General features: G+C 33.9%; 3 protein-coding genes across 4 annotated transcripts in view; 2 read left to right on the top strand and 1 right to left on the bottom strand.

Moving 5' to 3' along the window:
• Positions 1-8,033: 8,033 nt before the first annotated feature.
• LOC132749932 (uncharacterized) lies at positions 8,034-10,672 on the bottom strand. Of its 2 annotated transcripts, none has more exons than XM_060739875.1 (3): positions 10,506-10,672; positions 9,726-9,806; positions 8,034-8,651 (listed from the first exon to the last, which is right to left on the bottom strand). In XM_060739875.1, the coding sequence occupies exons 2-3, from the start codon at positions 9,804-9,806 to the stop codon at positions 8,376-8,378; spliced, it is 357 nt and encodes a 118-aa protein (XP_060595858.1). In that variant the 5' UTR covers positions 10,506-10,672; the 3' UTR covers positions 8,034-8,375. Both variants share the same exon structure in this region, with proteins under 2 accessions (XP_060595858.1, XP_060595859.1).
• Positions 10,673-17,036: 6,364 nt separating this feature from the next.
• LOC132749940 (WASH complex subunit 2-like) lies at positions 17,037-60,560 on the top strand. The gene is made up of 34 exons (XM_060739882.1): positions 17,037-17,150; positions 19,421-19,504; positions 20,048-20,140; positions 20,567-20,638; positions 21,566-21,631; positions 22,091-22,261; positions 22,631-22,718; positions 23,092-23,195; positions 24,388-24,462; positions 25,022-25,150; positions 25,982-26,111; positions 26,517-26,579; positions 27,081-27,155; positions 27,695-27,838; positions 30,596-30,694; positions 32,625-32,729; positions 36,060-36,178; positions 36,625-36,723; positions 37,340-37,497; positions 37,886-37,976; positions 40,056-40,150; positions 45,150-45,369; positions 46,772-46,885; positions 49,421-49,525; positions 50,256-50,333; positions 51,080-51,242; positions 53,009-53,316; positions 53,595-53,712; positions 54,601-54,647; positions 55,520-55,603; positions 57,126-57,251; positions 57,766-58,051; positions 59,106-59,909; positions 60,423-60,560. The coding sequence occupies exons 1-34, from the start codon at positions 17,085-17,087 to the stop codon at positions 60,548-60,550; spliced, it is 4,707 nt and encodes a 1,568-aa protein (XP_060595865.1). The 5' UTR covers positions 17,037-17,084; the 3' UTR covers positions 60,551-60,560.
• Positions 60,561-66,261: 5,701 nt separating this feature from the next.
• LOC132749937 (uncharacterized) overlaps positions 66,262-72,089 on the top strand; it is a 5,936-nt gene continuing 108 nt past the window's right edge. Inside the window, exons 1-3 of the mRNA XM_060739880.1 lie at positions 66,262-67,408; positions 69,244-70,162; positions 70,547-72,089. The exon at positions 70,547-72,089 is cut by the window's right edge and continues 108 nt beyond it. Of these exons, the coding sequence (XP_060595863.1) occupies positions 67,304-67,408; positions 69,244-70,162; positions 70,547-71,598 (2,076 nt within the window). The 5' untranslated portion in view covers positions 66,262-67,303 and the 3' untranslated portion in view covers positions 71,599-72,089. The remainder of the gene's footprint in view (positions 67,409-69,243; positions 70,163-70,546) is intronic.

Raw genomic sequence — 72,089 nt, 5'->3', positions numbered from 1 at the left:
TAAACAAAACTTCAACACTTGTTTATGTATCGCTATACAGTGAAACCTCCACTGAATGCCACTCTGCAAAGCAATGACCATTTAACAACTGTTTCATTTCTTGACAAAGAAAGACATTAACTCCAAAGAGCAGCATTTTTCAGCAGCAAGCACAATTGTTGTCCCCGAAACGGTATTGCTCTGCAGAGATTGTGCTAAATTCAGAAAATTGTTATAGTAGATTTTGCGATGATTGCAGCTACCTTCATTATCCGGCTGGTAAAATGGTGAATAAGAATCATTCACTTAAATTGACACTTTTTTACAAAATAAATAAATAGAAATTAATAAATAAATTTAAAATTGAGTTGTTTTCCATCCTTTTCTTTTCGTGTCGTATTGGCATTCAGAAAACTTGTAATGTTGTTGTATCCATGATTCAGACATAAATGACCATCTAGAAATATTAGTGTGAGTCATAATTTACAAAATTAAACCAATAAAATGTGGATAAAATTGATGAAAAAGAAAGCAGGTTCTTGAGTATTTACGTGTGAAAATAAAAATTACTTCTAGGAGCTTCATTGAAGTCCAAACTAAAATGTGAAATTCTTAGATTTCTTTGAAATTTTGGACACAAGATTTGGGTCCATCAAATGATACTCTTGAAAAATACTTGTAGTCTTGTTAACCCCCACCCCCAATAATTCTAGCAGCAATGATGATTTCAAATCAGTCAGTTGGTGATAGTAATTGTCATATTTTCGGCCACATATTGTCAAATTAAGACCCGGTTTACTTCCGTTAGATTCTTCAATATACGACATGATCAAAGGACATGTCCTCTCTGTTTTACTGACCGACGTGATGGATATCATATTCTATTATTAATATGTACTCACTTTAATTATTTACTTACAAACATTCTATTGGTGAAAAATCCTTCATGTGAAAAAAATATATCTGTTCTAAGAAACGCATATGCAACATTATATAGCACGCTATCTTCACATAGACGCCAATTCAATACATAAATACATTTATTATGTCCAATGGTCTATGAAATTCTATCTTAATATCTTTTATATGATGACTGCTAATGCTTATGTTACAATATTCTATGTACATTTACATTTATGATCACTTCATTGTATTTTCATTGCATTTTCGTGTTTGTAGTATGGTGATTTTGGTGGGATGGGGAAATGCGGAGGCCTATGTTTCATGAATACACTAGGATAACTAAGTAATCTAATTTTTGCGCACGACATACTAACAAGAATGCATTTAAAATCTTCAAGACCTAGGTCTTGTGTTCGACACACCGTATCCGTGTTTTTCTTCAGCCAGTCAGACGTGCTGAAATTTTGTGAGACTTGTTACACCTGAAAATACAGGCACTAAACAAACCCTTTAACTTCGAATAATTTGACATTTTTTACCAAGTTTGGAAGGTATATGTGAGCCAATATCAGATTTCGCCTGTAATCTTGTCCTTTTCAATTTTTCACAAAATGCATGATCATTTTATAAAAAAATCAATTTGCATGCTTGTATAAGTACATAAAATTTTGTTAACTAAGAAATTTACAGGATAAGATATTAAACATATTTTTTTCTGGTAGTATCATAAAACTAAATTAAAACTGATTTTCCCTCGTCCTTAAGTCAAAATCCCAATTTCAGCTGTTTATCCTGTAAATTTGTATTACTAAAATACATATTTTTGTTCACCAACGCAAAATATACCTTTTATATAATGTATTTATACAGTAAAAGCCTCAGTTAAGTATTTCATTTTGCAAAATGCAAGTTATAATTTTGTCCCCAACTTTTTTGACAAAAATGTCCTTCAAGTAACAGTAATATAAGTAGATTATTTTAGTTTAAGTAAATTGTTCCAGTGTGCTCTTCAAAAGAAGGTGATAGGTATAATACATGGCTACAGCAACAAAACATATGGACATTTTAAATAGGATTTACAAAATTGGAAGACATTGATTAAAGGTTGGAACCATGATTTCGAACAGTGTCCTTTAAGTAACGAGATTCTTATTATTTAACTTATGAGAAAGATTCCCTTTTGTATTGCAGCTATTAGCAAATATGTTTCAGTCATGAATTAAATGTGATCAAAATTGTCTCCCTTATCTTATCTGTGTAAACAGGCTGTAAAATAACCTGAATAAGTCCTTGCAGTAACTGTCCTTACAATAATGCTACTGCAAGTACATAATCTGTTACTGAAAGTACAAAATACAACACAATTCTTCTTTAACATATAATTATGGATAAAGATACGATATATATTTTCTTGTTGGCATAATCTATTTATTATTAATATATTTATTCTATAATTAGACATTTATGCCATTTAAAACTTCTGCTTTATGTTATTTTGTTATTCGAAGGACAACCTGTGTTATTGAAAGGACATTTTAATTCAAACTCAATGTACTGTACTAACATATCTACATTTAAACTTGGAGAAAGTTTCTTTTTTGTTTCAGTATATATATTCAATTGGGTTATTTTTTGCTTTTACAGTACATTGCTTTTGTAAAATTGAGGAAAATCTGAATAATCTTGCACCCTTTAGAATCCTCAACATTAAGTTACTGTAAGGACAATATACATCTTGTGGTAATTGAAATGCATGCCATTTTACAAAATAACTGTAGCGATTTTAGAAATAAAAGTAATAAGGCAGTACCAGTATATTGAAGGAAAGTTCTTAGTACTTATCTCTACAGAGACTTATTTTTTGCATAGAATTACAGTTTACTTTGCAAAATAGAAATCAAACCTAACTTATATCATTCACAAGCAAGCCTTTAAGGCATTTTTACAAAAGAAAATTGTTGTCTTCAAAACTACTAAAATTAGTCATTAAAAAGTAGTCCCTTGAAACTTAGAACATGACTGTTTGTTTACTTTCCGAGTCCTGTTTTGGCCTCATGTAAAATACCTGGCATTATCGTACTTTGTGAATACAGTAAGTTTCTATTTTGTTTTGTTTGCTTAAAATGCTGCACCAAAACTCTTAAGGTCAGTTGGCAAATTTCAAGCTTGAATGGTTGAAAAAGACCCCAGGTTATTTCAGGCACAGAAGGGCCACTGACAATTTTTAAGCTAAACGATGGCTTTGTCACAAGAAAGAATCTCTGGAAATTTATTTACAGTCATTCAGGAGGATTAAAATTATGCATTCTAAAAGGTCAAGAACTTTTGCATTTAATTTTAATTATTTCACTTAGAAAACTCCTGATTAAAATATAGCATGTAATATCAATCTTTAAAACTTCTGATGGTTTACTCTATGAACTTGTTTATAAAATTAACTGGGACGAGTTTAGACTGAATTATGCGAACTCACAACATTGCTTGGTTACCTTAAAGATTTGTAACTTTTCCCCATTTTAAATTTATGTCTGTACAATTGTGAAATGTTTATATTTTATACAAATAGTAGTAATGGTGCTTAAATTCAAATGACTATTGTTTGTAAATAAATGATAACACTGTAAATAAATGATAATACCTTATCATTTCTTTATTTTTTTGTCATTTCAGTAACAAATATGTCCGTCCTGTAACTTTAAAAGAGAGCTTCCCTTACTTTTGCATTTCAAATTCAAGATCTATTTAAGAATAATTCAAAGCTTATTTTCATTTCTGTATGTTGTTAACATTTAATTATTAGTTCAATGATAAAAAATAGTTACAAGTCCTTTAAGTAACATTCATTAGTCCTTGCAGTAACAAGCATGTCCTTGGTGTAACACAGATTGATTTCTAGTTCTGCAATATAGCAACATAGTAAAAGTTTATTTTTACATTCAGATTGATAAAACTTACTCTATTCATAAAAATAGAACAAGAAAAAATGATATTCTTACGTGCGTGCGAAACATACTGACATTGTTTTACTCAATTTCCTGTTTTGTTTACGGTTGAAGACGAAAAAAAGTCTTTTGTAGAGAAAACATATACATCTATAAAACAAAATCCCATTTCAGACTTAAACTGAAATTTATATAAAGTTGTGTTGTTTGTTTTGCTTTGTTGTTTAGATATTATTATTTTATTAAAAATGTAAAAAACGTTATCGTTACTGCAAAGACAAAGAATGGTCAATATTGGCCTTCTGACAATCATAAACGATATAAAATGGACGAGTTTATGTTGCACTTTGTAAAACTAGCTTTCAAATTCATATGCTTACTAGATGAGATAAAACTTTGCAGCTAAATAAGGTATTCATATTTGAATAATCAGAACCCTAATTCGGGCGAAATTTGAAATTAGCTCTTGTACAGATATATCATATCCACGAGAGTCTGTTTTGGACTGTGGTTGAGACGGGTATCAGGCATTTTAGGAATCTACATAAGCTCACAAGAAATAATTCAAAACAAACCCTTAAATAAGACAAAACATTTCAATTTTTATGTACATCTTAAAAAAAGCAAAATTGGTTTTAAAACGTTTACCCAACTTAGATCTATGTAAAAAGCAAAACAATCTGATTGACTATATTACAAAACTGTAGGTTAAACATGTTCATTACGTGAATATCTAAACTTGCATATACCGATAAAAGGTCATCTCTCTATATGATACATATCATTATTTGTTCAGTCCATCTATGATCGCCTTAACCAACGACTTATTGTAGTCCTGAAGAGCAAATTATATATACAATGTACATTCATTTTAAATGTTTTAAGTAAACTAGAAATGTTTTCAAAAGGACCCGGATGTCCCCATATTCCGCTCTTGTCAGTCGGACTGTCTACGGACGAACATTCAAGTGCAAATGTACATGTCCCTTATCCATCCAACCCCATCCCGTTAAGTCGGGGCAAACAAAGGCAATAAAGATCATATGAACAGAGAGATGTTGGAGAAAGGCCGTGCACGCCATTTCTTACAAGATTTTAGACACAAGTGGGCACCATCGTAGAACCACTACCAACCTTCCATGGTTAAACTACATGTAGATAGCTTTGAACATCACATGAGAGAATCAAGTGTTCAATGATTCCAATCAATCAACCATCTCAATTCATTTTTTGACCATGCAATGATTATTTCACCTGATAAGGACTATGTCCATAATTTCGGTTAGATGTAGCGACGATTTTCAACAAACTTGTCTTCTACATAATTTACATTAAAAACAAGAAACATACATGCATCAGTTATCAAATAAGTTCAGGAATAGGTGATTACTCCAGAAAAGTTACCTTTATAGTATAACGTTACTTGGCCGTGTCATAAATTTGAGTAAAATTGAAAAGTGGCTACTATTCTTTTAAAGACGAATTGCTAAATAAAGGCCAACCAAACCTTAACTTAAGTGCATTAGGAGAGATAACGAGTCAACATGGATGTAACAAAGTTATGCTAACTGATTTAAAACTTATACTAAGTTGATTAAATCAGTTAATCACGTCGGTTTTCAATGTGCTTAAAGGACCAGGATCTCTAATAGTATGTGTATACATGTATAGGAGAACAAGACATGTCCGCAGACAACACTTGCAGGATAGTTAAATAAAAGCAACATAAAGAAAATGGGCATTATTCTGTAATAAAATGCTTGGCAGACTTACCTGCCCTTTATAGTCAAAGTATGAAGTGTATACCAGGAACGTTTTCAAGGAAATGTAAAAAATTTATATTATTAAGCAGAAATAGCTTTCAGGATTATCTGCCCATTAAATGATTTTTTTATAATTATGTCATTTATAATATCGAAACATTATGCTAGGATATGACTGTGTTAGTAAACTTCACGCGTCAGTCATATTGTGAACATATTGCGCCGGAAGAACCGCTTATATCACAATTCTTATGTTATTTTGTTGTGATTAATGCTTCCGAGGGATCACTTTGTTTCCAGAATTTTGTACTTCACAACAGCAGGTGTCAAGTGCCGTGTGGCAGCCGTAAAAAGTTGCCCCGTACTTCACTTCAGTGTTGTTATATTTTCTGGTCCTTCGGGATCATTGATGCCAACACTATAAAGTGTTGAGAATTGAGTACCGCTCAAGCCGGTGCTAGGGGGCGTGAGGGATGTTGCACTTATTCATTATCCCTCATGTACAGACTCAATCAAACCGAGTCTGCAATTCTTATGTTATTTTGTTGTGATTAATGCTTCCGAGGGATCACTTTGTTTCCAGAATTTTGTACTTCACAACAGCAGGTGTCAAGTGCCGTGTGGCAGCCGTAAAAAGTTGCCCCGTACTTCACTTCAGTGTTGTTATATTTTTCTGGTCCTTCGGGATCATTGATGCCAACACTATAAAGTGTTGAGAATTGAGTACCGCTCAAGCCGGTGCTAGGGGGCGTGAGGGATGTTGCACTTATTCATTATCCCTCATGTACAGACTCAATCAAACCGAGTCTGCAATTCTTATGTTATTTTGTTGTGATTAATGCTTCCGAGGGATCACTTTGTTTCCAGAATTTTTTAGAACAAGAACGTGTTTGGTAATTTAAACACAAATGCCCCCAGCTTAGATGCTTGTCAGTGACAAAAGTCCTTCTTAATATACGACATTAGTAAAACAAAGGTGTATAGGAAAAAGCGTAAAAAATCTATTGTTAGCATAGGTGACCTAGACCTTGTGACTCCCAACACTGGACCATTCAACGCATGTTCCTTCCAAATATATCAAATATCAATAAAGAAAGGCTGTATATGCAAATGTATAGAAATCTATTTTTTTGGCACCCTTGACATTGACCCACTGACCGCTTACTCGATCAAAAGGAATATTACAATGCAAGTTACTTTCCTACCAAATCTGAAAAACACCAGCCGTGTAAAGAATGTGTAGAAATCTATAATTTGCACTCTTGACCTTGACAAAGAAAACCACGCAAGTTGTCTTTCTATCCAAATTTGAAAGACATCTGTCACGAACGGGCAGACGGACTACCAGGCATAACAATTTAAGCCGAAATTCTTAAATTCTATAAAAACGTATTCGACTGCTCGAAATATGTACTTAAAGCTACATTGAATAAATATGTAAAAATATTTTGCCGTCGGCCTAAAAATCAAACATTCTACAGTTTCATTAACCAGTTTAACAGTATTGTTGTAAATCTCATCAAATATTGTTTATAAATTAGGATTTTAAACGGAAAACCCCATGGTAACACTAAAGTTCGTATACGAATTTTAACATGCAAATGAAGACTATTATCAGCTCGTGTATGCGCTACGTCACAGTTTTATAGTTGCTATCCGGAACACAGCAAATATGATATTTTCTTGTGCAAGCACACTTTAACCGTTTTAGCTTCACGGTGCACTAAGCCTGGGATTCAGTGAAAGTAATCATCTCGTAAAAAGATTAAATTTGTATGAAAACATCCGTTACAATGCGGAAATATACCGTTAAAATTAGGACTGCTACTTATAGTCATGTTTGTTGGTTTAATATTGATGTACGGATGATCCGAAGAAGGAGTTTCTCATGCAAACAGAAATTGTACTTCCCATTTCGCCACAATGAGGTTACCCATTTATATGCTAATAAAACTCATTTTGGTTGTCTCGACACCAAAATAAGACCTGGAGTTGATATAAAACCCAATTTATTAATGAAATGTCGCTATATAGTTTTTAATGAAATTTATTAAATATAGCTTTAACTACTTTGATTCTAAACAAGGTTCGTATGTATCGACATTAATATTTGCATGATATCTGCGGGCTTTTTAATACTTACATTAGAGAATCTCTCGATGAATCGTTCAAAAATATCAACATTTCGTCCTTTAGAAGCATCTCTACTACTTCCATCCATAAGTCGTTCTTCAGGAGCTTTCCCGCTAACACGTGTATCCATAAGTCGTTCTTCGGGAGCTTCTCCGCTAGCACGTGTATCCATAAGTCGTTCTTCTGGAGCTTCCCCGCTAACACGTGTATCCATAAGTCGTTTCTTCGGGAGCTTACCCGCTAGCACGTGTATCCATAAGTCGTTCTTCTGGAGCTTCCACGCTAAAGACGTGTATCCATAAAGTCGTTCTTCTGGAGCTTCCCCGCTAACACGTGTATCCATAAGTCGTTCTTCGGGAGCTTACCCGCTAGCACGTGTATCCATAAGTCGTTCTTCTGGAGCTTCCACGCTAAGACGTGTATCCATAAGTCGTTCTTCTGGAGCTTCCCCGCTAACACGTGTATCCATAAGTCGTTCTTCTGGAGCTTTCCCGCTAGCACGTGTATCCATAAGTCGTTCTTCTGGAGCTTCCCCGCTAGCACGTGTATCCATAAGTCGTTCTTCTGGAGCTTCCCCGCTAACACGTGTATCCATAAGTCGTTCTTCGGGAGCTTCCCCGCTAACACGTGTATCCATAAGTCGTTCTTCTGGAGCTTACCCGCTAACACGTGTATCCATAAGTCGTTCTTCTGGAGCTTCCCCGCTAACACGTGTATCCATAAGTCGTTCTTCGGGAGCTTCCCCGCTAGCACGTGTATCCATAAGACGTTCTTCAGTAGCATCTCCACTTCGAAGTTTAAAAGCATTTCCGCTTTTTATGAGTGTTTTTACAAAGTTCTCGATGGATCTTAACGTCTTGTCGTTACCTGTATTGTATTGATTGTTTCCCTTGGGATAGTCTCTTTGCAAGAAATCTCTGATCTGGATGTCCTGAAGTAGAAAAAAGTCGTATAAATTGTCAGTTACCATGTGAATATTTTATCGAAGGCCCAATGTTCATAAATATTTACAGCTTTTTTTTTTAATAAACGTGATTTAATTAAGCTTGATTTTCATTTTCGCGCCACTGCTACTAAGTAATGGGGTCTTCGCCTAAAGTAGCAACAAACGTAGTTCATATAAAAACAAGAATGTGATTGTAAAGATTCTTGTCAGTAACAAATTTTCAAAAAAAGATTTACCAACTGACTAAGTTATGGATAGAAAAATTGCCATAAAAGTGTAAACGCAGTATAACTTTTTGTTTTGTGAAAAATATAAGTTGACTGTCATTGCTGTTTGATGGGGTTGAAAAATATTCAACTTACCAGTCTTTTATATATATATATATATATAAATGTAAGACCAGCGTCTCTAAACTCCATCCAAAGGACCACCTGAGGTATGTTTATTCTAAATATGAATATTGGTAAAACCAATCAATAAAAAAGGAATATGATGAATTTTTATCATGTGATTACATGTAATTCCTTACATAAGTTTATCCTTACAGTTTTTTTAAAGGACCAAAAAAATGCATTCTAAGAGTTCAGAGATATTTGATGTAAAATCAGTTCCTTTCTTGTTGATGTTGAGTTTATTAACATTCTTAAAATATGGCTAAAATTGTAAATTTCCTTTTAAAAATGCCCCGTTGAAGTAGCAAAGGTCATAACTCAAAAAGCAAATATTTGATATTTGATGAACGCCATTAACCTTGACTATTATATACATTTTTGCTTACCACTTGTGAAATTTGGCTTATTAGGACAATTTCCTTAAAAAATGTTTTTAAGTATCAAGTGGACAAAACTAAAAATAAAACCCTGAATGAATATTTATGAAACTTCAAGTGATCCTCATTCAAATACATTCCTGCAAAATTTCAAGAATATGCCAAAAGCAAACTGTTTCTAAGATAAGGCTTCGAAGGGACGGGCTGGTTGACGGACTGACAACGCTAGTTTAATAAATGATCTACAATTGTTACAAAACTGAATTCAAAAACAACTATAAGATAATCACAAGTTCCCGTCGTCCCCAATGTGGCAACGCCTCGGTGGGAAAAAGTGTCATGCCAAAAACAAGAAGTACAATGGTCTTCATCTGAAATGGAAAATACGTGAAAATCATATTCACTAAAACATTTTACACACTACAATAATCATCTCCTAGTTTAATAGAAGATGCGGGATGTAAATTGATCGGTAAAAGAATGCCACATTGTTTGTGAAAAGCACCAAAGTGGGGTTGGGGATTCGTGCGTGTATATGTTTGTTTCCATTCGAAACAATGTCAATTACCATGTTACGGCTGAAAAATTACTATTTCTACAGACTGTGCAAAAATACAACCTATCTATAAAAAATATAAACTGATGAATAATTAGAACTATTGCTTTCTGTAACTTATGGTGTTTATGTACTTTTTAAGCGGCATGGTTAGTATACTAACTGACTAACGGTTCTGTTGAAAGAAAGCATGAACATCCTAAACAGTTTGTTGTGAAAATGTTGATGATCAGTTCACGTGATTATTTAACTACATTACTGGTTAATTGGTATGACGTGCACGTGCGGACATTTCTTGTACGTTGACATGGCATTCTTAACGACCAAAATCACGGAAAAAGTGGTTACGAATAAGTTAACATGCAAGAACCGGACTGGCTAACGAAAACGACACTGCCCACTCCATGCTACCATAGCAAAGGATAGTTTTTAAAAAAATAATTTAATATTTTCTAGATATAAGCTCAACATCCCATTTTATAAAACTATTACCATGATAAAATTATTCACTTACCTTGACGACGACTGTTGTTGAATTGAAGAAGGTGTCTAACTTTTATCGTCTTTAATAGTACAAGCTGTTTAGTAAATATTACATAAATATAAAGCTGTCAGCAATTTAGTCAATACAATTTAAAATATCATTAGAAAGAATTTATCAAGTATTTATGTAAGCAATCACGTTTTTAATACAGAATCAATTAAACTTGTCTACCCACGTGTTTTTATTTATATGACGTCAACTTCACTTGTACACCAATTTTGACCTGCAACTTCATTTACTTTAAATTTCGTAAAAGTCATTGGATAAACCACTGGTATCCAACGAAAATATAGATATATCTGTTAATTGACACGTTAGTCAGGTGTGGTATATTAGTATAGATGATTGACTACCGACCTGAAGGTCTTTGGCTCGATTCCTAACTAATACCACATTGAAAAGATGAGCCTTTTTTTAATTTACTTGTAAGAACTAATTTGAAATCGTTTTACTACATCTGATTTTAGGATATCTTTTAAATATTGCTTTATTATACATTTACAAATGTATATATTTTATATATAATGCAAACAATGAATTGATAAGTCGAATTCACTGGCAGTGTCAGTAGTACTGTTTATACTGGCGGTTTCCGTGTCACTGTTCGAGTCGTTATTACTAGATGTATCATGAAGAATTATAACAAATTTCTCTGTGGCATTTTGAAATTAAAATAAAATTGGCTGAACTAGGACTCGAACTGAGTTTACGTTTACATAGACTTTTACTGACTGTTACATACATTCATATCGATTTATAAGTAGATCATAACGTTTACGGAATTTACCGACTACTAGGTCAACTGCAAGAGTGCCAGGTCAATATTGTTGGATCGGTGGGATTCATGATTGTAATAAAATATAACTTTTTTCTAAGCATTTAACCTTATTTGGCCCAGCTGAAATGCAGCCTATAGAATGTTGTTTACAATACATCGGAACACATTTTATCTATTTGTTACAAACGAACGTATTGCGCAGCGATACTCCTTTAAGAGAGGTGAAATCATGCGATACGGACTAATGGCCGACGAAAGCAAAAACGAAAGTGGGTATGAGTATGTTTTTTTTTCAAATATCTGTTGTCTATTGTAATTTCTTGAAGAATAGCATTGTGCATGCTTATCAGAACTTATAATTGTGTATGATCGTCAAAATAAAATACTAAATTTTATAGAATTGAGGAAGTTTTTGAGGTATTTGTTGCCTCAAATTTAACCATCAACCTGATATGCACATGCAAACGAATAAATGTATCAGTAGTTTTAAAACGAGATATGTGATTACATTAAGCACCAACGTGTTTATTTTTTTTATTACAAAACGATTATGCAAGAGTAGTTTTAAAAATCTATACAAAAATATATACAATATTTCCAGTTTTCTTTTTGTACGCCTTCTATTTTGGTCCGATAAACCACCTGTTGGCACACATTTTGGTGTGTTTTTCTGTTGCGACGGGGACTTCCTTATTATTCAAAATTGATGAAATATCAAGTTTTGTGTTTGTATGTTAACCATATGTAAATCACAGTGTCAATTAAAACAACAGTGTCAATTAATGTAATATACCATGATATAGTTTATTAAAATATTATTGCCTTATAAAGGTTAAACATTAAAATTAGATAAGTTATTGCACAGAAACTTGAAATTCTATCAAATAACCAATAGTGACGATAATATTCGTTTTGTTTTTAATAATATGTTTTTCTATTATAAAATTTTAATTACATATTTATGTTGATGTGATGGCGATGCTACAAGTTTTTATTACGTTGACATTTTTATAAAGTCTCAAATGAGTTTACTTCTTATGTCGTGGCGTCTTTAGACACTGAAAAGAAAAAATGAGTAAATGTAATGATGTGTAAAAAAAAACATTTAAGATAGGTAAAGAAAGATGAAAGTTAATTACGATAAATATACCGTATTCCTAGAATACTTTTCTTAAGGATGACGTTTTCGCGGCAATCATAGTGACCGTGAATTTCGCGAATATTAAGTCGCTGGGGTAAAGAGAATATAGATTACTACTATCACAATTAATTAGGTCTATGTTCACTCTATACATGCAAGACAAGACAGTACTAGTATCAGTTAAGTATAAGTTATTCATCATAGTACTTCTTAATGACATGATGATAATCTAGATAATCTAAAGTACAAATGTTCGCGGATTTGTTACATGCAACTTATTCGCGGATACAAACATTCACGGAAATGTATTCAACGCGAAAAAGCGCGAAATATTTTCTAGGAATACAGTATTGCCCAATCAATATCAAGAGCAAAATCAAATGTCAAACATATCATAGATGGACGAAAGTGGAAAATAATCTACCAAATTAAATTGCATAGACTCTTAAGTAATAAATTAGACTACAGAAAACAACTGAACTATCAAAAGTAAAATAATTCACAAACAAGATACAGTACAAAACAAACTCTTGTAGTTGAAATGGGCGACATTTTTTTGGAATGAAAATACAAAAGCTATGAACGTTGTTAAAAATTAAGAGATGACATCCACGATCTTAGAGTAAAAGTTACATTTTCTAACTTTTAATTATCACAGATATCTAATAATTTAGTTCAAATAGTAACACTTATATAGATGGGGATGCGAAACTTTTATTTGAACACATATATGGTAGATATCTTAGTATATCATAGGAAAACCTGTACAACAGATGAGATAATGAAGCAATATCGAACCTTGAGCATCGTACAGTTATTTTATAGCACCAAAACCCATCGTACACTTAAATAGTTTGACCAGTAAGCGTCTATGTATATCGGAGCACAATGCAACTCAATTATGATTACCTTATAGAATAAAGAAGAAAAAGAAATTAACTATATTAATATTAGCTTGCTCACCGACACAAAATCAAAATATGTGTCTGTCCTATCTTCACATCTTCAATACAAAATATGCAATTGGAATCGGAGATTTATGAAATAATTAATAAAAAAACACTCACTCTGACGCGTGTTTACACGAATAAATCCGTCATTAATCGGCCGTATCGCATGATTTCACCTCGCTTAAAGGAGTATCGCACCGCTATACGTTTGGTCCCCTGATGCGGTGATCCGTTTGGACAATCGTGATTTTTATTTAGTCTGTACCCGCGATGCACGATGGTACGATGGTGAAAATGCGATGGCACGATGGTGAAAACACGATGGTATGATGATGAAAACGCGATGACACGATGGTGAAATCGCGATGGCGCGATAGCACAATGGTGAAAACGCAATGTTATCGTACCATCGCGTTTTCACCATCGTCCCATCGCACCATCGTGTTTTCATCATCGTACAATCGCTTGTTCACCATCGTGCCATCGCGTTCTCACAATCGCACCATCGCGTTTTCACCATCGTACCATCGCGTTTTCACCATCGTACCATCGCGCTTTCACCATCGTACCATCGCGTTTTCACCATCGTACTATCGTGCATCGCGGGTAAGGACGAAATAAAAAATCTAGATTGTCCAAACGAAACACCATAGTTACATCATTAAATTTATAGACAGCAATGGTAAGTCTGGAGTGCACATTATTTACATCGTGTATCGCTGAAGTTCTGCACGTGAATGTTTTTTGTTATATCAACATTAGCTCTTCTCCGTATAATTTGTTCTCCATAATTTTTCTACTGCCTGTCCTGAATACATGCTCAATCTGAGACCTTCGGTGTTCCAGTAATCTTTTTTGTTCCAATGATATAATACGAAGAAATATGATCGATAACATAGATCTTCCAAATGTAAAATTTATAACGACATGGACAGAAAATAATGATATCATTATGAAAGAGCAAAATGGTCACTGAAAAATTGGTATACTGATAAGCGCTGTAAAGTCAACAGCGCCTTACGCAAGAGTAGCTATCTTTCAATATTTTTTTAAAATGATTTTGCTAATGTCGAAACCCATATAAAGTCTTGTTGAAAGATCTGTACATTAAAAAAAGGTCTTTGTAGATGTATAGCAAGTAAAACGAGAAATTTCTGGATATTAAGTCAAACGAAAACAAAATAGTAAGTTTCACGCATGGTTTCTAATGTTTACATATGCATTGAAAGGAAATAAATGTGTATTTGTAAAGACTTAAAATAAGCCCTGTAGTTCATGATCAAATATTTTGCTTTTGTTTCGAAATAACGAATGCTAAATCAGTTGTTTTCATAGCATATATAATTATCGGTACATAATTTAGGACGAAATTGTATGGAAACCAAGTGTATAATTGAGCCGCGTCACGGCAAAACCAACATAGTGGGTTTGCGACCAGCATGGATCCAGACCAGCCTGCGCATCCGCGCAGTCTGATCAGGATCCATGCTGTTCGCTTACCAACCCTATTACAAGTAGAGAAACTGTATCCATGCTGGTCGCAAACCCATTATGTTGGTTTTGTCGTGACGCGGCTCATATTAGCAGTTGAGTATGATATGCATCAATTAGTATATGTGTCTAAAGTATGCTGCTTGAAGAAATGATGAAAGAAATTTAAACTTGCACTTTGCAAAGCGTAATAAAAGATGACAAAATTAGTTCTGCAATAAAAAAAGTCTCTAGGTTTATTTAGATATACAACTGCCTTTTTCTTGATGGAATTAATATAATATATTATTATATGATATGATATGATATGATACCGGTATATGTGATTTGTCAGATTTAATATTCCGTGTACATGTTTACTTTTGATAGAACAATAATCTCAGAACAAAATACCAATACATAAACTGTCGATTGTTACTGTTTTTAAAATGATTTTGGTGTTTGTTCCTAGTTGTATTGTTGTCATTATTAAAATATACTGTGCGTCTATATTTTTTTTTCTTTTTTAAAAAATTCAAAACTGACTTTTTCTTTCTCATCTAAATAAAAAAAATTATGATAATTTACAAAATACATTTTAATAACAAGAACGTATCTTTAAAAACAGATACTCGGCCAAAGTAAAACTGGTTAACTTGCATATGTTAGTTCTTAGTTTTCCATGCAAAGTCATATAGAAATGTTAGCATAGCTTGCATGACAATGGCATAATAATATCTTGTAGGGTGAGATGTACGTCTTTCTAAACGAACCTGTCGTGTTCACGAGTCACCGCCTTCGACTTTTTAGGGCGCCAACATGAAGACACCAAACAATTTAGGCGAAATACGCAAACACGCGAGATCTGCTTCTGTAGAATTACCGTGTCGGCGGGTAAAAATTTTCGTATCGGCGCATCATATATGTCGTGTCTTCGCCATAAAAGGCGGAAGACAAAGACATGATAATTGGCCAATTTATCGAGTCTTAGACTTTCGGGTCAGCAGGTGAAACAACTTTCAAATATGTATTCCACTGACAGAATTCTCGGCTGTTCAAGTTTTTTTTTCTTGCAGCCCATCACATTACCTTTTTACTACAAATAGAATATAAGTCGAACATAGAAATTAAATACTTCGGCAAAATGCCCCAGTTTAACCGTTCATATTCTTAAAAAAGGTGTGAAATATAGCATCTAATTTTTAATGCATATAAAACGTTTTTGAAACGTTCATGTTTTGCAAAATTAAGATAATTCTGGCATATACATATAATGAAAAGTAGAAAAGTCTTTAAACCATTTTTTTCCAGAAATTATATATGAACTTTTTAAAAATCTCAAATAAAATGACAACGTTTTCATTACGGAACCGTCTTGTTAATCTTAATGTTAAAAAAACACTGTTGAGATCGTTATACTCAATTTTTGTTACCTTTTTAAAATAAGTTTTAAAATGTTTAATTTAAATTAAAAAATAACCAAATTAAGACCTTCATTCTTCTAAATAGAGGAAAAATACTTAATACAATTTGTAAACTAAATCAGAAATTTTACTAAATAATGATAAAAACCTAATAACAACTTTGTAAATATTTATAGGAAGTTTCAATAGCTTAATTAGAGGAAATTATTAGGAGTTGAGAAATATAATCTTATTATTAGTAGAAACCTTAAAACACTAAATATAGAATTGAAAACTTATTTAAGCTTTAAACTTTCTAATAAGGTTTTTATACCAAAAACAAATAATTGTCCAAATAATAAGTGTACTTACATGTATGTTTACAAGTATTTTTAAATTCAAAGGCCGGATACATTCGATCGGTATCCCAAGCACTTTGGGTGAAAACGATATCCAATTTCGTAATCTAGGGGCTCAGCCGTACATTTTGGGATATGAAACCCCTTAATTATTTCATGACCGGGGTTCAGTTTATTAAATTTGCAGCACTTAATTAATATGACTAATAGGCAGTTCCATGGAGCTAAATATATATCTGTGGCAGTTCCTATAATTATAATTGGATTTTGGAAAAAACGGAGAATTTTCAGCACTTCAATATATCTACATATTACATCTGCATTGGGTCCCAAATTAGGAATTTGATGATTTTCCAGAGAATATAATTTGGTGGTGTGAAATCTAAAACGAAATTATTTGGTAGTGTTTAACCTGATTAGAAGTCATGTGACAGTTTATTGAGACAAAATGGCGGACGAACCACCACCGCCTCCTCCAGAGGTAACCGAAACTGGCTCGTCTTCTCAGACGCAGGTAAATTTAACCGGAGTCTATATGTTTGGGAATTAATAATACAAGTTACTTGTTGTAAATCATCAACGAGAAGTTTATAGGTATTCTTGACCACATTGGTGTTGAAGATGGAACTGTTGAAGAACAGTTATACTGGTGCCTCATATTTCCGTGGTACATAACAGTCTAGTTTAACACTTATGCTCTAATTCGTTACACTCAAACGAGCATAAATCATTTACATTCTTTAATAATACCAGAGACGTTATCTATGTCTCTGATAATACACCTTTCAAATAATAAACAACACAACACAGAGTTAAAAGAGGCTAGAGGGAGTAGGCTATTTATAAGCCGCATATACAAACAGAATAATAATTCACAGTGAATCAAAACAGAATTAAATGAATATGCCTCATCGATTTTAAAAGTCCGTGGATATTATTTATTTTGCATATTAAGGCACATTTTTACTTTGCTCAGAGCTGTACATAATCCTGAAAAAGAAAACAATTGTTAGAAACATTTACAAAACTTTCTGTATAATAAAGTCGAAAAAATTTCAATATTTTCGGAAATTTCACATCTAAACGGCTTGACAAATAAACCTTGAATGCCCACTTTACTAATTACAAGAAACTTGTGCACTATTGCCGCCAAAAACATGACTTCCGATTACTTCCTTATAAGGAAATACTAAGTTACGATGTATGATTCCGAAAATAAATACATAGATAACAAAAGTTAGAAGGATAAAATTCTGGAAAATATGTTAAATAATGTAGGAAAGACATGTCAATTACATCATAGTTTATACGTTTTAATGTTTGCATGTAAGCAATTATATTCACAACATGGCAATTAACACCCATCTGCTGCCTTGTAAGTAACGTTGTGTTCTCATATTTCCAAGGCAATTGAATAACATTTTAACAGTTTCAAAAGCACATCTATACCTAGCCTTGTCTGAAAGTGGGGATTTTCTCTATGGCATTTATCAAATATCTCAATGGTTGTTTAAATTAACAGACAATTGTCTTAAAAGGCATAAAAACTAAAAGTAAAATAGTGAAATAATTTACTTTGCTCTTAATCTGAATTCTCAGTTGTATACATGTTACATTTTAATAAAAATACAATAAGAAAGTGAAAGTAAAACTCCTGGCAGGTGCATGAAGTCTATGAGGCACTTGAGACTGTTTATGCCTATTACCTTGGACATATGGGTAACACGGAATTATGAGGCACCAGTATACTCAAGTCTCAGCGGCAATCTCCTGGATTATACCCCTCTGTATATTTCAGAAGTAAAACTTGTATATTGATACACTAAAGAAAACAGAATAAACCTTATATATACTCCTGGTTTAGACCCCGGGGTCTATTCCAGGATATAGGATAAAGCTGTCTCAGCTTACAGCTGACTTCATTAGGTGATTTGTCTTTAATTCTTTTTATTTTGGAGCAGGAATGCAGGATGACCACTTCAAGGAATAAAAACTTTATATTGAATTCAGTAAAAATAATAATAAAAAATTGTTTAACTTGTGTACCTTATCTTAATTTCATGGTTAGTGTAATACTTGCCAAGGAACAAGCTTACAATTTTAAGGAAAGTTTGTATGAATTTATGTTAAGGATCTAGTAGTCATTTGAATGTTAATACTGACATTCGTAAGAATTTCTTTGTTGATAGGGTTGTTTATGACTGGAATAAACTGCCTGATCAAACAATATCTTGCCAATGTAGTGTTTTGTGTAAGAAAAAACTGAAAGGCACTTATTTGCAATCCTCATGCACTCTATAGTCAAAATAACTTGACATCTCTTGACGTCTTGTCTTGAGTTAGACATGTCTACGTCCCCGCGAGGGGTTTGACATTAGTAAACGAAAGATAGATAGTGAGAGTCTATGATACATTTTACTTACGGTCAGAATAAGAGATGGAGTTTCGGCCCATTGATACAATATCTCAATTGGCGAATACAGTCTTGCTGTAAACCTACCTTATTTGTGTAGAAATCTTGGATGTGACAAGCAATTGGAGAACAGTGACATATTATCTTTTCATCCAATCAGATGCACATGTTGTCATTTGTTTAATTAATTGTTTTGAAAGGGAATCTTTTGTTAGTAAAGAGTCAAAATGATAATTGTTTCTATATATAAACCATCTGGCATAATATTTATAACCATCCTGGCATATTTATAGAGTCCAACCAAACCCAACAAACAAATAGAAAAAGTCATTAAATCATTATAGTAATGGTAAATATTTTGAAACTTTCAGTCTGACAGATCATGGGAGAGAGCATGGAGTCTTGATGAAATGAGAAAAGGGGCCAGTAATTGGTCCCTGGCTGGTGATTCAGGGGTAAGTGCACAACTTAATCAATTATCTAGGTTAACTAGTTTCTCATATTTTAATAGAATTTTTTTATTTGGACTGCTGTAAGAAACATGATTTTGAAATAATTTACAAAAGACTTTCAGTTAAATTTAACAATTATAAAAGTATGATAAACAGGATACATGTATATGACTGTAAATATTATAAATGTTATTCTAGTTTTCTTTAAAGATGTTTTTATAAATTATATACTTGTACATTCAAGTACTTTAACTTGAAAGAAAATTTAGTTGAAATACACTTTTACAATTTCTCAAACTCAACGATAGTGTTTACAATGCATATCTCTGTGATTTTGGGTGGATTAGGGAGATTGCTTAAAGGGTGATGATGGTGGAAGCACAAAAAGTGTACATTCCATGGGAGCTGTATTATAGATAGAGATTGACCAAGGGATTCTTGGATTTGTTCTCAGACTTTGTTACCATAGTTACCACTTTATATCATTAGAGATACAAGAGCTTGGTAATTGACAAGTTGTTTGTTTTTTCTCACCCATTTTAACAGTTGCTGCTATACCTGCAAGAGTTTTCACAGAAGTTGATCTCGAGAACTCATGAAATTGAGAAAGAAGTTGAAAATCTAGTACATGATTCCAAGGTAACTGAATCTAGTATGTCAGAATACAGGTTTTTTGCCCATTTTGATGACTGTTTAGCTAGCTTCTAAAAGGTCATATTTAAAATGTTTACTTTTTAGAATAGTTTACAGTTGTGCACCACAGTCAGTCATGGAAAGTCATCATATTTTATGGTATTGTTAAAGAATTCAAGAATTGAAAACAATATATTTTATGCCTGTAGTTTACAAAATTTTTGTTTGAATTTAGAAATAGAATACATTGTAATATGAAATATCTGTATGAAACTTTCAAAGAAAAATATGATTGTATACTTCCTTAAGAGCGAATGGCTCATGCAAAATAGTTTAAACTTTACCTAAGACAAACATGAACAATTGTGATCATGAAAAACTGAAGCATATATTTGGGTTTTATAAAATAAATTACTTTGATATGTATTTCAGATGGCTGGGGTCCGTGTGAATAATGTTTTCAACGACTTCATGATGTTAGCAAACACACAATTTGTAGAAAATGTGAGTTACCAATCAAAAGCAGATTTTGTTTTTTTTGTTTGTTTTTCCAGATATATAATAATCTACATGAAAGAAATTATCGTAACTAATCAAATGTAATTTACATGTATCTGTGAAATAATTTGCTCATAAATAGAGGTTTTTTGGTTTTAACATTATGTAGTTTCAAAACTAATCTCACTGTGTAGGACAAGAGTTGTTGCCATTATGTGATTAAAACTTTCTTATATATATGAGAAAGTTTTAATCACATAATGGCAACAATATATAAAATAGTAACTCCATATAAAAAAACAACTTTGAATTTCAGGTAAATGATTACTTCAAAGTAAATTTTGACACAAATTACTGCCAGTGGCTATTCTTTTGAAGATGCAATGTTTGTTGACAGTTAATTCACAGCCCGATGATGGCAGCTGGTGCTAATCATGTGATCAGTGCAGACCAATATCAGTTGACACATCTATGCCATTTAATCATAGTCTGCACTGTTCAGTTGTCACGTTTCTTTTGAAATTTTTCGAAAAATGATGACTGGTATTGTCCAGAATGAAAGATTCAGATATTTTAGTGGGGTAATCCATGGTTTAATCATTTGATCAATGATCAGAAATAAGCTGTGTAATACCATACTGTTCTGTGTTATATGAGAAACTTGTAGTTATATGAACTGAACCTTGGTCCTTTAATTACATTAAACTTTCTAATGGTACATGTACATGTATACTATTACATCTTTTATCCCTCAACCTTATCATGCAAGGAGTTCTAAATATTCAGCAGATGTTGATAGTTACGTAGAAATATGTATATTGTCAATTGACCCTTTCATGTTTCAGTAAGGTGTATTTTACTTAAGAGATGAAGTTAAAGATGATCATTGTTTGTAAAAAGTCATCATTTGATGATTTATTTTTACCATTGTAGCGTGTCTATGATGAAGATGTGAGCCAGGAAGAGACCCCCCAGGAGGAAAAGAAACAAGAAAACCAGGTGAAAGTTTTGTTTTGTTTTGTTCCATGTATTCTTTTTCAAAAATCATTCTTATTTCTTCAAATTTACTTTTTTATATGTCTAAAGTATTGGTATGGTATTGTCCCTAAATCTGCTCTATCAAAGAACAGGTAGGAGGCCAACAATAAACTTCTATAACAATAGAATAAAGGGCCTTTGGGCCTCTATTGAACAAAAGAAAATAAGAAACTTTGAGAATATTGAACATGTCAGTTATTAATTGACAGCCTGGACTTAAGGTCTAACCATGGACATGCCAGTTATGCTTTTACCATTTTAAGCTATATAAGTAATATTGGTATTGTGTTTTGCCTATGTGTTGTTTTTGTACAGTAATATATGTTTAACATTTTATGTGTGTATTTTGAAAATTACATTGTTATAACCATGTGAAAAGAAGGAAAAAGTCACTGTTATTTTGTGTAATATTTTATTCAGGAAAAGACTCGAGAACAAAGAGAAGCTGAGTTGATACCAAAAGTCAGTGAGGCAATAAGACTAGGTGTTGAGGTTATTGAAAAAGCTTTTGAAAAGCTGGATACTAACATTGACAACTCGGATTCTGAAGAAGATGAGTCCTATCATGTTGATCCAATACTTGAAGCCAAGGTGACCTTTATTTTTTCATGTATCAAGTCAAAATAGTTTTTCAATTTGTCATGATTGTTTTCAATTTTATATCCTATTTCACATGTTTAATGCTTATGGAAATTATATAAATAGAATGTGTCCCAAAAGTTCAATTGATAAAATGAGTTGTACAGGTATTTTTAGGCAGATTTTGTATTTTATCCTAAACATTTGTCATTACCAATTTTTGGCCATTACACAAAAGAAAAGTATAGCTTTATTTAGTGAAAAAAATGAGGATAATGTCATTTTAAGTTTTATAATTTTAAAGTTTATATATTTGTATTTTAGAATTTGTTTACAGAAAGATATGTGTTGTATAAATATTTAGATTTGAATTGTTTCTAGGATCCGTATTTTGATAGAACATTACCATATCTGATAGGAACACCAAACTTTATGCAAGATGACAATGTTGGACTGAAGGAAGACACCGGTAAGTGTATCTTTGAATTAATGTTGTTCACCAGCAGGTTAAAGTGGCTAAAATTAAAGTTAACTGGGAAGAAAGCTTGAAGCTTGCTTAAAACACTCTTGAGTTTGCTCCAGTACTGATGTCATTTGAGGCAACATGGTTGTGACCCCAGAAGGTCCTGAACCAATGTTCCCTGGGTTAAAAGCAAGTACACTTAACCAAACCCTCTTGATCATAGCTACCTTTTTAGGTTTGGGGACATATTGTTGAAAATTAGAAACTGTTATTTGTTTTGTCAATTAGGTAAACCCATACAATCCTGGCATTAATGTCATACATTCCATGCTTGTTGAATATAAAACAAAAAGAATATTTTGCATTTTTTAAATTTTAGATGAGGAATCTGATGCTGGAAGTATTTCTGAAAGTGAGTCTGAGGATGAAAGTGTGAAAGGTGACAAGAACAGGAATGAGGTAAGTTTTTTATTAGCTTCGACTATAGTATATGGAGAGTGTCTGCCCCGGGCGTCCCGGTCCGGTCAGATTTTAGAAAGTTTTGGTGCAAAAAATTTTTTCACTAAATTTGTCATTTCTTAAGGTTATTAACTTCAAATTTCAAATATATGTGTTCTTATCATCAACACATCTTATGTGACAAGGTTCATAACTCTAGAGATTTTATCTCCCCTTGTTGAATTTCTTAAAAGAATACTATTTTTTACTGTTACTTCTTTTATTTCTTAAGGGATAACCTCATATACTTTGATTTTTTTTACTAGCAAAAAGGGGTTAAAATTAATTTTAACTAAGAACTTTTTTATTTTTTAAAAGGTTGTACTACCGGCCCAACTTTCAAAACGTTATTCCTAATCGATCATACTACTTTTAGTGAAAATTTTGTTATTAAAAGTTTTGTTGCAATAGGTTACAGATTATCTCCTGGAAATTAAGGATTCCTCTTTTAAGAAAAATCAAAGAATTTTTACTTTTTAATATTTTCAAAACTATCTATATATTTCTGAATGACAGGAGAATGTTGTGTGACAAGGTCAGATAAACTCTTAGATGACTATTTCTAAATTTTTCCACTTGTTCCTAAGTTTTTCTTTCTTCTGCTCTCGTATTTATTATCGAGCTTGTGCCTGAGAAAAGCTCTTGTTTTTCCTTTAAAATTATAAACTTGTGCCTGAAAGAAATGTTTCTTTTTCTTCTACTCTCCTAAATTATCAACTTGTGCCTGAGAGAAATGTTTCTTTTTCTTCCACTCTCCAAAAATATTAGGTTAGAACCTAAGAATAGGTGTGGTATTGGTGGTGGTAGTTTACCCTCACAGTAGTGAGCAACATAGATTAACCAAAGTTCATTTACCACATTGTTCCTGGACAGGCTGTTTGGCAGTTTTCTAGTACTAGTTGCCTTTACTTCCGCAAGGAAGTTAGGGACTGATAACTTCTGTACATACCAGAGCAGTGGTATAGTGCAAATGACCATAGAAAGGATTTCATGAACAATCACAATAGTTACTTAAAATATCTTTAATGTTACAATTGGTTATAAAAGATTTTAGTCAAGCGGTGGAAAGAAAAGTTCATATTTCTTTTAATAGACAAATATGATTTGAACGGTGTTATCAATTTTGTTGTTAACACTGGTTGGACAGTTAATACATGTATCTTTATAATTACAGTACTCATACAGTGATTCCGAGTCTGATTCGGACGGTGAGAAACCTGTGAAGAGAGAAAAGAAAGACCTATTTCCACAGGTATTTATCATAATATACAAAAGTCTCATCTTTTCATAAAAGACTCTTCTTGTTTTAAATTAGGAACAGTCCATGATATTTATAGTAAATTTATATACATTAATTGAAAAACCTATAGTATGAAGTTTGATCAGACTGCAAGATGAAAAACTGACATGGGTGAAATTCTACTCATAAAAATTTTACAAACCAAAATTTGGTCAATCAGCAAATAGTGTAGAGTCTAACCTACTAGCATTAAATTGCGGATGTTGAGCTTAAATAGTGTACAGTCCTGGTCTGATTGTAAAGAATTACAGACTGGTCTCATATTGTATTGGTAGCATACACATCTTATGTTTGCTTGTGGTGTTTAAGGGCTCAGGTTCTGCACTAGATAGATCATTTGAGATGTTTAATCATGCATCAGTACCCACAAGTTGTTTAAACAACATTTCCTCCTTGACAACTTGGTAGTTTTGGGCCAAACTGAATAGAAATAATCCTTAGATGGCCTTCTACAAACTTTATATAAATGGTTACTGTCTGATGCATAGATTTATTTATGATTTCCATTTAGGACTCAGAGGAGTCAGACAGTGACGGTGACTTATTTGGTACAAGTGAGAAAAAGAAGGCCAAAGATAGAAGTGAATCAGAAGATTCTGACGAGAGTGACGAGGAGGAAGATGAAGAAGAGAAGCCAAAGGTAAAACACAAAAATAATGACACTTATTGATTCATCATATACTCAAATAGCCTGGCCCTTAGGGGAAACCCTTTAGGTTAGTATCCCAAAAATTACTGGTTTAAAATCCTTTTGGGAAGGGGGAATTTCTCTAGATATTTAATCTTGGACATACAGTGGTAATGTGATCTGTTCTGTATGCATGTCTGTATAATTGAACAGGAAAAATTGATCTACAGACTTCATTCTTGGGCCAGTAGCGTAATGCAACAAAGAAAACAGAAAAAAAACATGACTCATTATTTTGTTGAAGTTACATATCTGTCTGTCCATCTGCACACATTCAAAACATTTTGTCATATCCATGTATTTGATAGTCAATCAAATTTAAAGTGGTTTTGTTATTTTGTGATTTATGCCCCCCGGTAGGCAGGCAGATACCATGTTAAGATTCTCTATACAAATTAAGTTATTTGGCTACAGTCCAGTGTAATGTTCATGCTAAATAAATGTGTTATGATGATTTGATATTTTTCTTAATAACAAATGTATTTCATATCTTGGAGGGAATCAATATTTTCATGCTGTTCATAGTACATGCATCTTATAAATGACCTAAGATTTTCTATTGAAAGAGTATGTTTTTTGACAATCAACATGAGCGTTACAATTTTTACCTACGAGTCAGTTACTAGTTGATGTGTTATTTGATTTCCTCAGCCAGCGAAAACATATAACACTTTTTTGTTCTTATCTTGGAATAAAATGAAATTAAGCGTGAAGAAAAGATTTTGTATTGGCACTTTCAATGACTCTTAAATATTCTTGAGATATGATTTTTATTATAATTAGCCTACAGCTGCCCCTCTAGACTTTGCCTCAGAGCTTGCCAGGAAATTGGGAGGTCCTGCACCAAAAGCCCCATCACCTGAACCAGCTGGTTCTGGGGATGACTCAGAAGAGGAAAAACCCAAGAAAAAAGGTAACTATGAGATACTGTTATTATTATGTGTGAAAATACTGTGTATGATATGACTGTCACAAGGTCTGACAGAGAGACTCAAACCCAAGACTTCCAGAATACTGTTGTGAAACTGCTGACAAAGCTACCTGACAGCTCAGATGTATTCTCCCCTATGAGGGATCCTTAACTGTATCCTTTACATTATCTCCCCCACCTTCACACAAACACAATCAAAATTTATTCATAAATTTCTATAGTGAGCAAATACAGACTTTTTTAAAATTTTGTTCTATTTCAAAGTTATTAAGAAATATTTTTACTTTGTATTTTCTACCAGGAAAAGTAAGGAAATCATATTTTTGTATGAATTTTACCTATAATGTAAATTAAGATACAGAGTAATGATTTAATTTTGTGTTTTAGAGAAGAAAAAAGGAAAGAAAGAAAAGAAAGGAAAGAAGAAAGAAAAGCCAAAGGAAGATGATGGTAAGTTGGTGAACCCTTACTCCCCAAATGAACTTGATATTCAGGGTCAACTTAATCCATCTAGAATAAATATGACTCATTTGTTATGTTATAATTGGTTCCACATTTTGTTTAGGACTAACAGGGCTAAAATGAAATATTTGCAACAGTTTGTATTTTTTACATTTTACCACACCAAATATCTTAAATGAATTTGTTCATCTGTCAATTTGGACTAATCTAGTCATCATTTTTATAAAAAATTTAAAATATGAACTAAGTTAATAATTAACATTGCAGACAATGATCAGACACTGTGAGGAGCTGATCTTGAGCTGTACTGATTCAGCTCATCACCAAGCTCACAACACTAAAACTCTAGTGAAATTCTATTCCTTTATACCATAAAAAATCATCATAGTTTTTATATCTTTTATACGAGTAGAACAACACTTATTATTTACATGTATATAATGTCATCAAACTATTAACAGATCTGCCTATTCTTTCTCTACTGAACAGATCTATTTACTGCTCAAGACAATGATGAGGATGATGACTTGTTTGGTGGCGGGACTTTTGCGGGAAAAAAGTCAGGCTGAACCTGTTTGGTGGATAGTGATGAGGTAAATTGCTTTTATATTTTAGTATAATCAGATTATTTCATTTACTGCTTGGTGTTTCATACTGCATATTATATTATGGACAGAAAGTCAGTTTGATTTGTTGTTTTTACTGGTGCATGTTAATATTAAATAAACAGATTCCCATGGGCCCTTTTTATTTCTGAAAATATATCAAGGAAAACCTTTTTTCAGGTTTTGGTTTGCCTAATAAACAAAAATTTTTTATTCTGGAAAAATGTATTGATTTGAATTGAAATGAAGTTTAAAAAAGTTTTTCAATTATATTAAATTTTTTGATCACTTCCCCAAAGGTATTGGGTTTAATAAAAACATGCTGTTTCCCGATATCTCCCCCACCCGAACCACCGGTTTAAACAGAAAACCCAAAACCACTGACCCAAAACCCTTTTTTGGCTTGACTATAAAAATGAAAAACAAAAAAATAAAAATTCAAAGGGTTTTAAAATTGAAGGAAGAATTTTTTTTTGCTTCCAGTTTTTATTGTTACAGTAGACTTTAGAATATATATTAAATCCTGCTATATAGTTTATTGTTTACAAGTGAAGATGCTTGACTTTTGTATGTTACAGGGTGACCTGTTTGGTGAGGGTACAAAACAAGCTAAAAAAGTGAAAGATGAATCAGAAGAAGAAGGTATTACACAATTATATGTAAACAATTTTAAAATTTTATTCTGAAACCTCTAAATTTATCTCAAACCATCAGTTTGGCCTGAACTGCTTAGTCTGGTATATACATTATATATCTAATTTAGGAAGCTATAAGCTTTTGACACATTTTCAAAACTGTTCCTGGAATCAACCAGTACTGAGCAATGAGTGTAAAATTTCTTCCTCTAGGAAACACGGGCTTCTCCTTGAGGGTGTTAGAACCAAGCGGCCACCAATCCTTAGATTACTGGTCTGATGTATTAACCACTCAGCTAATCGCCCATGGTTTTGTTACATTGGTTGCCTCTGATTATGTACTTAATTTATTATTTTGGAAAGAAATGTCTGTTATAAACAAATAAAAACATCTTTAACAACTTTTAGACGTAGCTGAGTGGTTAAGGACACTGTCTTTTGGCCATTTGCCCATAACTGGTATGGGTTTGATGCCCATGAGAGACTTTATTATGTTTCAAGTGTGGTGAACATCTATTCCATCCATTTTGTTAGTGGAAAAAGAGTTGGTTCAAATATGAACTTATACCTGAAATGATTTATGTGACAGTTTCTGCCCCGGAAAAGTTACTGTATGACCTTTTAGGTGTAGGTCTGAACTATAATGAAAAATAGGTGTGAACAAGCTAGATTATGATATAGTCATATTTTATTATGCCCCCATTTCGAAGAAAAGGGGGTATATTGCTTTGCACTTGTCGGTCCGTCGGTCCGTAGACCAAATGGTTTCCGAGTGATAACTAAAGAACCCTTAGGCCTAGGAACTTCAAACTTGGTATGGTGATTGGTCATGACCAGTAGATGACCCCTATTGATTTTGGGGTCAAGGGGTCAAAGGTCAAGGTCACATTGACCTTGTAAGCAAAAACGGTTTCCGATCAATAACTAAAGAACCTTAAGGCCTAGGAACTTCAAACTTGGTATGGTGATTGGTCATGATCAGTAGATGACCCCTATTGATTTTGGGGTCAAGGGGTCAAAGGTCAAGGTCACATTGACCTTGTAAGCAAAAACGGTTTCCGATCAATAACTAAAGAACCTTAAGGCCTAGGAACTTCAAACTTGTATGGTGATTGGTCATGATCAGTAGATGACCCCTATTGATTTTGGGGTCAAGGGGTCAAAGGTCAAGGTCACATTGACCTTGTAAGCAAAAACGGTTTCCGATCATTAACTAAAGAACCTTAAGGCCTAGGAACTTCAAACTTGGTATGGTGATTGGTCATGATCAGTAGATGACCCCTATTGATTTTGGGGTCAAGGGGTCAAAGGTCAAGGTCACATTGACCTTGTAAGCAAAAACGGTTTCCGATCAATAACTAAAGAATCTTAAGGCCTAGGAACTTCAAACTTGGTATGGTGATTGGTCATGATCAGTAGATGACCCCTATTGATTTTGGGGTCAAGGGGTCAAAGGTCAAGGTCACATTGACCTTGTAAGCAAAAACGGTTTCCGATCAATAACTAAAGAACCTTAAGGCCTAGGAACTTCAAACTTGGTATGGTGATTGGTCATGATCAGTAGATGACCCCTATTGATTTTGGGGTCAAGGGGTCAAAGGTCAAGGTCACATTGACCTTGTAAGCAAAAACGGTTACCGATCAATAACTAAAGAACCTTAAGGCCTAGGAACTTCAAACTTGGTATGGTGATTGGTCATGATCAGTAGATGACCCCTATTGATTTTGGGGTCAAGGGGTCAAAGGTCAAGGTCACATTGACCTTGTAAGCAAAAACGGTTTCCGATCAATAACTAAAGAACCTTAAGGCCTAGGAACTTCAAACTTGGTATGGTGATTGGTCATGATCAGTAGATGACCCCTATTGATTTTGGGGTCAAGGGGTCAAAGGTCAAGGTCACATTGACCTCTTGGGTAAAAACGGTTTCGGATCAATAACAAAAGAACCCTTAGGCCTAGGAACTTCAAACTTGGTATGGTGATTGGTTATGACCAGCAGATGACCCCTATTGATTTTGGGGTTAAGGGGTCAAAGGTCAAGGTCACATTGACCTTGTAGGTAAAAACGGTTTCCGATCAATAACTAAAGAACCCTTAGGCCTAGGAACTTCAAACTTGGTATGGTGATTGGTCATGACCAGCTGATGACCTATTGATTTTGGGGTCAAGGGGTCAAAGGTCAAGGTCACATTGACTTTGTAGGTAAAAACGGTTTCCGATCAATAACTAAAGAACCCTTAGGCCTAGGAACTTCAAACTTGGTATGGTGATTTGTCATGACCAGCAGATGACCCCTATAGATATGATATTGGGGTTAAGGGGTCAAAGGGCAAGGTCACATTGACCTTGTAGGTAAAAATGCTTTCCAATCAATAACTTAAGAACCCTTAGGCCTAGGAACTTCAAACTTGGTATGGTGATTGGTCATGACATGCAGATGACCTATTGATTTTGGAGTCAAGGGGTCAAAGGTCAAGGTCACATTGACCTTGTAGGTAAAAACGGTTTCCGATCAATTAACTAAAAACGCTTAGGCCTAGGAACTTCAAACTTTGTATGATGATTGGTCGTGACCAGCAGATGACCCCTATGGAGTTTTGGGTCAAGGGGTCAAAGGTTAAGGTCATGACCAGTAGATACTTGATAACCCTTATTAATTGTTTGATCACTGGGTCAGAAGTCATGCATAATAACCTTATCACATGACTAATTGGCTGCTGATAGGGGGCATACATGTTTTACAAACATATCTTATTTATTAAAGAATCTGAAGATGAGAAACCAGTTGAGCAGAAATCTCGAACAAGAACGTTAAGTGGAAAGAAAAAACCAGTTGGCGGTATATCAGTGTTTGGTGCTCCAGGTATACTGAAATGTGTAATATAATCCTATATTCAATATTCTATCAAATATTTACAACAATTTTCTTTTTTTATGATTTTTTTGATGACCCAGTTGTCAAGAAGTGGTAGTTTTACTCAATAATTCACTCTCCTACAAGGACAAGACACCTATAAGGCGAGGGTCCATTATTTAGTTAAGAAAGTTACTGTAAACTGGTTTAAAGCATTGGTATATCATATGTGAGAAAGGATTATTTTAATATATTATACCTCATTTGCATATGCCCGTCATATATTTAATATGACCTCATCCGGTCCATAAACTGCATACAGACCGTGGCAGGTCCATAATTCTTATATGGACTGGATGACGTCATATTAAATGTTAAAGTTCGGATTTTTTGCCTGTTTAATTTAATAAGCAAAATTTGAATAATGATTTTTTTTGCTGTATCACTTGAAAATAAAAATAATAATTCAGACTAGGGTTTGAAATATTTCACACACTGAACAAATAAATTATTATTAATTTTGAAAGTAAATTATAGTAAAAATGTCAGCAACAAAAGAGATGAAAGGATTTAGATTCGGTATAATATAACAAATAAAACATGGCCTTTCAGGCAAAATGCAAGTTTACGGACTGGTTGGTCAGACTTTGGAAGGTATATGTCCCTCAGCTGCTCTTCCTCAGTCTGACAAATCAGTCTGTAAACTTGCATATTGCCCTCAAGGCCATGTATCATTTGTTAAATAATTTTGTCTTGTTGGAATGAGGCATGGCAGGAGTCCTTGTTGGTGTCCTACAGCCTAAATGCTGTTTTGCTTCAAGCTTCATAGTTTCATATAAATACAGTACAACTTAAAAAAACACCAAAAATACATAAATGTACAGAGTTGTTTTAATCTTTGTTGCTCGATTTGTCATCAGATCTTGGCTCAGTGCCCCAACACAGTAACTTGTACATACCCCCAGTTTTTTGTTCATCATCGTAAAAATTTAGCACTACAAAAACAAATGACAGGTTTAAAACCTGTCTCATTTCTTCAGTTATCCTTGAAGGCGGAGGGGTGTTGCCGAGAGTGGGAGTTATCCTTGAAGGGGAGGGGTGTTGCAGAGAGTGGGAGTTATCCTTGAAGGAGGAGGGGTGTTGCAGAGAGTGGGAGTTATCCTTGAAGGGGGAGGGGTGATGCTGAGGGTGGGAGTTATCCTTGTAGGGGGTGTTGCAGAGAGTGGGAGTTATCCTTGAAGGGGGAGGGGTGTTGCCGAGAGTGGGAGTTATCCTTGAAGGGGAGGGGTGTTGCCGAGAGTGGGAGTTATCCTTGAAGGGGAGGGGTGTTGCAGAGAGTGGGAGTTATCCTTGAAGGGGGAGGGGTGTTGCAGAGAGTGGGAGTTATCCTTGAAGGCGGAGGGGTGTTGCCGAGAGTGGGAGTTATCCTTGAAGGGGAGGGGTGTTGCAGAGAGTGGGAGTTATCCTTGAAGGGGGAGGGGTGTTGCAGAGAGTGGGAGTTATCCTTGAAGGGGGAGGGGTGATGCTGAGGGTGGGAGTTATCCTTGTAGGGTGTGTTGTAGAGAGTGGGAGTTATCCTTGAAGGGGGAGGGGTGTTGCAGAGAGTGGGAGTTATCCTTGAAGGGGGGGGGGGTTGCAGAGAGTGGGAGTTATCCTTGAAGGGGGAGGGGTGTTGCAGAGAGTGGGAGTCACCTTGAAGGGGGGGGGTGTTGCAGAGAGTGGGAGTTATCCTTGAAGGGGGGGGGGTGCAGAGAGTGGGAGTAGGTTTTCTAATGCAATATTGGGTGTTGCAAAAGTATAAAATTATTGGTAGAGTTACAGTAATCCATGGAAATAGTAGAAATCACCATAATGACCTTTACAATGTTGGCACAAAGTAACTGTTTAATTCACTTGAAAAAAAACATAAAACATTTATTATGTATAACTTTATATAAAGATTCAACTAAAAGTATTGGTGGAGGAAGTGGAGGATTGTTTGATGATGAAGAAGAAGATGATGACATATTTGGTGGTGGTCAACCTAAACATAAAGAAACAAAAGGTCAGAAATTTTAATTGAAAAACAAAAGGTCTGAAATTTTGATTGAGAGACAAAAGGTCAGACATTTTAATTGCTGATAATTTATATTAGAAATAGTGTGGAAAATATGACATAAAATGTATAAAACATAAAAAGTAAGGAAATTTATTGCAAAGGGCTGTATTTTATTGTAGGCTAAAAAATGTACACTGGACTGATAACTTGAATGAAATGAAATGTTCATTTACAGATATAATTAAGTTCTTAACAAGATATGTTTGTAAAACATGTATGCCCCCTATCAGCAGCCAATTAGTCATGTGATAAGGTTATTATGCATGACTTCTGACCCAGTGATCAAACAATTAATAAGGGTTATCAAGTATCTACTGGTCATGACCTTAACCTTTGACCCCTTGACCCAAAACTCAATAGGGGTCATCTGCTGGTCACGACCAATCATCATACAAAGTTTGAAGTTCCTAGGCCTAAGCGTTTTCAGTTAATTGATCAGAAACCGTTTTTACCTACAAGGTCAATGTGACCTTGACCTTTGACCACTTGACCCAAATCAATAGGTCATCTACTGGTCATGACCAATCACTATAACCAAGTTTGAAGTTCCTAGGCCTAAGGGTTCTTAAGTTATTGATCGGAAACCGTTTTAACATACATGGTCAATGTGACCTTGACCTTTGACCCTAAAATCAATAGGGGTCATCTGCTGCTCATGACCAATCACCATACCAAGTTTGAAGTTCCTAGGCCGAAGCGTTCTTTAATTATTGATCAGAAACCGTTTTTACTTACAATGTCAATGTGACCTTGACCTTTGACCCCTTGATCCCAAAATCAATAGGGGTAATCTGCTGGTCATGACAAATCACCATGCCAAGTTTGAAGTTCCTAGGCCTAAGCGTTCTTAAGTTATTGATCAGAACCCGTTTTTACTTACAAGGTCAATGTGACCTTGACCTTTGACCCTTGACCCAAAACTCAATAGGGGTCATTCTGCTGCTCACGAACAATCATCATACAAAGTTTGAAGTTCCTAGGCCTAAGCGTTTTTAGTTAATTGATCGGAAACCGTTTTACCTACAAGGTCAATGTGACCTTGACCTTTGACCCCTTGACCCAAAATCAAAAGGTCATCTGCTGGTCATGACCAATCACCATACCAAGTTTGAAGTTCCTAGGCCTAAGGGTTCTTAAGTTATTGATTGGAAAGCATTTTTACCTACAAGGTCAATGTGACCTTGCCCTCTGACCCTTAACCCCAATATCAATAGGGGTCATCTGCTGGTCATGACCAATCACCATACCAAGTTTGAAGTTCCTAGGCCTAAGGGTTCTTAAGTTATTGATTGGAAACATTTTTACCTACAAGGTCAATGTGACCTTGACCTTTTGACCCTTAACCCCAAAATCAATAGGGGTCATCTGCTGGTCATGAACCAATCACCATACCAACTTTGAAGTTCCATTGCCTAAAAGTTCTTTAGTTATTTGATCGGAAAACCGTTTTTGCTTACAAGGTTAATTGTGACCTTGACCTTTGACCCCTTGACCCCAAAATCAATAGGGGTCATCTACTGATCATGACCAATCACCATACCAAGTTTGAAGTTCCTAGGCCTAAAGTTCTTTAGTTATTGATCGGAAACCGTTTTTCCTTACAAGGTCAATGTGACCTTGACCTTTGACCCCTTGACCCCAAAATCAATAGGGGTCATCTACTGATCATGACCAATCACCATACCAAGTTTGAAGTTCCTAGGCCTAAAGGTTCTTTAGTTATTGATCGGAAACCGTTTTTGCCTTACAAGGTCAATGTGACCTTGACCTTTGACCCCTTGACCCCAAAAATCAATAGGGGTCATCTACTGATCATGACCAATCACCATACCAAGTTTGAAGTTCCTAGGCCTAAAGGTTCTTTAGTTATTGATCGGAAACCGTTTTTCCTTACAAGGTCAATGTGACCTTGACCTTTGACCCCTTGACCCCCCAAAATCAATAGGGGTCATCTAACTAATCATGACCAATCACCATACCAAGTTTGAAGTTCCTAGGCCTTAAGGTTCTTTAGTTAATTGATCGGAAACCGTTTTTCCTTACAAGGTCAATGTGACCTTGACCTTTGACCCCTTTGACCCCAAAATCAATAGGGGTCATCTACTGATCATGACCAATCACCATACCAAGTTTGAAGTTCCTAGGCCTTAAGGTTCTTTAGTTATTGATCGGAAACCGTTTTTACCTTACAAGGTCAATGTGACCTTGACCTTTGACCCCTTGACCCCAAAATCAATAGGGGTCATCTACTGATCATGACCAATCACCATACCAAGTTTGAAGTTCCTAGGCCTAAAGGTTCTTTAGTTTATTGATCGGAAACCGTTTTTGCCTTACAAGGTCAATGTGACCTTGACCTTTGACCCTTGACCCCAAAAATCAATAGGGGTCATCTACTGATCATGACCAATCACCATACCAAGTTTGAAGTTCCTAGGCCTAAAGGGTTCTTTAGTTATTGATTGGAAACCGTTTTTTCCTTACAAGGTCAATGTGACCTTGACCCTTTGACCCCTTGACCCCAAAATCAATAGGGGTCATCTACTAATCATGACCAATCACCATACCAAGTTTGAAGTTCCTAGGGCCTAAAGGTTCTTTAGTTAATGATCGGAAACCGTTTTTCCTTACAAGGTCAATGTGACCTTGACCTTTGACCCCTTGACCCCAAAATCAATAGGGGTCATCTACTGATCATGACCAATCACCATACCAAGTTTGAAGTTCCTAGGCCTTAAGGTTCTTTAGTTATTGATGGGAAAAACCGTTTTTTTGCTTACAAGGTCAATGTGACCTTGACCTTTGACCCCTTGACCCCCAAAATCAATAGGGGTCATCTACTTGTCATGACCAATCACCATACCAAGTTTGAAGTTCCTAGGCCTAAGGGTTCTTTTAGTTATCACTCGGAAACCATTTGGTCTGCGGACCGACGGACCGACGGACCGACAAGTGCAAAGCAATATACCCCCTTTTCTTCGAAATGGGGGCATAATTACATTTATAAATATTTATAAATAGCTTTTGTTGCATGGTCTACTTGTAGATCAGTGAATTTGTTAGTTTAATTAAATTTTATTGCAACTGCATATGTATTTAATACTTGAATTATATGTATTAAATCATTACAAAAGTTAATTTCAAATAAGGGGGCAACATGGTGTAACATTAGCAGAAACCTTTCAACCAAAGTTTTTTATCTTATTTATTCCGGTACTTGTCATGCAATAATTAATATCTATTTTTGGAAATGATGTAATGTCTTTAATAATATAGAAAAGAAATCTGATAAGAAAGCAACAGAGAAATCTGGAGGTGGTTTATTTGAGGATGATGATGACTTGTTTAATGAACCTACAGAAAAACCAAAGAAGCAGGAGCCATCTGCGAAGAAAGTAAGTGGTTAATTGTATTTTGTTCAGGCTTGAGCATAAATATATTGTAATTCTGTCTTAGACATTAATATATGTTAAAATTATTCAAATTGTTCATTGTTCAAATATACACATACATTATGAATATTAAGGTTGATGTCAGTCTGCTTAGTTCAATAAGAAGAGCATTGTATTTGTAATGTAGGGGTTATAGGTGCGAATCATCAGGCAAGATGTTATTTCTCCAAGACAAATGATCCCAGACATTGTGTCTAATAATCATTTGTCTCTCACTGCTGATTCAGAAATCATGTGGAATTAGTAGTCAGTCAGTTGGTAACTTGTGTAATAAGGAGTGATTTTTTTGTAATGAAAAACAGTTTCATGTTTGTTGTTGAAATTTTACATAATATTTTTATTTCTAAAATAAACTAACAGATAATTCATATTGTTGTTTATGTTCTTAGCTTCCACCTGGAGGAGTGCCAATGTTTGGACCACCAGGGGCAGGTAATCCATTGGCAAAAGCATTGAAGAGTAAAGCACAGAGGCAAGACTCAGATGAGGTATCTAATTATCTCCCTTGTTCTTAAGTTAAATCATTAAGTTCACATTTTTTTTTTTCATCCTAGCACCCTTACTTATTGTCTCTACCCACTCTGTAGGGCTACTCCTCTCAGCTTTATTCAGAACATCAGCAGCTGATTCTCAGGTACAAGTTCTGGGTCTTTGTTTATTTACTGTATAAGTGGAAAATTTTGCTACATGGAAATATTTGTGATTTTTGCGAATTGAAATTATTCGCAAATATTTGATAACGAAAATATTATTTCTGTGGAGGCAAACTTTCGTCTATCATTTGAAAACACATTTTCATACAGCATCTTACATCAATAAGTGACTGTTTAGGTACTGAGATTAATTTTTCTCATTGTTTAAAGTTGGTCTGATCAAATCACAAATGTTTTAATGAAATAATATATGTGTTAAGAACACAATAGGTTATTCATATAACAAGAAAATGTTTCAAAATATGACAAAGAAATGTGTGATCAGGTCCTTTATCAAACTAACAATGTGTATTTCAAACAATTATATAAATAATAAAGTATTGAACAACTGAATAGAAAGATTACAATAACAGCATATTCTTACTTAAGTGATGTATCTGTTTCATATAAGGATGAAGATGATTGGTCTGATGGAAACAAGTCTCGCAGTGAAAGTATAAAATCAAACCAATCAGGTGCATCAAAACAATCAGCTAAGATAGGATCTGCCCAATCAAAAGACAGCTTATTTGCAGGAGATGGGGATGATTCAAAACCAAAATCAAACAGGTAAGCCTTTTTTTCTTAACTGTGCTCATTGGTACTTTTATTGAAATGACTGCTTTTAGGATAGATTTTAAAATTAGTATGTATTTTTAAATTTTAAATAAAATTTATTATGTTTTGGCGGTTAATTGCTTGAGAATATTGTCTTTTATCCCATAATGTTGCTGGTTACAAATCAAGCAATGGACAATAGTTCAGTTACTCTGACAGTGTTGCTCATTATAACTTAACAGAACTTATTTCAGAAAGCCATGTCATTTGTATGTGTTATACATGTATTATACTGTGAATCAATGAATTATTGTGCACTGTATTGTTACCATTGTTATACCATTCTCATACTAGAGAGATGTAGATATTCACTTATTCCTGCTGCAAAACCTAATTTCAGTTTTTCACGGAAGGCGAAGACAACAACCAGTCTGTTTGATGAAGATGATGATGATGACTTATTTGGCTCAAGTTCTAAACCATCCCAAGTCTACCAAAAACAAAATACATCAATTAAAAGGTTTTGTAAAATTTTTAGGGATTTCCCTTTTTTAAAATAGTTGATAAAAAAGCGCATTTATTTTTAATCCATTTTTGTTCTTAAACCCTTTTCAAGTGATAAATTTTTTTTTTTTATTTAAAAAATGCATGATTTTTTCTATGTACAGTTGACTCTCCCAAAAAGGGCAAAATTTCTTTATTCAAAAAACCGCTTTAGTCAAAAATTTCTAAAAATTTTCCCCTTTAAAATTTTCCCTTCCCTTTTTCCCTTTTTATTTTTAAACCCCCGCTTAGGTTTAAATTTTTTACTTACCCAGGCCCTTTTAGTTGAAAGAAAAAATTTGGGTTTCCTGTCAATTAAAATCCAACAGTTTTTTATCTCAGTTAGGGCCCAAATTTTGGGAAAAAAGCCGACTGATTTAAAGGGCGGACATCTAGGTGAGATGTTGTCACTCGTGATTCACACGTTTCATTTTAATTTTAATTGCCGTCATCATGTGTTATTAACACGTTGTAAAGGTGGCTTTAATCGGTTTTAGGATTAAATTGTGTGACATTTGTATAATTAATGTTCCGCCATATTGCATACATTAATATGTACTTCCGGTTCACGATAGTTGCTACTTTCGTTTTCGTCTGATGATCAGTTCACTTCAAATATTAGATAAATTGTTGTTGAAATAAATGTGTTATTCTGCTTTTATTGTAATTTATTGTCATGAGTGCTTATTAAAAACACATGCTTTACTGATGAATACTGACAAACTTGCTACGAATGTTTATTTTTCACTATTAATATACATGTATTGAATTTTTAATAATATATTTTTGTTCATTTATAATTTGTAGTTGTAAGTGATTTACCGTCATTTCAACGGTTAAATATTGCAGCATTGCCGCTATCAACGATAACAAACCTACTTCTTTGCACATTTAATCAGGCACATGTATATACATGTACGAATATCAACGTAATGGCAGCAGATCCATGTTACTCGAACTCTGTTTCTCTCGAAGTAAAATGCCCAGTCCCTTGGATTCGAGTTACTGTGAGTCAACTGTATATGGTAGCTAAAGAATGTTGATGGTAACTTGTGTACTTGCCTGTTCATTAAATATTAACTTTCTCTGAATTGGTATAATGGAATTGTCCTTGTATAACTTTGGAATAGTTCATTATAAACGTGAGGGGGCTTTGATATCAAAATGTTATGAATAAGTTTTGAACAGATATAGAATCTGGTGAACACTATATAAATTGCATGAGCTAGGGTCATAAAGTAGATCATTAGATAAGAAACCAAAGAAAAGCTTTGTTATCTAATGTGAGATCACATATTTGGATGCGGTCACATATTTGGATGAGGTCACATGTTTGATTGAGGTCACATATTTGGATGACATCACATTGAGGTCACTTATTTGGTTGAGGTCACATATTTGGTTGAGATCATATATTTGGATGAGGACACATATTTGGTTGGGGTCACATATTTGTATGGACACATATTTGGTTGAGGTCGCGTAATTGGAGGGTGGCATATTTGGTTGAAATTACATATTTGTATGGACACATATTTGGTTGAGGTCGCGTAATTGGAGGGACGCATATTTGGTTGAAATTACATATTTGGATGGACACATATTTGGTTGAGGTCGCGTAATTGGAGGGTGGCATATTTGGTTGAAATTACATATTTGGATGGACACATATTTGGAAAAGGTCACATACTTGGATGAGGACATATTTTGACAATATCTAAATAAAATTTATTTTTCTCTACTTATATTTGAATCAATTCAAATGAAGCTTTGTTTAGAAAGTAATTTTAATTTTCATCCCTCCACTATTTAGAGGGGGAAGGGTGTAGCATTTTCTTGCCTGTCCATCTGTCTGTTTTGCTGTACAGTGGTAGACTGACAAAACACTGCAATAGTGTAATGTGGTCCTATCTGGTCCTGTAGACACATGTTTTCAGTCAATACAGTGTTATCATTGCCCTGCTTTATTTGAGTAAGGGGCTATAAATTGTGTTATCTCTTTGATAAATCTGTATATGGTATTATAGAAAGAAGCGACAAAGCCAAAATCCTCAGCTTTGTTCATGGATGATGATGAAGATGATCTATTTGGTGATGCTCCTCCTCCAAAACCCAAGGACCAGTAAGTATTTCATATCTTTACTATATTCTACTTCATAAGTTCTGTAGACTGAATATACTTAGTTTATTGCATAGAATAGTTTGTTAACCCATTACTTCATGAGCATTTTGTGAAAATGGCTGTTTTCATTGAAAAGTCTCCTGTTACAAGTTCAAATTGCTATAATACTATAAAAACTGCTTCAACACTAATCAAACTTGGCACAAATGTTGACTGGACCATTGCCCTTGCAACAACATGCTCAGGCTTAAATTTTCTGTTACCATGGCAACGAGGGAACATCTCAAAATTGCCAAAATTCACTATTTTGCGTTGATTTTTTCCATCAAAATTGATTTCAAAGTGCTGCAACTTCTCAATGGATTGAGATAGAGTCAAATGCTTTTCAGCGTTGGTTACACGTTACCTTATGATCAATCTGGGGTCATTTACAGCCTCTCACAAGTCAAAAATTTTCTTGGCGATGAGGGGGGACTCCGCCCCCCTTCAAACCCCCCAAACAGAAGCCGAAAAAAGAGGTCACTTTTTTTAACAACATTTCTCAAACAAAAACAAATGTGTCTGGGGCCTAAATAAGGCATTTTTAGCTCGACTATTCGATAAGAATAAGTAGAGCTATTGCAGTCACCCGAGCGTCGGCGTCGGCGTCGGCGTCGGCGTAACCACTTATGTTAAAGTTTTTGTAATAGTTCAAATATTTTCAAAGTCCATTGACATATGGCTTTGAAACTTTGCACACTTGTTCACCATCATGACCCCAACCTGTAGACAGGAGGAGGTAACTCTATCAAGCATTTTGACAGAATTATGCCCCTTTTTCGACTTAGAATTTACGTTAAAGTTTTTGTAATAGTTCAAATATTTTCAAAGTCCATTGACATATGGCTTTGAAACTTTGCACACTTGTTCACCATCATGACCCCAACCTGTAGACAGGAGGAGGTAACTCTATCAAGTATTTTGACAGAATTATGCCCCTTTTTCGACTTAGAATTTACGTTAAAGTTTTTGTAATAGTTCAAATATTTTCAAAGTCCATTGACATATGGCTTTGAAACTTTGCACACTTGTTCACCATCATGACCCCAACCTGTAGACAGGAGGAGGTAACTCTATCAAGCATTTTGACAGAATTATGCCCCTTTTTCGACTTAGAATTTACGTTAAAGTTTTTGTAATAGTTCAAATATTTTCAAAGTCCATAGACATATGGCTTTGAAACTTTGCACACTTGTTCAACATCATGACCCCAACCTGTAGACAGCAGGAGGTAACTCTATTAAGCATTTTGACAGAATTATGCCCCTTTTTCGACTTAGAATTTACGTTAAAGTTTTTGTAATAGTTCAAATATTTTCAAAGTCCATTGACATATGGCTTTGAAACTTTGCACACTTGTTCAACATCATGACCCCAACCTGTAAACAGGAGGAGGTAACTCTATCAAGCATTTTGACAGAATTATGCCCCTTTTTCGACTTAGAATTTACGTTAAAGTTTTTGTAATAGTTCAAATATTTTCAAAGTCCATTGACATATGGCTTTGAAACTTTGCACACTTGTTCACCATCATGACCCCCAACCTGTAAACAGGAGGAGGTAACTGTATCAGGCATTTTTTTTACTATCAAGCACTAAGAATAGTCGAGCATGCTGTCCTACCGACAGCTCTTGTTTCATCATTTGAGACAACAAAAAGGGGGGGGGGTGAAAAAGGCGTTAAAAGGCGTGTATATGAAGTAATGGGTTAATAGAAAATGATGAAAATACTTGAAATTACCCTAAATCGTGTTTTTTCATGTTTAAACATGGCCTGTCATATAAATTTGAAGAAAAATTGTTGTTTTGTAGATTTTTTGATTTTTTTTCATTAACCCATTACTTCATGAGCATTTTGTGAAAAATGGCTGTTTCCATTGAAAAGTCTCCCGTTACAAGTTCAAATTGCTATAATACTATAAAAACTGCTTCAACACTAATCAAACTTGGCACAAATGTTGACTGGACCATTGCCCTTGCAACAACATGCTCAGGCTTAAATTTTCTGTTACCATGGCAACGAGGGGACATCTCAAAATTGCCAAAAATCACAATTTTGCGTTGATTTTTTTCCATCAAAATTGATTTCAAAGTGCTGCAACTTCTCAATGGATTGAGATAGAGTCAAATGCTTTTCAGCGTTGGTTACACGTTACCTTATGATCAACCTGGGGTCATTTACAGCCTCTCACAAGTCAAAAATTTTCTTGGCGATGAGGGGGACATCCCCCTTCTGGCAACCCCCTGATGTATCTTTTGGTTGGGGGGCCGCGCCGAAAAAGAGGTCACTTTTTTTAACAACATTTCTCAAACAAAAACAAATGTGTTTGGGGCCTAAATAAGGCATTTTTTAGCTCGACTTTTTTTTTTTTGAAAAAAAAAGTAGAGGTATTGTTATAGTCAGGTCGGCGTTGCCGTTGCCGTTGCCGTCTCCGTTGCCGTTGCCGTTGCCGTTGCCGTCCGAAAACTTGTACCTGGATCATAACTTTTTTATTTCTTGGTGTATTGTCTTCATACTTGGCCACAACAACCCTTGGGACAAGACCTTTCAGTAGACCACACTAACCTTGACCTTCATCCATAAATGACCTTGACCTTCAAGGTTAAAAGTCAAATTTTTGCTTGTTCATGCTGTTATTGGCTGTTACTTTGTTATTTTTGAATGGATTGTCTTCAAACTTGAACATAATAATCTTCAAGGATATCCCTTAAAAATAACCAGTCAGACCTTGACATTCACTCATCAATGACCTTGACTTTGAAGGTCAAATTATTGAAATTTTCATTTTTTTGGCTATTATTGCTGTAACTTTGTTATTTTTGAATGGATTGTCTTCAAACTTGAACATAATAATCTTCAAAGATAACTGTTAAAAATATACCTAAAGACCTTGACCTTCACTCATTAATGACATTGCCTTTGAAGGTCAAATTATTGAAATTTTCATTGTTTTGGCAGTAACTGACTGTAACTTTGCTATTTTTGAAGGAATAAACTTCATATTATAACAGAACATTCTTAAGGACCAGACCTTGTTGTTTATCAAACCCAAATTTGCTTGGGCTCTTTAATGACCTTGACCTTGAAGGTTATATTACTGAATTTTCTCAGATTGTGCATTTATCGGTGTGTGTGTATGTATAGTATATGTATTATATATAAATATATATATAAATGTGTGTGTGTATATATATATATGCAGGTATATATATATATATATATATATATATATATATATATACATAAATATATATATATATATATCTGCATGTATATATATATACATATATATATATATCAAATATATATATATATATATATATATATACATATATATACATGTATATAATTGCGTCATGTTTTTCTATTTTTAGAAATTGCGTCATTTTTTCTATTTTTAGAAATTGCGTCATTGTTGCTATTTTTAGAATTTGCGTCATTTTTTTTCTATTTTTAGAAATTGCGTCATTGTTGCTATTTTTAGAAATTGCGTCATTTTTTTCTATTTTTAGAAATTTCGTCATTTTGTTCTATTTTAAGAAATTGCGTCATTGTTTCTATTTTTAGAAATTGCGTCATTGTTTCTATTTTTAGAAATTGCGTCATGTTTTTCTATTTTTAGAAATTGCGTCATTTTTTTTCTATTTTTAGAAATTGCGTCATTGTTTCTATTTTTAGAAATTGCGTCATGTTTTTCTTTTTTTAGAAATTGCGTCATTTTTTTTCTATTTTTAGAAATTGCGTCATGTTTTTCTATTTTTAGAAATTGCGTCATGTTTTTCTATTTTTAGAAATTGCGTCATGTTTTTCTATTTTTAGAAATTGCGTCATTGTTGCTATTTTTAGAAATTGCGTCATGTTTTTCTATTTTTAGAAATTGCGTCATGTTTTCTATTTTTAGAAATTGTGTCATTGTTGCTATTTTTAGAAATTGCGTCATTTTTGTTCTATTTTTAGAAATTGCGTAATTTTTTCTATTTTTAGAAATTGCGTCATTGTTGCTATTTTTAGTAATTGCGTCATTTTTTTCTATTTTTAGAAATTGCGTCATTTTTTTCTATTTTTAGAAATTGCGTCATTGTTTCTATTTTTAGAAATTGCGTCATTTTTTTTTCTATTTTTAGAAATTGCGTCATTGTTTCTATTTTTAGAAATTGCGTCATTTTTTTCTATTTTTAGAAATTGCGTCATTTTTTCTATTTTTAGAAATTGTGTCATTGTTGCTATTTTTAGAAATTGCGTCATTGTTGCTATTTTTAGAAATTGCGTACTGTTGCTATTTTTAGAAATATGCTTAATGTTTATATTCATACATATACAAAATATATAAACAAAACTAATGTGACAAGAGAGACCAACTAAATTTATAAAAAGGAAACATCAATATATGTTCAAACCTTTCTATGTTTGCGTTTAGAAAAAGTAAAAAGTCGAGCGTTGCCCCCGCCCGGCGGTGGCTCTTGTTCATCATTTGAGACAACAAAAAGGGGGGGGGGTGAAAAAGGCGTTAAAAGGCATGTATATGAAGTAATGGGTTAATGGACTACAAATATCTAAGTTAAAGGTTAATGATTAAACCTAAAAATCACCAATAATTTCATTTCAAAAGGTTTCTATTTTTGGTGTCCTTTTACGATATCCAAAATGCTTCTCATTGGTCATATAACTGAACCATATTTTGTATCTTTCACATATTGACAGTACATTAATCTATTTCTGAGGGTGACTGTGCCTTTGAAAGTTTGATTTAATTTTTAAAATGTTTTTTTAAAATGTGTTTTTATATCCTTATATTCATGTTTTCCTCAAGTAATTACCAACTCCTCTACATGAATTATTTTAGACAAAAGAGGAATAAAAAAAAAGGATTTAAAGAACAATTTTTGTCATCATTAAATTTAAAAAAGTCAGGTTCCATGTCTTGTAGTTTTGTTTTTTTCTTTTATCAACAAATTTCAGAGGACCAAAGAAACCTCCCGGTGCAGTATCCATATTTCCCTCTGGTGTTGACCCGTTTAGTAAGAAAAAGGAATCAGAGGTGAAGAAAGATGACACACCCAAGAAAGTAGAGCCAGTAGGTCGACCACCAGCCAAGTCTATATCAATGTTTGATGATGAAGAAGAAGAAAATGATCTGTTTGGGGGTGGGTCTAATAATAAAGCTCCGCCTACAAAACAGGTGAATAGAAAATTGTAATAGTTGTATTATCATTATTATAAAAAGCTTATTAAAATAATTATATGCAATAATAAAGTTATTATAGTTCATCAAAATTGGAAAAGGTAAGTTTTACCTACCCTTCTTTTGTGGTTTTAGAAAAATTAACAAATATGAATAGTTTAGATTTTTAGCTGGTCTTTTTTGAAGAAATGTTGAGCTGATATTATTACTATGTTGTCATTGTCATCATCATTAAAACTTTAATATAGCCAATTATTCTAATTTTCTAAAAGGTATTAACCTAAAATTCAAAACATTTGCTTATCATAACAAGGTGCAGTTCTAAGACAAGGGGTTAAGTCCCTATTTTATTTATGATTTTGTTAAAATTGCCTCTAAGGTAGACTGATATTGAAATAATAAAAAATATCATTATGAACCTTAAAATACTTGTTAATCATGACAAGGCATGAACTGTTGTTAGACATAGGATATTATTCTGAAAGTCGTATGTTTGGATTTCTGATTTATAATTATTATGCCCCCCATAGAAGAAGAGGGGGTATATTGTTTTGCTAATGTCGGTCTGTCTGTCGGTCCGTCGGTCTGTCCGTCGGTAGACCACATGGTTTCCGCTGATTATCTTGAAAAGCGTTTATCACAAAGTCTTCATATTTCACATAGTGATTGGTCATGACTAGTAGATGACCCCTCTTGATTTTGGGGTCACTAGGTCAAAGGTCAAGGTCACAGGGACCTTAAATATCAAAATGGTTTCCGCTGATTATCTTGAAAAGTATGTATCACAAAGTCTTCATATTTCACATAGTTATTGGTCATCACTAGTAGATGACCCCTATTGATTTTGGGGTCACTAGGTCAAAGGTCAAGGTCACAGGGGCCTTAAATGTCAAAATGGTTTCCGCTGATTATCTTGATCACAAAGTCTTCATATTTCACATAGTAATTGGTCATAACTAATAGATGACCTCTATTGATTTTGGGGTCAAAGGTCAAGGTCACAGGGGCCTTAAATGTCAAAAGGGTTTCAGCTGATTATCTTGAAAAGTTTTCATCACAAAGTCTTCATATTTCACCTAGTTATTGGTCATAAGTAGAAGATGATGACCCCTATTGATTTTGGGGTCATTAGGTCAAAGGTAATTGTCACATGGGCCTTAAATGTCAAAATGGTTTCCGTTGATTTTTCCATAATTGAACACTTCCATGTACCCATTTTTGGCAAGTTTCTGTAATAAAATTACCAATTATGTGAGTCAATGGCTAGAAAGGGGGGTATATGTGTCGTTCGACATTCTTGTTTAGAATAGTTATTGAAATTAAATATTGATAGTCATGGCCCCAAACAGAAGAATGTAAACACAGCATCAGAATACATTTCATTTTGTTTTTTACAAAGACCTCGGCACCCAGTAAGACAAGTATATTTGATGATGATGGTGATATGTTTGGTGGCGAAGAGTCAGCAGATATTTTCACTAAACCACCACAGAAAACAACTCCTCAGCAGCAGGTTTTTGTTGTTTGTTTATTTTATTGAAAATAGATTGATATGATTCCATCTTTTGAATTGATTTTTATATGCCCGAAAGAATTTCGGACATGCCCGAAAGAATTTCGGACATGCCCGAAAGAATTTCGGACATATTATGTTATACCCCCTGGCGTCCGTCCGTCTGTCCGTCCGTCCGTTAGCAATTTGGTTTCCGGAGCATAACTTAAGTTCCATTTGGCCCACAATATTCAAACTTCATAGGATGATTGTCCACATTGGGTAGAAGACCCCTATTGATTTTGGGGTCATCAGGTCAAAGGTCAAGGTCACTATGACCTTAAAACTGAAAACAGTTTCCGGAGCATAACTTTAGTCCCATTTGGCCTACAGTGTTCAAACTTCATAGGATGATTGTCCATATTGGGTAGAAGACCCCTATTGATTTTGGGGTCACAATGTCAAAGGTCAAGGTCACTATGACCTTAAAACTGAAAACAGTTTCCGGAGCATAACTTAAGTTCCATTTGGCCCACAGTGTTCAAACTTCATAGGATGATTGTCCATATTGGGTAGAAGACCCCTATTGATTTTGAGGTCAAAGGTCATGGTCACTATTACCTTACAACTGAAAACAGTTTCCGGAGCATAACTTAAGTTCAATTTGGCTCACAGTGTTCAAACTTCATAGGATGATTGTTCAAATTGGGTAGAAGACCCCTATTGATTTTGGGGTCACAAGGTCAAAGGTCAAGGCCACTATTAACTTAAAACTAAAAACAGTTTCCGGAGCATAACTTAAGTTCTATTTGGCCCACAGTGTTCAAACTTCATAGGATGATTGTCCATATTGGGTAGAAGACCCCTATTGACTTTGGGGTCACAAGGTCAAGGTCACTATTACCTTAAAACTGAAAACAGTTTTCGGAACATAACTTAAGTATCATTTGGCCTACTGTGTTTAAACTTCATAGTATGATTGTCCATATTTGGTAGAAGACCCCTTATGATTTTGGGGTCACAAGGTCAAAGGTCAAGGTCACTATTACCTTAGAATTGAAAACAGTTTCTGGGGCATAACTTAAGTTCCATTTGGACCACAATATTGAAACTTCAAAGGAGGATTGTTAATTGAAGGAGGTAATACTTTATTTAATTCCTATGTCTTAAAAATGCTTCATCTTTACTAAAAAAAAAAAATCACTTTCGGGCATATAATGCTCCGCCTAGCGGTGCTCTTGTTTAGAATTGTATTTCAAAGCCAAGGTTTGTCATAAGCTGCATTGAATAAATGCAACTAGTTTAGCCATGCTGTTAAAATTAAATAGATTTGTTTAATAAGTGTGTACTGAAGTTATAATTCTGTGTCTATGTGGTATTGCTGAAAACAATGTAACAATAGTCAATATGTTAAATTACAGTAAACAGGATCTATGTTTGCTCACTTTTGTGTGTTCAAAGCTAGCATAAATGTTTTTTATGTAGAGCAGCTTTCTAGCTTGTTTTAACATTACCACTCTAAATATCTTAAATGAACTTGTCCATCTTTAACCCTTTACCTCATATAGATGTGTTTTGACAGCTTTTCGATTTCCCCCTCCTTTTTTTTGAGGCCTCAAACAGTGAAAAATTACCCTATTTAGGCCCAAAACACTGTTTTTCGTTTGGGAAATGTTGCTAAAAAAAGTGATCACTTTTTCGGCGCCGGCCCCCATCCAAAAGGTACATCAGGGGGTGCCAGAAGGGGGATATGCCCCCTTCTGTTTGGGGGGTTTGAAGGGGGGCTGCAGTCCCCCTCATCCCCAAGAAAATTTTGGACTTGTGAGAGGCTAAAAATGACCCCAGGTTGATCATAAGGTAATGTGTAACCAACCCTGAAAATTGAGGAGTGCAGCACTTTGAAATCAATTTTGACAGCAATTTTGAGATGTCCCCTCATTGCCATGGTAACAGGAAATTTAAGACTGAGCATGTCGTTACTAGGGCAATGGTCCAGTCAACATTTGTGCAAAGTATTGGTGTATTTTTCATAGTTTTATAGCAGTCTGATCTTGTAACAGGAGGCTTTTCAATGAAAACAGCCATTTTTAGCTCGACTTTTTTTTAGTAGAGGTATTGTTACAGTCGGGTCGGCGTTGACTGAGTCGTTACAAAGACAAAGGTGCAGTCAACATTTGTGCCAAGTTTGATTAGTATTGAAGCATTTTCATAGTTTATAGCAGTTTGAACTTGTAACAGGAGGCTTTTCAATGAAAACGGCCATTTTTCACAATATGCTCATGAGGAAAAGGGTTAAGCTGGACAAAATGATTCATTCTTTTTAGGGAAAATTGCAGAATAAGTTCTGACTGAACTGTGCACTGTATGCATTGGTAGAAGCAAGGTGAAGGTACATGTACTTGTACTTGTATTACCATTCATGCTGGAAATACTTCTGATAGAGTAACCTTGATGTCTTCTTCCAATAGTAAATTAGAAAATGAATCACATTGTATATAATAATGTTAAATCCAACCAATGAAACTGAGATAAGCAGAGCTATTACATTGTTCTCAGGTAACTAAAGCTGCTCCAGCAAAAGTCAACAAAGGACCTTCATTGTTTGGTGGTGATGATGCCAGTGATGATGATGATGACCTGTTTGGTACAGGGACACCTAAGGTATTTAAAGATAATTTTAGTCTGTTCCATGAATTCAACATCATCAACAACAATGTATAAAACGAATGTATGATTTGAATTGAAGTTAATGAAATTAACAAATCTTATTGGATGATATGTAGATAATTAGAACAAAATTGTAAGTTAAACCCGGGAAAAATTTATAATGAAACAATTAATTTTTAAAATTAAATTCTTTTTTTTAAAAAGTCACAAGGGATGATCCCTTTTGAAACCCCGCATCCTCTAAGTTCTGTTTAAAAGGAGAACATTTTATCTTTGCAGCTTTTTTAAAAAAAAACGAGTCGTGTAAAAATCTCAGAATAAATTTGAAATGTATTTCTTTCGCAAAGAAGATGTCCTTACTTCAAGTTTTGATTTATTTATTCAAAATGCCTTGATACAACACTTCCCTTTCTGGTCAAGTTTAATTGATATTTTCTAGATTTCTGTTTAAGATTTTAACGCCAGGTGTATGCAGTTACCAGAATCTAAATTGCATTCAGCGTGAAATACTGACAAGACAGAGAAGCACGCAGCTTTTTTTTAAAAAAATTTCCTCATAATATCAACTTTTATTTAAATCAGAAATAGATTTTATTATTTATGAAGCAGATATGATATGCTATAAATGTCAGATTACTGTCTGGTAGAGATCACTGACACAGTTTTAATCATATAAGAAAGATGAAATTTTTACAAAAGAAACAAATGTTTATTATCGGTACAGATGTCTAAACCATCAGGAAGTGTTGGTATATCAGGGGCAACCACAACAGAATCCACAGATACTCCAGATAAAAATGAGGTAACCATATTCTATAAACAATACTAAAAGATGGCCGATGAAAATCAGTAAAAAAAGAAAAATTTGTATCTTGGTTTAAATCATTAATCACTGCTGGATTTCAAATATGTTTATTGTAATGATTTCGAAGATATTATTTTTTGTTGAATTAAGCAATCCTATAAAAGTTATGATAGTTGACACATTAGCACTGACATTATAAAAGGAATGTGTAAATTGTCATCCAGGGGTTGATGATTTGATCCTTTGGTGTAGGCAAAATTTATTGGTTATAATTGATCTTGGACATTAAGTGTAATGGTCATTTGTCTCCCATTGTAGATAGATCAGTACTGGAATACTTATCCAGGAAAGTCACTGATCAAAATTGTTATCTGAAATGGGCGTTCTAAATTTAAGGTCAAGGTTGATAACTTCACCTTACTAGTAGTCACTACTTTAATGCACACTACTTTGATACACAGACAAACTTCTGAAGTTTTCCTCCACCAAAAACTTCAATCATTGTAATTGTATCAAAGGAAAAAACAAGCTTACTTGAGAATTATTGAGCACAATGGCTTATATTTATTTATCCTCACCCCTTGAAAAATACCATATGAGAGGGCATCAGTACAATTGTGTTTATGTGTGCTTGGTTTATCTACCCACCCCACTAGAAAAATGCCAAATGACAGAATAAACAACAGTAAATCACCCCTATGGCACGCTATGTGTAAATTTATGTTTTATCATTTAATTTAAAGGAGAAAGTTTCTGAGCAGAAGACAAAGAAACCTCCAGTGGGTGGGGTATCAATGTTTGGACCAGCTTCAGGGAATTTGTTAGCAGGAAATAAGGCAGCTGTATCAAAGACTGAGACCATTGCTGAAGTGGTTGTTAAAAAACCTGAACCCAGAAAACCAGCAGGTAACTTGTTGTTGTAATTACTTTCTTGTGTCAGAGGTTTATTATATAATTCACATGAAATAAACTATTGCCTTTTGATATAACCTCATAGTCATATATCATAAATTGAAGGTTCAACTTGGGCTAGATGAAAACAAGAACATTATATAAATGGTTTGAATGATTTTTATACGCCCGTTTGAAAAAACGGGACGTATTATGGGAACGCCCCTGGCGGGCGGCGGGCGGGTGGGCGGCGTTCCAATTTTGTCCGGAGCATATCTCCTACATGTATGGAGGGATTTTAATGAAACTTCATAGAAATGTTTCACCACTATGAGGAGCAGTGTCGCGCACATGAACCAGGTCTCTAGGTCAAAGGTCAAGGTCACACTTAGAGCTCATTGAAAAAATGCTTGTCCGGAGCAAAACTTCCACATGTATAGAGGGATTTCAATATTACTTGGCACAAATGTTCACCATTGTGAGGCGGAGTGTCGCGCGCAAGATTCAGGTCCTTGCGGCCAAGGTCAAGGTCACACATAGAGGTCAAAGTTTAGATAAAAATATGAAGATGTGTATAGGGACGATTTAATCATCATTTATTGAGGGATTGTAACACAAATGGTCATTATCATGACTACGGCTGTGACACATGTACTTTAGGTTCAAAATATGCAAGGTCAAGGTCACTAAAGATGGTGAAATATCCAGATATTGTCTGGAGCATATCTCCTACATGTATGGAAGAATTTTTATAATACTTTATGGAAATGTTCACCACCATGATATGTATTGCTCCATGCATGATCCAGGTCTCCAGGTCAAAGGTCAAGGTCACACTTAGAGCTCATTGAAAAACGCTTGTCTGGAGCAAAACTTCTACATTCATAGGGGGATTTCAATATAACTTGGCACAAATGTTCACCATTGTGAGGCTGAGTGTCGCACGCAAAATTCAGATCCCTGCAACCAAAGTCAATGTTACACATAGAGGTCAAAGTTCAGATAAAAATTTGAAGATGTGTATAGGGACCATTTAGTCATCATTTATTGATGGATTGTAGCACAAATGGTAACTATCATGACTACAGGTGTGACACATTTAATTTAGGTTAATATTTGCAAGGTCAAGGTCACTGGAGATGATTAAATATCCAGATGTTGTCCGGAGCATATTTTCTACATGCATGGAGGAATTTTAATGTTACTTTATAGAATTGTTCACCACCATGAGACTTAGTGCCCTGCACATGAACCAAGTCTCTAGGTCAAAGGTGAAGGTCACAGGTAGAGCTCATAGAAAAACGCTTGTCTGGAGCAAAACTTCTACATGCATAGAGGGATTACAATATAATTTGGCACAAATGTTCATCATTGTGAGGCTGAGTGCCGTGCATAAAATTCAGGTCCCTGCGACCAAGATCAAGGTCACACATCCTGTGCATATCTTCCTACTGATTTGTTTTAAGGTTCATTTAACAACACAGTGCCAAGAATAAAAACTTGCTTGCTAGATAACACTTATCCATAATGCCCCCATCTCCATCTAAAGCTTTCGTAAACGGGCGTATTTTGTGACTATGGCACCCTTGTTTCACTATGCAATCTGCATTTCAAAGGGAATAAGATTTTTTTCTATGATAAATTGCCAACAAATAAAGTTGATTTCCAAATCATATTGTATGTTTCTGGTATTCTTAGTAGTTTTCCATGATGTGAATTAATTTGATATTTGTGTGTAATTTGGTTAAGTTTTGTCCACTAACTTTTTCTGAATGAAACAGCTGTTGATCCGTTATTTGGTGGTGGTGGTGGTGATGATGATGGAGGTGATTTATTTAATGGACCAGTCAAGAAACCAGAAGTGAAAAAAGCAGTACCAGTCAAACAGGAAGCGAAGAAAGAACCAGTCACTCAATCTCCTGGCCCTCTAGTTGATGATGATGATGACTTATTTGGTGGATCAGTCAAGAAACCTGACGTGAAAACAGAACCAGTCTCCAAAAAATCTGAAAAATCATCTGGTCCTCTTGATTTAGATGAGGATGAAAATGATTTGTTTGGAAGTGGAAATCCACCAGCTAGCAAACCAGTAAAAATTTTGTTGTTGTTTACAAGTCTTGAATATAATAATGATAGAAATGAAGGTTGGTAAAATCTATAATTGACTGAGAAAAACTCCATTGAAATATTGTTATTAAGTTTGAGGTAATTCGAGTTTGGTTTGAGTTTTTCTTCATTTGTAATTTTTGATTACAAATCATAATTTAAAAGTTTTGTTCATCATTAAATGTATGGTTTATGCAGTGTGATCGGTGATAGCAATCTGCTTTTAAATATTATGACATTTACTTTTAATCTCTGTTTCAGCCGGAGTCACCCACTGAGGTGAAACCAAGGAAGCCTGTAGGAGGGGTGTCCATGTTTGGTGGCATGGACCCATTTGGAGCTATGAAGAAGCCTGCAAGTGCAGGAATAAGGACACCAGGTAGAACAGCAGAACTTTTAAACCCTCTAAAATCCGGAAAGTTAAGCACTCTTGAATCCTATCTTTGAACCAACCATTACTAAACAAAAATTACCTGATCATTGTTTATGTGGGATTAATAGTAGGACACTTGTAGAGAAATCAGTAAGTGTCCAGGAAAGCTGGTGGATATACTGCCAAGAACAAAGAATGTAAAGTTTCTAATTTTTAGTATTTCAGTGAAATTAGATTAAAATAAATGTTAATACAACATTGTATAAAGTAAGTGGTTTATATAATAATTGAGTTGTTGTAAGATTGACATTATGAACATTGAGGTACAACCTTGCCCCCTAAAAGATTTTAATCTTTAGTTTAGTTTATTTATATCTATTTTAGCATTGATTGTTTTAAATATTCTTGCAATTTAATAAAGCCTTTGATTTCCACTTCCTGGGAACTAACGTAGTACTGGCATGTCAAGATGAAAGGGAAAATGTGTTGTTGCCTGCATGGCCAAACCCCCTTTTATTCCCCTTGGGGCAGAGATCTTAAAACCACATAGGCGCACTTTCTGCAAACTTAACCTTTATGGAAAAATTTTGGCTATAAGTGGTTATTAAATGGAACAGCTTAATAGTTCAAATTTAAGTCAAATTCACTGCTATTTTCGCGGGAACGTGCTTTCCTTGAACCTTGACCTTTATTGATTCTTTTGATTTTCAAGGTTTTGGGTTCAAAATTCTAGTAATTTGACCATAACTAATTATCTCAAATTTTGTCAACATTTTACTAGCACATATATTATAATATAAAATTGTTATAAATCTGTACATCAATATGCTGTAACCATGTTCAACGATTATTTTTAATATGTTACACATATATTTTGAATGCTTGTTTTTCTAGACTTACCAAGCCCTGATGATGATGATTTATTTTCCAGTGCTGATCAGGTAATTTCTTCATTACTAACATGACATTCCTACTGTGTCTTTATTTTGTCCCGAGTGATTGAAATGTCTATTAATAGCTGTCAAGATTGTATTTGTCTAGATCTAGGTCACTGTTACAAAAAAAAATTAGATTTTTTTTATACTTTTGCTCTTACAACCTTAATTGACTAAAGGATAACCTTGTTTGGAAAATTTGTTACAGACCAGAATCTTACCAAACATGTTCTTGTCTTTGCTCATCTTCATTTACATTGTTATAGTTTGCTTGAAGTAGTGATCATTTGATTTTTCTTTGATATCTGTTTATTTACAGTGTACTTTTGCTAAAATCTACTAAATAACAAGTGTAAAATTCACTCTCTAAAATTTTCTGATTAACATATAATAATCTGCAAATTCATTTTGATAAGACAAATGAAAGTTTTCTTAGTTATTTTTTTATCAACTTTATCAACCCTGTTAAGATAAAAAAAACAACACTTTTATACTGAAACAAAAAAATCAATAACATTGTACAAAATTATACAAACTTTTCTGCAAATAAAGTAGTTTTACACTGAAATTAATAGTGCATTTTGATGCTTACATTTGTATTTGCATAGTTATTTTCTTGTGTGTGAATAAGATTGCTAGCTTTTTTATCTTTAATTACATGGAATGCTTTGCTTTTATTCTTTGTTTTAATGTTTTTATCCTTAAACATTAATCTAATATTTTAAACTTTTAACATCAGAAAATTTAAACCTGTCCAATTTTTGTTTGTTTCATAATATTGATTTTGTGTTGTAGCTGCTCTCCTTTGTTTTAGATGTTTTTAGGCATTGCTGATTGCACTTACATGTATATTTTGTTTTTGCTCTTTGTTGCCATAGAAACCAAAAGTCTCTAAGTCAGTTCAGGAGCCGATATTACCAGCTGCCGGTTCTCCTACGAAGGGTAAAATTGGAAAACTACAGGTTACTGTCATTTTTGTATTTTAACCCTTAGTTTGCTGGAATTGAAAGTGAAAAGCCTTTGCCACCAGTATAGAGCCAGACTTGTCTGTAATTCCATGCAGTCTGATCAGACCCTATACTCTAGTTAATTAAAGTATTGAAATCACTTGTAAATTGAATGGACTGTTCCAAATTAAAAGCAGGGTAAATCCATTACAAATATTCAGCAGGTTAAGGGTTAAATCATTTTTTGATCTAACAGCTAACAAAACACTGATACATGTAAATCAGTGTTTCTTTAACTCATTTATCTACAGCATCAAAATTAATAATGCATTGCAACTGTGTATCTGCTTTGTTGGACTTAGTTCTGTTAAACAGGTATTATTTTCTCTGATTAACAGACAATTAAGTGTGAAAGTTGTTTAAATCAGACAAGGCAGTATATGGGGGCCAGACAATTAGGATCGTTTATATGACATATGACAGGTTCTCAATTGTGTGTATTTCAGTTTATTTATACTCGCCACTGGTTGCCCATATGGGCGAGTCCTCAAGAAGAGTATTAGTCATTTTAGATTTTTTTAGGAAAGTGCAAGATACAGCAAATTCCAGAATCTTCTTCTGGTTCTTTAGTGTGCCAAGTGTTTAAGCACTTGTACACAGAACCTTGAGGTAAAGTCCCATCCGAAAGACTGTTTAAGTAATTTTGGTTGATCAGCCCCGATATCGAACCCAAAATGTCGAGATTACAAGTTTTGTGCTCTAACTGAATGAGCTATGTGGACTGCTACCCACAGGTTATCATAATAATTCAGACCATTTATATAGAAAAATAAGTTGGGTAGACTGCCAGTCTGACTGAAACAAGGTCACAAGGTCTGGTAAGACAGTTGTTTAAAGGGTCAGTCAGGCAGTGTCACTCTACTTAAGTGTTTTCATAAAAGTTTCCATACATTTGTAGGGATATTTGATTGTTTTTGTGTCCTTAAAAATGATGAATGGTTTTGCCCAGATAGTCCAAGCTTTAAGTTAATTCTTCAACTTTTTGTAACTGGAAAGTCTATCTGAAAAAATAAACTTTTTGCTTGACTTGTCTTAGTTAAAAAAAAACCTTTAATGCTGATTTAAGTAACACTTTATAGTTTATTGATACTGTTCATGTTTGCATGGAATACTTGAATTTTTTGTATTTTGGTTATAACTTGATAATGGAAATATATGCTTAAATTTTAAATTATGACAGTTTATTATATTTTTTTGTATTTAGTGTTAACTTACTTTCATATATTTCATTCATCCAGTATTGTATTACCTTTTTTCAAGTGATAGTGAAGTAACTATATAAATTCTTTATTTACTATCTGCAATATAGCGCTAAATTATATAAAGTGCGGTTTGTCGGCTATAATGTTGTACCAATTTATATGCTTTTCTTACATGTTCATAACGTCATTTTATATTATATATGTACTGAAGAATACTGTATAGTTAAAACATGTCTACAATGATATTGTAGAAAATTAATTATTCTGTATTTTAGGCTACGCTGAACTTTAATCCAGCAGCCATGTTGCCCGGGGCAGCACCACCAGTAAAAGAGCCTGAACCCCTCAACATAGGCTTTGATGCCCCTGCAGAAGTTAGGACTCTTCAGAGTGCAAATAAAGTAAGTATGTTTGTCAAATCATTTTTATAAACCTGAAAAAAAAATTGCATTCCGGTGATGTTGCCATGCTAATACGGTGCTCTTGTTATGCACATATTAGAGAAATTATACATGTAATTGGTTTTTGCTTTGTATTAGTAGTTAAAGTAAGAAATGAATAATTTTTGCTTTACCAAGCTTGGTCACAAGTTATTAGAGAAAGACTACTTGACTAAATTTGTTAACCAGCTTATATATGCTTTAGAGATAGTGCCTCTCAGTTACCAAAAATGTAATAGCTGATATGCGATAAAATAAAAATTATCCACTAACGTTTTTGGTCATGAGTGCGGGAGAGGGAAGGGAATAGTTATAAGAATCTTACACTAGCTGCCTTCATAGTTCAGGGTTATTGTTTTTGTTGGTTACGAGGCTCAGCTGAGAGTTTTTCCTAGCCCTGGTGACAATAAAAAATTCTGTCAGAGAAATATGAAATACTATACTAAATAATATTCAAATTAAAACATTATTTCAGGACAGAGCCAAGATTCAAAACAAGAGGCGTCCACCTTCAAGGCAAGCTAGAAAATCTGCAGTATTGTCCTCCCCTAGTTCTTCTGATGATTTATTTAATATTCAGTCTAGTCCTATCACCAGTCCATCTTCTTCTGGATCAGGCTCCAGTCCAGTGAAAACTCAAGCAGGAACCAGTCCAGTGAAAACTCAAGCAGGAACCAGTCCAGTGAAAACACAAGCAGGAACCAGTCCAGAACTTCCTGACCTAGATTTTGACCCCTCAAGAATTCCTCCTCCTATATCAGGTTCTTATTTTATGTTTCAGATAGTAAACTGTCAATAATTTTACTGAAATGAAATTTATTCATAATTTCAATGGAGTATTCTTTACTGGCATATTTTTGACCTTTTTAAATATTTGTTATTTCAGAAATGAAATTTTTATGCCCCTCATCACTTTGGATTCCAGTCCAATCAGAAACTTTGGATTCTTTAATATTAAGAACCTATACAGCTAGCTTGCTGAAGATTTATGGTTTTACTCATGTGTTCTTTTCTCACAGAAATATAATAATGCACATAAGGTTTTGTTCCACCAGTGATGCTTGTGAAAAAAGTTGAAAACTTACTTTTAATCACTTTTTCCTGCATCCTGGAATTAACCAGACTTAAAGGTATATTATGCTCAAATTTGAGATTTGAGAAAATATTTAGAATTTCTACACTGTCTCTTTGTGAAAATAGAATAAATATGTTTTGACTAAATACAAAGCAGATACACGTATATTGTTTTAAACTTTACACACTATAAATGGGCACAGTATGAATATAATTTGTCATTAAAAATAGAAAGTAAGTTTCTTTTTAAGAAAAGACCAACATTATTTGACTTGTAAAAGGGGATGCAACTTCCCATACATTGTACATTCTTTGATTCAAATTTGACATATGCAAAAAAAAAATATAAAAAAAATTATAGATTTCAATAAATTTCTGCAAAAAAAAATTTTACTCAAAGATGAGCATAGCTTATCTTTATAATATTGATATTATTATTATTATTGATGTTTCAATGGTTTGTTTGATCTGTAGTTATTTGAGCCGCGTCACGACAAAACCAATGTAATGTTTTTGCGACCAGCATGGATCCAGACCAGCCTGTGCATCCGCGCAGTCTGATCAGGATCCATGCTGTTCGCTTACAAACACTATTACAAGTAGAGAAACTGATAGCGAACAGCATGGATTCTGATCAGACTGCGCATATGCGCAGGCTGGTCTGGATCCATGCTGGTCGCAAACACGCTATGTTGGTTTTGTCATGACGCGGCTCATTTATGTATTTTTTTTATTTTTTAGACTCTCCAGAGAGAAGTCCATCTCCTGATTTGAACAATGGAACAGACCAAAATTCAGATATATTTGGAAATGATTTGTTTGGTAGTGATTTACCTAAATCTGGTGCTAAATCCTTGATTGGTGAGCGTAAGAATACAAACCCTGATAAAAGTAGTGCAGACGATTTGTTTGCTGGTAAAAACTTAGATTTTCCAAAGACTAAAACAGAGAATTTAGATGACTTATTTACAAGTGCTAATGATAATACTACTAAAAGTGTTCCCAAATCAAACACTGCTGGTGATGATGATGATGATTTGTTCTCTTCTGTACCAAAACCATCTTCGACTAAAAATAAACAGAAAAGCTCAATATTAGAAGAAGAAGACATATTTAATGCAGTACCAAAGAAAACGGAAAAAGTAAAAGAAGAGAAAAAGCCTGTGATAACAATTGACGAAGATGATGATGACATTTTTGCCATTAAAAAAACAAAATCCAAACCAAAACCATCGCCTATACCAGATGATGATGATGATGATTTATTTACATCACCATCTTTGACCAAACCAAAGGATAAAAAGAATGAGAAGTCATCTGCTGAAAAGAAAGCAGAAGTTAGTCCAGAAAATGATGATGATATATTTGGTGCAGCGACTAAAATCGACAAAAAGAAACCTAAGAAAGTAGTGACAAAAGACGAGGATATTTTTACGGACCAGACAGACATATTTAGTGACATTCCACAAGCTAAACCAAAAGAAAAGAAGGTGAAAAAGAAAACAACAGCCACACCTAAGAAACAAATATTCAAAGATGATATAGGTATGTAGATGCTTTTAGCAAGAAGTTTAAGTCACAAATACCTTGTTTGATTGTTATATCAAAGTTTCCATGCTTTCTTACATGTACATATAGTGCCTTTTACTATGAAATTTCTTTTTATATTTAAAAATTTATCGTTCAAGGGACTCCACTGTAATTTCTTGACATGAAGGAACTGAATTTTTTTTTTTGAGACTTCTGTACCATTTGATGTAGGTGTGACCCAATAACTTGTATGCAAAATTTCAGATCATTTCCTCCCTGTTTTCAAGAACAATTATTTTATTGTGCAAATTGACAAAAAAAAAAATTGAGAGCGTTGCAAGGCTCATCACTTAAAGCGGGTATAAAAGCGCGCAAAATAATAATTTTTCGATTTAATTCTCAGTTTATTTGTTTTTCTTTTCCAGATTTTCCATTGTATGTGCATCACTTGATCTATGCAAGAATTTTAAATTTTATATTTTTATGCTTTTTGACCACAATGGAGCTAATGTATATATTTATTTACAGATGATATATTTGCTGATACGAGTGCATCAGGTTCAAGTAAAACAAAAGAAAAGAAGAAGAAAACTGGGACAAAGGAGAAATCTGAGAAAACCAAAACTAGTGAAGCAATAGATGACCCCCTTTCATAACGTTAAAGCAGAATTTAGATATTGAACAGAACAAGTCAATATGACACTGAAAGTCTAGCATGATATGTGACATAGAAATTAAAGGGACACGACAAAGGTGTTTTGAAATGACATGACTGGAAGTTTTTTTTTTGAGATTTTTTACACCATTTTATGTAGATTTATCTCATTACTTTGTGAGCAAAAAGACCGAAAAATGCGTTTAAATGATTTTAACAGAAAGTGAACAAGGAATCCTGTTTGAAATTGATTTTCAATTTACTTCTTGGTATATTTCTTTAATATCTTTTTCCTATTTTGTTCTGTTTTTAGTGTTACGTTTATTGTATTTATCATTTTGACTTTATGTTATTAGGCTTTTGGACTTCAGTGGAGCTTCTTTAAGTTATTATTATGAGATTAAGTAATTAAATTTAAAAATAGCAGCAAGCTCTGGATGATCCCCACCTATAAATGCAGTATTTAGGTAATTATAGAAATCAAGACAGAAAATATGGCTATAAATCTAACAGAATATGTGACAAAAGTTTCTTCTTTTATTTCTCTTTCTTTTCATCAATTGATTTAATAAGAACTTAAACATGACATATTACTTTATTCAATGAATTAGAGGTGATTTAGATAGTTGGTGGGTTATTTTAAGTTTTCCTATACTGAGATAAAATTTTATTAATAAAAAATCATATTTTTTTTTTTCTTTTACTTTGGATAAATTTAAAAATGTCTGTCAATGGAAAGATGATGATACAACATAATAACTGCTGGTCTATGAATTATTTGCCCTAATTTCAGTCATAGATTGATAATTTAATTGAAGGACATAATTGCTACAGTTCCCTTTAAGTTTTGTTTTAAGTACCTCCCTTATTATTAAAATATTGATTAAACCTACTAAAATGAATGCAATTTTTGATGGGATAATATATTGACTGAACATTTTTTGAACACTTATCTGGGACACTCAATTGGTTGTGAAGAATTGTTTGAAGTATGCATTTTTTATGCTAGTTTCAGAGTGAGCAAATACTTCACTTTTTATCAGATAATAAATTTATGTTTTTGTTAAGTGTCGTGTTATTGGCAAGTGAAGACACTTACGTTTAGTGAAAATTTTAAAGTTTCAACATTACTTTCATAAAGTATATTTGAATTTTATATGTTTCTCTAAAATATGTCCTATATTTGAATATCATTTTTCCATCAAAACCTTCACAAAAGGAGCTATATTACTCTATGTGTGCAATATGATAGATGGGTTTTCATTTTCTCATGTATTTGTTATGTTACATGAACAATGACTGTTATGGTATCAATGTTATATAATGCGTTTTGGAGAAGTATATTATTTGTAAGGCATACAAAATTAAACAATAAAACTATTTATATATATGTACACATGTATTATATATACTTAAAATTCATCTTTATTATTTATTCATTTTTACCTCGAGTTTTCAAAGAATATGGAGAGCTATTGTACTCATTCCGGCGTCGGTGTAGCCAAACGTGACACTGGTTAAGTTGGTATCACAAAAACTACTGAAGGGAATGGGTTGAAACTTCAAACATTCACTTGAGCATAATAGCAGGTCACTTTTTTGATACAGTGGACTGAATATATAATACCTCCTATAAACTGGTTGTATTATTTGTTTATATTTTCCGGTTTGTAAAAACATACACATTAAGTAGGAAAATAATAATGTGTTTTTAACATCATATAATTAAATTAAAATTTACTTCATGTGAACTTTTCCATGACAAGCTAGAATGAACTTACTCATGAAATCTCACCGTGCTGTCAGTGCCTGAAAGGAAGGATGTATCGTTATGAAGACTGGAATACAATCATACATACATTGAGATTGTTTCATTGTAGACCTTTTTTATATGTATAATGGTTGACGACCTTAGCACAGTGGGCTTAAAAGGCCTTTGCTGGCATAACAGCCCCTTTTCGCTACCTCTTCCTTTTCATTTTGTCTCAGGTTATTGTACATGGTCACCACACAGTAACCTAATTTGGCTTTGACTAATACTTGGAGGTACTTTGTGCTTCAAAATTAAGCCTTAAATGACCTGACGTGTCCGGGGTCCTTAATCGGCAGCGAAAGTTGCTTTTTGTGCCTAAACGGGCAGATGGACCCTCATTAAGCGATGATTGTTTCAGACACACAAAATTTTACCCATGGATGTATATACGAAAAGTGTTCAATCTATAACGTTACAATGCCAGGGCTTAAATACAGAATGACAACAATTTGTTGTAGATTATCAGATTTGTCACCATTAGATAAGAGTTGTTATTTATTTATCATTGACCAGGAATCATTTGTTCTTCATATATGCGGCAAATTTAAGCAAGGCCAAGATATAAGTTTGTTTTTAATAACATTGCTAGTGCGTGTGTTTGGCAATGACGACAAGACAGGGTCGTCCGTGGCCGAGTGTATTAAGGTCGTTGACTAACCACTATGCCCCTCACCGATGTGGATTCGAATCCCAGCAGGGATTCTTTCATGTGAGGAAGCTATCCAGCTACATGTAGCCCAAGGAACGTCGGTGCTCATTCGTGCCTGAAATAATGCACGGAAAGCCACCCGAGTTCTTCCTCCGCCAGTAAAGCTGGAAAGTCGCCTTATGACCTATACTGTGTTGGTACGTGCGACGTAAAACCCAACAAACAGACAAAAAACAGCAATATCAAGAGGAAAGTAAACGATTTTATGTCGTTTGATACCCCCAAGTATAACGGAGAGAACCGAAGTATGACGGAGAGCCGGAGAGAGCCGGAATATGACGGAGAGAACAGAAAAGCAAATATCCCATCAATAAAACGAAGAAAAAACATATATTGAAAAAAAAATGAATTAATACAAATGAAAACTATTATAAGTTTTGCAAAGCCTTAACGGAAATTGCGTTCAATATATTGCATGTTGAATTCATTGTTTATTTAAACTGATATTTATCAGTGTCATTTATCATTGTAAACAAAGTTGCGTTTAAAGCTTCTGTATTTAATTTATGATCTTTTTAAATTCTTTCTAGTCTCCTGAAAACATTATTGGCCCATCATTGATATGGGTATAGATTGATATTGATTGTACTTGATCTCGTATCTTTTGAAATGTGATCTCACTTTTAGATGTATAATAGTCTATTAACGTACGTTATGAGATGGTGTGATTGTTCATAAAAGATCATATATTAGTATTTACTACTATTAAGACCGCTTATACAAATATCTTTACTGTATGGTGCATATATTTTGGTTCGGTGTTTTAAACAAATATGCTTAAGTTGTTTTTAACCAGATTTTTATTTTTGAAAATTCTGGTTATTAGGTTTGGCGGGCGTCAAACATGTGGTTCCGGTCAATAATGAGATATTGTAACCAAACTTGGTATATAGCAATTCCTTGTGGAGACCTCGCTTGGGCCACTAGGGTCAAGGTCACTGTTCCTAAAAATATAAAAATGGTTCCGCTCGATAATTTGAGTAAGGAATAGGATGTTGTAATCAAATTTGGTATAATTATAGAAATTCTTTGTGGAGACCTCGCTTGGGATTGCTTTGAGCCCACTAGGGTCAAGGTCGCTGTTCCTAAAAAATATAAGAATGGTTCCGGTCGATAATTAGAGTAAGGAATAGGATATTGTCAACAAATTTAGTATATAACAAGCTTATGTGGAGACATCGCTTGGGATAGCTTTTGAGCCCACTAGGGTCAAGGTCACTGTTACTAAAAATGGAAAAATGGTTTCCCGTCGATAACTAGGGTAAGAAATAGGATATTGTAATCAAACTTCGTATACAGCAAGCTTATTTTGAACTCTTGATTGTAATTGCTTTTGGACTCCTTCCTTGTGCTAAAAGTCTGAAACATGATTTTCGGTAGATGATTAATTAGTTTCAAATGTTGTATATAGCAAGCTTATGGTTGTCGAGATCTCCCTTTTGTCAAAGCCAGGGTTACAAAAGAGAGTTAGGAATGAAATATTTATTAACACTTTACAAAACACTTAATAATACGCCAAAACAGACACCGAATAATTAGCATGTGACCCTGTCCTAAAAATGACCACGACAGTCAACGGCTGGTTATGTTACTGAATTATTCTTAAATTGCCATAACTTTGTTATTTAGGGATGGTCTCATGGCATTGCCAGTACTAACAATTTATTACGCCTAATATTTTCATATTGAACTATTGTCTCCGCTTTGAAACGAGCGTTATACTGAATTAAATCAGTGTCTGATGTACCGTGTGCCCAGCCCACACCCATGAAATCAGTGTCTGATGTACCGTACGTGTGCCCAGCCTACACCCATGAAATCAGTGTCTGATGCACCGTGTGCCCAGTCTATATAATGAATTAAACAGTCTGATGCACCGTGTGCCCAGTCTATAGTACCAATAAATATCTATCTATATCATTCATTGAACTGGTTATAGATCATTTAAAATCTTTTTAAAAAAAACTAATCATAAGTTCGTAACCGGAATATACCCTGTATGTAATCGGGTTACGGAACTTGTGGTACAAAATATACCATGCGTGTGTGCTTTTTATATATTTATAAAGGATAGTTCTAAATCATGGAATCAGTTTTCAGGACTTTTATTGTTCTGTCATTGATTTTTGTGTGATCATTACATAAAATGTTTTACGTGCAGGTACTTTAATAACTTTCAGAACAAATACATCTAACTAGGTTGACAAGAACAAATAGTTGTAATATAACATTGAACGATCTATGTAAACATAATTTTATTATGTGTTTTAAACATGTTTGCATTAGGAAATGTATTTTTTTATGGTTTAATTAAACTGTTTAGCTATTTGAATGATTGAAAAAAATGGTGTTAAATCTACTGATTAGATCCACTAAAGTGGCATAAAATCCTTTTCCTATGAAACGTCAGCGTAACCGGTCTAATGACAAACTTAGCTTGTTATCTTTTTAAAACACAACATCATCATCAACAGCAGCGCCATCATCACAATCATCATCATCATCATCGCAATCATCATCATTATCATCGTAATCATCATCATCGCAATCATCATCAATATCATCGCAATCATCATCATTATCAATACTGTAATTGTGTTAATGACCAGTTTATCATTATTTTCGCCCTCACTTAATTGATAAACAAAATTTTTTGTCATTTGGTGAAAAATCGCGGGTGTGATCCCCGAACACTCGGCTGTATTTGTACCTGTATCACTTTTACCACGGCCTGCCAGCGATTCATTCCAAATGATATCATTATGTCAAAGTATAATTGGCTATTAATATATTGTTTAAGTGTAATTTATAATACTAACATTATTACTTAATTTTCTCCGACCTGATTGTTTCTTTATTTCATTTTGAAAAAATATGTACCTAAGAATAACAAATTGTTTATTTTTAAACTAAGATTACTTCCCATATTAAAATACACGTTGTATTTGTTTTTGCCAAAAATTAATTACATTAGAACACGCTTACTGGCTTAATTATTTATTTTTCTCAAAGTCCATTTGTTATAAATATCTCAACCTTTTATCTACAGTACGGGATACTCTCGTAAAATTTATACCATATTTTAATATCAAATAAAAGGCGCATGCCAACTCTTTGTAACTTTGTAATTTTATATCAACATTAGCGTCTACAAATTATTTAATCAATGTGCGATCGGACTAAGGGCTTTATCACAAATACATCACGGACAAAGATAATCTATTAGGGATAGACGGGATATAAATCAGATCAGATATTTTTCCACCCCTGTAGTAATCGTGTCTAAATGAGATGACAACTATATATTTATCATTCGTCAAAAGTTTATTCATTAATTATTAAACTTATCTGACAAAGTTGGCAGAGCGGTCTTTGTTCGCTATTTACAGTTTTTAATTGAAAAACACATTTACTGTAAACAAGGATGAAGTGGTTTCTATAATTAAATTTAAATGAACTACGATTTGAACGTAAGTACAAGATACGTTTTTAGAGTGTATGTCGGAGGTTAAATAGAGTTTTGCAATAAATTTCCAGTGACATCTGCGAAAATGCAATAAAGTGAAACAAATGTACACTAAAAAGAACTTTAAAAAGTTCAATTTAAAGTGACAGGAATATTTGTACAAATGACATTATATTAGATAAAGAAGTCAGCAACGAAATAATTTCATTTTATACAAATGTAAAGGAAAGAGATGCTAAGTTGTTCTTAACAAATTGTTCTTAACAAAACTTTGAAGAAAAAGATTGAAAGGAAAAAAAACACACCAGACTTTAAGCGAAATACATAAAATATTTTTAGAAATGTTCAGGACAAATATATACTTAGGATCTAAGAGGATTAGGCGACGATGGACACACTATCATAAATGATAATTGTAATTTTGACAGGTTACCAGGACCACTAGACCATCGGTAAACGAAGGAAAGAGACATAATCAGGAATTTAATACCACTAGCAAGCTGTCTAAAAGGTATATATTGTACCATTGGTAATCTTTACTGGATTATTTTTTCATCGTCAAACTTTCAAAAATAATTATTGTACTATCGGCAGAGTACTATGTTGGATTAGTATATCACCGGCAAAATATCCAAAACAACAACAACAACAACAAATCCTTTCATACCATCGGCTAACTAGCTAGGACTGTTTACTATTTTCAAACTTTCTACAAGGATTATTATATATATATATATCATCGGGAGATTTCAGGACTACTGTTAAAATGGTTGTCGCTGTAAGGATCAGTCCACCTGTAAAAGGCAAGGTGCCCAAGTTGAACATGCTGGAGTTAGTTTCTGTTGCTAATAATAGATATAAAATCTCAAAGGTAATATAACAAAGTACTTTTATGTACTTTATTATACATTGTATATTGTTGTATTTTCAAAGAAATGCTTTCTCAAGTATTTTTTTAATTAAACATACATCCACATTTATTGTGTATAAAAAAAACTCGCAAAACAATCGCGATATATTATGTATGAATCCTCAAATTATAAACACGATCTATATTTGGTAGCGAATTTAAATTTAAAATCAGCCTGCAAAACAGGCTTTCAATTGTACTTACTAGTGGCATTTAAAGAACTGATCTAAAGTCATGATAACTTGTAACAATAAAATTATCTTTGTAATTAAACTGTATGTTCACTTGTCATGAAACATGTTTACGCCCATTCTCCTTTGCTTATACGTTAATTCACAATATTGTAGCACATTCTGAATCGTATTTCATTAAACTATTTTTATTCTCTGCTTCCACTCATGATTTATCGTTATATCGGCTTCTATCCTTTATTCTATCATATCTCACAGTTATTCTTATATTTGCTTAGCACATTCTATTGCTTAGCTTATCATATTATGTAAAAACAAACCCTACAGTCTGATTCCGTGGTATAATATAGCATTGTATATTATTTTGTCTGCTTCCATCGTTTATAGTATGTCATTGTATATCCTTATGTCTGCTTCCATCGCTTATAGTATGTCATTGTATATCCTTATGTCTGCTTCCATCGCTTATAGTATGTCATTGTATATCCTTATGTCTGCTTCCATCGCTTATAGTATGTCATTGTATATCCTTATGTCTGCTTCCATCTTTTGTAGTATGTCATTGTATATCCTTATGTCTGCTTCCATCTTTTGTAGTATGTAATTGTATATCCTTATGTCTGCTTCTATCGCTTATAGTATGTCATTGTATATAGTTATGTCTGATTCCCTCGCTTATAGTATGTCATTGTATATCCTTATGTCTGATTCCCTCGCTTCTAGAATGTCATTGCATATCCTTATGTCTGATTCCCTCGCTTCTAGAATGTCATTGTATGTCCTTATGTCTGATTCCCTCGCTTCTAGAATGTCATTGTATATCCTTATGTCTGATTCCCTCGCTTCTAGAATGTCATTGTATGTCCTTATGTCTGATTCCCTCGCTTCTAGAATGTCATTGTATATCCTAATGTCTGATACCCTCGCTTCTAGAATGTCAATGTATATCCTTATGTCTGCTTCAATCGTTTATAGTATGTCATTGTATATCCTTATGTCTGCTTCAATCGTTTATAGTATGTCATTGTATATCCTTATGTCTGCTTCCCTCGCTTATTATATATTATTATGTCTGCTTCCATCGCTTATAGATTCATCTCACTCTTTATCCTTATGTCTGCTTCCGTCGCTTATAGAATCATCACATAGTTAATCCTTATGTCTGTTTCCATCGCTTATAAAATCTTATAGTTTATCATTTTGTCTGTTTCCATCGCTTATAGAATCTCATCGTTTATCTTTTTGTCTGTTTCAATCGATTGTAGAATCTCATTGCATACTTATATCTTCTACCGTCGCTTATAATATTTCTGCATATCCTAATATCTATTACCATCGCTTATAGCATTATGGAACCTCATTGCTAATTTTAATGTCTGTTTACATTACGTATGGTATCTTAACCTTATATCGTTTTGTGTCGCTTAACTTTTCTTATCGCACATAAATATTTAAAGTGCTTTCTTTTATGATTATCTGCTTTAACCTGAAGTATCATATTATTTTAAGCTTATGTTTCCTTGTAAATCTGTTTCCTTTCTCGTAAAAGAATTAGTTATGTATCCACTGATTGTTAAACGGTTATTATCACTTGCTTACTTTCAGTTGCGAAAACGACTTGTTCCAGAAGGATATTGTTACGTGTGCAGCCGTATTGACCCGAGTGGAATTTTTTCCAAACCGAATGGTTATCTATTCAAGAAAGGCTTCTTACACACATGTGAACATTTCCCTAAAGCACCTAACTCAACATTTGTTCAAGAAGAAATTCCAATACACGACGACGACGGCGGAGATTCGCTTGTCGATTTTTCAACAGACAAGACCGAAACAATCAGCGTGACAATCAGGAGAGGGTCAAGGTCAACAGGCCACACGTCACCACCAAAAGAAGACGACAAGTTTGAACCTAATCTGGAAAATTTCGAAAATGACAAAATCAAATACAAACAGTCAGATTTTTCCGCGGGAAAATTTCGATTACCTTCCTTAGCAAACGAAGCAGATGGCGGTCTAAGTGCCAGATCAGAACCAAATAAATTTACTGGTAGAAAACTTTTTAAATCACGTAAACCCTCCGGTGCTCAAACCGGGTTTGTTAGAAAATCAATGTTTAAAACGGAATCTGTCCGCACAGAAAGTGTTCCCAGTTCAGAAACAGACCATATGAGTATCAAAGAAACCGGTTCCAACAAATTAAGTGCACAGTCAATGTTAAATGAAGATGTATTTTCTAGCAAATCGGCACGTGAAAATGGCTTCTATTCAACGTTTAATGATAAACAATTTGCTACACCAATGACCTCAGCTCGAAGATTTCCTGGTGCACATGGTCTTGTTATCAACGAATCAGATGGTCTGCAAAATGCATTTTCTTTAGAACCATTGATTAGGGAAGAAATACTGATTACGGAATCACGGGAACCAGCACGACGATTTAAAGCCAGGTACAAACCTGAGCGGAAGCTACAAGAAAAGCATGCACCAACAGAACACAGCGCTTCAACTTACCGACCAGATTCAGGTATTTGTATTCCATTTTATCGTTTAATCGCCAATACTCAAAAACCATTTACTACAGTTGAAAAAGCAAATTCATGTCTTTCCTGTATGTCACTTTTAAAAAACTTCATCTTAATAAAGGAAACAAGGCAAACTTGTGTTAAATTACTAGCCTAAATAACAGATCTTTTCGGACGGATTAAAGAAGAAAGAAGAACATACTAAAATCCTCGAGAGTAAGGAAACTTTCTTGAAATACATGTCATCGGAGGTGTATACAGCGTTTTTGGTGGTTGTTTTTATTTTTGGTTAATAAACCACAACAAACATACAACTTTTGTTCATTAAAACAACTTAAACCTTTGGTCATCATTTTAAATACTTCATATCTTTTTTATATTTTCAGCACATTTACGCTATCATCATAGGATGACAGAAGATTCAGTTCCGCATCCAGGATTTGAAATCCCACCAACTCCTGACGGCACAATTGAAATTGCTGAACAACAAACAGCAAAAGAAAATGGTGTTACTTGTATCAAAGGCGATACCAGCAATCACGATGATAATAAGCAAAAAGTCGGTGATTTGATTGAAACTAGTTCGGGAACTAATCATGTAACTCATTCAGTTACTTTATCGGGCGTATCTTCAGATAGAAAGAGCTTTTGCCGATGCGCTACTGACATGCGGGAAGTAAGTTTCACTCGAAATATATGTAGAACTTGCGGCAAAGACTGCAAGTTTCGTAATAGTTTGAGTAGGGGTTCTTCTCTTACGTATTCACAAACAGGGGATGGCTCCATTATCACAAGGAGTGGCCGTTTCCGGTCTACAAGACTTATAATGCCCGACGAAGAAATAGCCATGTATGGAAAAAATGCAAGAACTACGGTAGCTAGAAATGGCCATTACACTGACAGGAAATTCGCATTTAACGAGGAGGACGACCGATATTGGTCAAGTGACGAGGAATTTTTCGATTTAGACCAGTCACCGGTGTCTTGGTTACGTAATGACAAACCTTATCCGGTACTTAATCCGGATATTCATAAAGAAGCATATATAGCAGCGCTACAAGCGGCTAGGATGAAGGGAAAACAAAATCTTGAAGATTTTGAAATTGACGAAATGAAAATGCTACGGCGTCCAAATGTTTTCTCGTATATACCTCTTTTACCATTAAACGACAAGAATAAAATGAAATACATAGGAATACGGCCAGATAATTCTACTAAGCCAAAGAAAGGACAATTCATGAAGCACATTTTCGGGGATATCCAAGTAGACGATTTCTACCCTAGACTAAGACCTAGAAAAGGTGGTATGATTAAAGTCGATCAAGGAAATGATTCAAACTCAGAACAGACGACATCTAAAAATAGTAAAGATCCTGCAATGCAAAGTGTACCTGAACGATCGTCTGTTAGTTTAAAACTGAAAAGTCGTAATAATTAGATTTAAAAAGAAAACACGTTGTTGCAACAAAGCATTAAAAAAAGAAATCCTTAATATATGAAACAATAATAAGGCAGTAATGGAGATCGGCAGAATCAATACATGTATTTATACAAATGTGTAGGTAATTGTGTAACAGTGTTGTCCGATATATAAATATTAAAATCTACATATATAAACATGTTGATTTTTTCTATAATATATGAGTGCATGACTTATGATTATTAATCTATAGGATTCTGTTGTTGTCTGTGGGCCTTGTACAGTGAATATCCATCATAGGATATCTTTAAAATTAAAGTCGGAATTTAGTGAAAATGAAAAGTTATATACCATTTCGTTTATTTGTTTGTTGGATATTTAAGTCATACCAACATTGTCAAGGTCAGTCATATCGTGACTTTCAATCTTTACTGATGGAGGAAGATCTCAGCCGCCCCTACTTGCAGGAATTTTGGCAGAAATTAATTTTAAGGAATATGAGTGTGGGA

This window comes from Ruditapes philippinarum, unplaced genomic scaffold, assembly GCF_026571515.1.
Source record: "Ruditapes philippinarum isolate M1 unplaced genomic scaffold, ASM2657151v2 ctg1917_1_1_1_1, whole genome shotgun sequence".
Lineage (NCBI taxonomy): Eukaryota > Metazoa > Mollusca > Bivalvia > Venerida > Veneridae > Ruditapes > Ruditapes philippinarum.
Note: the sequence above shows the minus strand (reverse complement) of the source record. Positions and strands in the feature narration are given on the sequence as shown.

What these genes read in the sequence shown, in the direction of transcription:
- LOC132749932 (XM_060739875.1), bottom strand. Translation starts at nt 9,806, where the DNA reads ATGAAGACCATTGTACTTCTTGTTTTTGGCATGACACTTTTTCCCACC. An exon ending in ATTGGGGACGACGGGAACTT is followed by an intron (nt 8,652 to 9,725) that starts GTGATTATCTTA and finishes TTTCTACTTCAG; the next exon opens with GACATCCAGATCAGAGATTT.
- LOC132749940 (XM_060739882.1), top strand. Translation starts at nt 17,085, where the DNA reads ATGGCGGACGAACCACCACCGCCTCCTCCAGAGGTAACCGAAACTGGC. An exon ending in CCCTGGCTGGTGATTCAGGG is followed by an intron (nt 19,505 to 20,047) that starts GTAAGTGCACAA and finishes CCATTTTAACAG; the next exon opens with TTGCTGCTATACCTGCAAGA. An exon ending in AAAAGAAACAAGAAAACCAG is followed by an intron (nt 21,632 to 22,090) that starts GTGAAAGTTTTG and finishes TATTTTATTCAG; the next exon opens with GAAAAGACTCGAGAACAAAG.